Source organism: Pseudochaenichthys georgianus, chromosome 8 (assembly GCF_902827115.2).
Source record: "Pseudochaenichthys georgianus chromosome 8, fPseGeo1.2, whole genome shotgun sequence".
Classification (NCBI taxonomy): Eukaryota; Metazoa; Chordata; class Actinopteri; order Perciformes; family Channichthyidae; genus Pseudochaenichthys; species Pseudochaenichthys georgianus.
This window is the reverse complement of record NC_047510.2, coordinates 29,664,949-29,728,805: the sequence shown is the minus strand read 5'-3', so window position 1 is coordinate 29,728,805 and position 63,857 is coordinate 29,664,949. Positions and strand designations below refer to the sequence as shown.

Sequence of the window (63,857 nt, the reverse complement as noted above, 5' to 3'; positions counted from 1 at the left end):
GCCTGTGTTTTAACATGTTCTTTTGTTTTGTTTTGTTTTAATGTTCTGTATTTTAAATTGTTTTATTTAAGTATCCCAGTAATGTCTGTTGCATATTTTAAATGTATTGTGTTTACTTGTTTAAAATGAAATGTGTTTTAGGTTGACTTTTAAAATCTGTCCAGGGACTACAGATGAAAAATAGCCTCTTGGCTAACTGGCACATTTACAGAAATGTTCATTCATGTGCACTGTCCCCGTTAAATAAATGAATAAATATAATATAAATATAAATAAAATAATACGTAAATGAAAAATAAATAAATAAAATGAATTAATTAATTAAATATGGTAATAATAACATGTACTAATTATACAAAAAGGAATAATGAAAATAAAAAAGTAAAGTAAATAAATAAGAAAAGCACATCAGGTCTGCGTGTTCAAAATAGTTGAAGTATCAGAAATAATAATACAAAAATTAAGTAAAGAAAATAATCTCAGAAAACAGTAGAAAATCCCAACAAACGGGCAAAAACCTCATTGTGAAAATCCATCATTTTAAAACAGCTAATGACAGTAAAAACTGATTTAACATCGTTGCTGTACCAATCCGCCCTGTCAGTGTCAGCAGAGGGTCTGTACTAAAGCAAGCAACGCTTTAAACCCATAATATTCATATTTCTTTATGGAAATATAAAACGGCAGTGGTCCCAGGGGGAATAAGTGGCATCTATAAAATGTGCGCTTGAACAAGGATGGTGTCATAAAGAGTGTCTCCGTATAAGGAGCCTCTCGGGGTTCGGCCATGCAAAGCCACATTTCTTACTCAACTGGGAAAGATCTGAGAAAATGCTCTGAAGGCGCGGGCCAAGGATCGGCTCCGCTGATATATTATCTTCATAATCCAGAGCCAAAGATCACCTTTAAAGAAGACATATTTTGCTCATCCTCAGGTTCATATCAGTATAGTGTCTCTACCGGGACATGTCTCCATGCTTTCATGTTAAAAAGCTCTTTGTTTCCTCATGCTGCCTGAGCTGCAGCACCTCTTTTCACCCTCTGTCTGAAACCAGAGCCCAGTCTGCTCTGATTGGTTAGCTGGCCTGCTCTGTTGGGATTGGTCAACCGCTTAGAGATGTCCCGCCCCTTAGCCTATCACGTACAAGGGAACTTTGGTATTTTAGCCTTTGCAGACCATTTAAAACCTATATAACACAATACTGTGATAACGAAACACTAAGACACCTTGCTCTTGCCAGTTGGTCCAAAGATGCCTATCCCAGCTTTATTATATGTGTTGTTAAATGTGTACAAATAACAAAGAAGTGTAAAATTCTCAGCTATTTATCTCTCTTTCTATCCTTAAAATCAGGTTTAAAATTATAATTTTTTCGACTAAGAGTCTCCTGTCATCTCAATAATGTGCAAGGGTGCTGCTGACCACTGAGGGAAATCAATGATCATACAGTAACACAACACAAATTGAATTCAGGGACTGATATCACATGGATTTGCAAGTGTAATCGGCATTGATTTGGTAAATTATTCCATTAAGCTCAGGCTCTGGTAATGCTTTCTCTCCCACACAGGCTCACACACAGATACAGTATGTAAGCTATGGGCTGTATGTATAATAACTGCCTAAGCGGTTTTCCAACAGCACATTGGGTGGGAGGCATTTAACTCGGCTTAATGCGGAAAGAAGAACACGACTCATTTGGAGCCCATTCAACCATGACCGCCTGATTGAGTCAGACTGAAACACTAATTCTCAGAGGGAATGAAAAGTAATTTAATGTGGTAAAGGTAGTCACAGAGCAACCATAAATGAATAAATACAAAAGGTGTTTGACGAGGAATGATTGAAAAGAATGAAGGCAATCAGAGGTGGTAATCACGTTTGACAGGGGATGAAGGAATGAGTACGAAGCGTTTCTTGTCAGGCGATGAGTGAGTATTATATTTGAATCAATGTATCAAAGGCAGGGGAAGAGATTCAGAGGGTTTACGTGCAATAATAGGACACAAAACCAGACTATATCATCATAAACGATGTCGATTAGGGAAGACTGGGCTCTGGTTTCAGACAGAGGGTGAAAAGAGGTGCTGCAGCACAGGCAGTATGAGACAAAGAAAGAGCTTTTTGAACATTAAAGCATGGAGACATGTCAGAGTAGAGACACTACATACAAATATGAACCTGAGAATGAGCAGAATATACAGAGATACAACATGTTTCAGGTCCTAGTTAGCTGTTTCTTTAAGCTAAGCTAATTGGCTGCCGTCTGTAGATATCTATCCAGAAATAAGAGAGGTGTTGTTTTTCTAATGTAACTCAACAAATATGGGAAAATAATATGTTGAAAACCACAGTATTGGATTTGGAGGCACGGCCTTATCGATCTGACTTCTGAGCAGCAGTTTTTATTTGGCACTTAAAAAATCTTGTAAATTGCATCATGAATACTTTAATCCAAATACACGATGACAGACCGTATTACCATTAACACGCACAGCTGATGATAAACAGTTTTTAATTTTGTCAAAAACAAAACATACAACAATAATAATAATATATATGTTCTTTTTTTTTCTCTCACTCATAATAATAATTATATCAAAGTACAAAAAAATCATAAAACAAAATAAATCATAATTCTCAAATAGTCTCTGTCATGTTCAACAAGGGCAAGAAGATTTAAAAAAACGTTTCTGGTCCTACCCCGCCTAGACTAGAGCATACACTTTCCTTATAAAGAAAATATTAGGTCATCGTCATCAGCGACATGTTTGTCTTGTCAATTTGTTTGTTTATTTTTTACAAAACACAAAACAATCAGAAAGAAATTACTTTTACAACTACAAGAAATAACAAATGGGATTTTACAGGTCTTGTTCATAACCATTCATGATTTGGTTCCTAAATAATACTTTCAGTTTAGATGGACTTGTACAATATTTCAGTGCATCAGTAGTTATTCCACAGACTACACCTTTTGATGAGATGCAATGAAGTTTGGCATTTGTTCGTAGTACGGGTGTTTTTTTGAAAATGCGGTTTCCTCTCAACATGCGCATGCTTTCTCTCCGTGTGAAAAGTTAAAGCATGCACAGTGTTGTCTTCCTATTGGAAGGTTACACATGTATCACTTCTTTACAAACATGTGAAACAAATATGTAATGTAGTTTTGCATTGAAGGAACTTGGTGTCTGTGGGTGTGAACAATCAGAAAGTGTTTTATCTGTCCTTCTTCTGACATCTAGTGGACACCGAGAGAAGTGGTGGTGTGTCTTTAAAATGATTTACTGCTAGAGGTCGTGACATCTTTCCTCAGGGAATTAATCTGTTGTAATCATTTATGAACGTTTTATGTTTAAGTGTTTCATTGATCTCTATTATCATTAAAAACGAACTATACTATATGATATACTGTGTCCCCCTGTGGAAGATTCTTATCCTCTGCTCACTTCTGATACCGCCAGATCTTTTAATACTTTTATGTTCACTTTAAACCTTTGAATCCATACAGAGGAGAGTAAAAATGACTCTTTTGTCAAGCAGACACACAGATAAAATGACAATAGATAGATTTCAACTTTATTAATTCACAAAAGGCTTATCCAGTGGTTAAGAAATTGAGCATAGTCCATATTTTAACATCTAGAACTGTACAAAGACAACAAAAGGAGACCAAATCTAAGGGTAAAACCGAAGCAGAAAACAAAACACTGATATTTGAAAACATGTTGGATTTACAAATTGACAATTTTAAATCTGAGTTTTTTTATTGTGTAAATTGATTGGTTTAAACAGAAGTCATGTGATAAACAACGGTTTACATTCATTTGGAGTTCATGAGTGACACTTTCTTTTCAGTGGTAGAACAGAGAGCAAACATTTTGAGGTTTTCTGAAAAAAGAAGATGGTACCTAAGAGTTTCAGTCCGTTTTCACTGACAGTAGTACAAAATATATGCTCAGTAAAGCTGACAGAAGGAGAGATCTGTATCTCTAGTTTCTCTCCAATGACACGTTTCCAAAATAAATAGGTGACCATTATGTTTTATTAAAGGTGTCTTGGGATATGTGACTGGACATAGGTGAGCCCAAATCACACACTTAAAATACATTAACAATAAATAACAGCATTCGCTCAGTGCAAAACTACACAATAGCCGAAAATAAAAACGTTTCCTGCATCGCCAAAGAAGACCGTAAATGGTCGGTTATTATACGATGAACCCTTGCTCAAAATCATGTTTTCAAAGCAATCCAAAAAATGTAAATAATCAATGTTATAACTGATTGATATGTGAAGTGATATCAGAACAACACAAAGGACACACTGAGGGACATGTCTTTAAATGAAGCTGAGGGATTTTAACTTAACTTCCCCATGTACGTAAAATGTCGTTAAAGAGGTCTGTGAATACTATAATTGAAATACAAATCCTCAGATAAGGCAAAAATGTTTTTCTTTTCTGTCCATTACACATTATTTGCAAAAACCTGAAAGAAAAAAATACCAAGGGTACCAAAGCTCCCGTTCTTAGGGTTCATTTAATGTCTCAGAGACGATAACGTATTCTGTTGAAAGCAAAACATTTCAAATGGATTAACGGAGCGAATCCGTTCATAAGGGGCTGTTATTCTTTATCCAATTGTTACACTAGTTTTACATTTAAGTGTGTCTTTTTTAACACTTCACGTGTTTTTTCATGGTGAACATTTCGGCTTCAGGAAGTAACGGACACCTCTCGGCCGTGGATGGTGTCCTGCATAGCAGCTGAGGAGGCATCAGGTGGTCATAGTTCATAGATCCGTGTGTGTGTGTGTGTGTGTGTGTGTGTGTGTGTGTGTGTGTGTGTGTGTGTGTGTGTGTGTGTGTGTGTGTGTGTGTGTGTGTGTGTGTTAGTACTATGTCTGGGCCAGCTGAAGCTCCTCCAGTCCGTGACTACCCAGGTGATATCTGGCCAAATCTTTCCTAGTCACCAGACCGACCACCTGAAAACCAAATGTGTGAAGTCAGAATAATTGTCAGCAACGCGAATGTGATCATGACATCAATCAATGCATTAAGTCACACGCAAACACACACTCTTACCCTGTTCACATCATCCGCTACCACCAGGTGTCTGAGTCCCAGCGCTCTGAACAGCTTAAACACACGAGGAAGAGAAGTTTCCTGCAAACACAACGTCTCATTTTAGTTTAAATGTTATGTATTCATATAAACATAAATATTGGCCATGGGGAATTAAACACCTGAACTTTTTGAACATTCAACTGTTTGCAAATCATCAATCATCAATATTCCAATTACTGTATATAGACTATTCTGCACTGTTTCTATTATATTCTCTTTGATTTTATATACTTGTACTATTTGATCTGTTTTATTGTGTTGCACTGTCAGAGGAGCCTGTGACCTAAGAATTACATGACAATAAAAGCCTTGAAACTTGTGCCATAGAGTGGTGCAGTGACGCGTCCTAAAACCCAGAAGTAAGCTGTGCATGCGTTCCCTCGACAAAAAATTCGGATTTCTCCATAGGATTTTGGAAAATAGCTGGAAATAAGGTCTGTGGAAAACGAACCTGATAGATAAATGCACGTTTTGTTCAGCCGGATAATATACACATGTCTACCCTACTTTTATAATTTTCGAATCATAAATCTATTTGTTATCCGAAAACAAAAACGTGCATTTATCTAACAGGTTCGTTTTCCACAGATCTTATTTCGAGCTATTTTCCAAAACCCTATGGAGAAATCCCATTGCTTTTTTCTCGAGGGAACCCGAGCGCAGCTTACTTCCGGATTTTAGGACACATTTATTATGTACATCTACATAAATCGTGTGTGTGTTACCAGTGGCACAGTGTAAGGCGTTGCGTTCATGAACTCGGTGAGGTCCATCATGCACTCCCTCTCGTCCTGGGACACGTGGATGCTCTGGATGGGGGGGAAGCGGGGGTACGCGTCCCTGAAGTCCTTTAGCTGGAGCTTCCTCTGAGTCAGCCGGGAGCGAGCCAGCTCCACAAACACCTGCCGGGACACAGGAGGAACTGTGAGCCACACTATTTAACAGTGCTTCTCAAACTTTGTTCAGTAGTCTTCCCCCTTTGAAACATTTTCTCAGCCAAATACCCCCTGACCGACCCCGAACATTTTTGATCGAAAAAGCCTATATAAATAATTACAATATAGTGATGTTCCCTCAGTGTGTGATTTATTAACTCCTTCGTGGTATGCATTACAACAAACTAAGGATATTTTCATTTTATGCATGAAAAAAAATAACGCAACACTTTTTTAAATTTAAGTAATATGTTATTGTGAAAAACAATAAATACAATACACACATTTGACATGTTTATATGAGGACCCCCTTGGTGGTTCTAGGAATGTTTTATATAAAATTGTGTTTTCTATTTAACTTAATTTTACTAAGATTATTTTTTTAATTAACCTTTTTTTTTTATCTCACGTACCCCCTGCAGTACCCCAACATACCCCTAGGGGTCCGCGTACCCCCATTTGAGAATCACTGATTTAAAACATCATAACAGTGAAGAACTTGTATTTTTGACGTGAATGGAAATATGAATATAAAAAAATAAAATAAAATAAAAATTATTAAAATAAATAAAAAAGCAGATAAAATAGTTATATGAATAATTTGAAAATATGAATTCTTACTTATTTTTTACACACAGTGTAAAAAGATGCCTTTAAACCAAAAGCAATTACTTTTTAAGTGAAAGAAAAAAATATGCAAATATAAACAAATAACTAATAAATCGAACATTAATTGAAATACATTTATTTAAATAATAATGATATATGTACAAAAAAACCTACATATTTTGACTTAGATTAGGGTTAATATTAAAGCTGATTTCAGGGCAGTGATATATGAAGGGTTTCTGATGTTACCTTGTGCTTGAGAAGAACGATGAGCTGAGAGCGGAGGATGAGGCCGCAGAGCTTCGACGGCTGAAAGCGAGTAAACAACAACAAAAGGCGTCGTTAAAGAAATATAACGATTCAGATTGAAGCTCAAACTCTCTGGTACAGTATTAACAGTCTAAAACTAGTCATCCCGAAAGTACTGCGATAGAATTCCTCAAAAACTAATAATACTTTTTGTGGCGATTATCTACTTTGTTTCCAGTGTGTCTTCTCTCAGCCTCTTGAGAGTGGGTACTTTGATCTTTTCTATTCAACATTGGATTCGATATGACGAGGAAGTGGGAAAGAGCTGCAGACATTACTTCCTCAAACATGGTCTTATGTCTGCACTGCATTTCTGGTATATCAGTTGCTACAGTAGGTGCTGGTATTTCTGCATTTTTCTCAAAGATGTCTCTGCACAACTGCTGATTGTTGGAAAGAACTAGCATCTTAAGAGAGACAACAACATTTACTGCTGATACTTTAAAGGGGTAGCTGTGATTTGCTCTAAAAAAGGCCTGAACAATGACGGTGAAAAGTCAGTCCACGTAGATGCATTTCACCATCGATGGATCCTGCTAAGATAATTGCACTATTTAAAAGAAAACAAAGCCTTCATGCATTACCTCGTCACTATCAGCGCCCTGCATGACGACCGGGAAGCCGTTGTGATTGGTGGACGTGTTGCTAAGGATGTCCACGATGGTCCCCACTTTCTCTATCCTGTTCAGACAGGTGACCGGGGCACTCATCACCTCTCTGTGTGTGGGGGAGGAAGAGGGAGGGGGAGGGAGAGGAATGAGAACATGGAAAAAGGAGCAAGTGAGAAAAATGATAAATAGTAGACTATAGTGTATTTGAATGGAATATATTTTAACAATCATTCAGGGAACGCAAATGTGCTTATTGAGCTTAAAAACAGTTGAAAGGCAATTGAATGAAATCCCCAAGGTAGATGTATAATATTTTTCTTATAATGAGAAGTTGCTTCCCCTATAATGAATGAAAGGTGTGAGAGCGGTGCGTAGGTGGTGTGATGTAGAGATCCAGTACTTAAATCTGCCAGTCTTACACTTATATAGTTTAACATGAGAAGTGTGCGACTCTTTTCACACAGAAATGGTTAATTAATTAATTGGGGGCGGTTTTGGCGCAGTGCGTTGGTCATCAGATCAAGGGGCGTTGGTAAACTCCAGTTCGAATCCCGCCTCGGCCGCCACTGCGTGAGGCCGTTGTGTCCTTGGGCAAGACACTATACGTGCATTTGCTCCTGTGGGTAATGTAATTACATGTCTAATATGTGTAATGTGTAAAGCGCTTTGAGCACCTGTAAAAGCGCTCTAATAAAAAATGTAATGCATTATTATTATTTTTATTATTATTATTAAGTATCTGCTTTTTCAATTAAACGACCGATATACACAGTGAGTGGATTTCATACTTAAAAGTCCTGTGGTAGAGTAACTTAGCTGATCTTCCTAACTAGATGAATGAAACCCTGCAATCGTTCAGTCAGTGTCTCAGAGAGGGACTCACCTGGCTGTTAACCAATGGGAGGTGGCGGGAGCGTCCCAGTGCAGGAAGGGGACGCTCTGCAGCTTGATGTGGATATCATACAGACCCTGGAGCAGGAAGAGATTTGATTTGATTTATTTCGAACGTGTGAAACAATAATACTAAAAATAAAAATAATAATAATGAAACAAGAGAATTACGATATTGTACAAACTTAAGCAGTATCAAATTGATAAACAGAAATATTATTGACTTACAAATTATATATTACACATCCGAAAAGAGACAGTGGACTTATTGCTCCATCAGCTGCTAAAACCCTCTTAACTGTGCAATTCACTGCACTATTGTTATATATTTGAGTACAATGTGCAGATTTTATTGCATCATTTGATTGCACAGTTCTAAGTCTAAACTCACCTCCACAAAATAGTCCCCTACTATCTTGGCAGTCATGAGGACGAGCATGATGGGAAGACCGTACGTAACGTTTCCTGTCGCCTCCACCATGATGACGGTCAAACTGAGAGTCATCCTCACTACGCCACCTGGGAAGAGGAGATGTAGTTATATGGATTATTTAAAAAACAGACTCCAGAGTATGGATAGCTCTCCGCAGGCTGCAGATGTGTCACTGTGATTGGTCGTCTTAATGCAGTCCATTTCTTATTTCCAGTTCAGGTTACTCACCTAACTGAGCTGCGGCTCCAATCAGAGCATATTTACCAGGGTCCGCCCAGATCTAACAAAACACACAGGAAATAATAGTTCAAAGCATCTCGAGTATTGATATAGTTGTTATACTAATAAATACCGGAAAAAAGCAACATCAGTCATTTATAGGTTGGACCAAATACCAGAACTGGCATCAGGAGTTATTACGTTTGAGAAACCATGTAATTAAAGGCCCCCTATTCAGGTCTCAGATATATACAAAACATGTCTCTGAAGTGAACAACAGATCATTGTAGCATTACCCATAATCCCCTCTGTTTCAGCCCTGTTTCCAAAGTGCTGATTCTCTGTCTGTGACTTTAGATGAAAATAAGGAGGCCCTCCCCACGCCCCTCTGAGAGACATTTGCTTAAAAGAACACAATGGTGCTCTAGGAGGAGATTCAGGTGATAAGGGGGGGGGGGGGGGGTACCTTGGTTGGTGATTGGCTAATGGTTACACAAGCCACAAAAACGTTATGACATCATAAAGTGGCCAAAATCTGATCAGCTCATTTTCAGACAGGTTTTTATAGAAATGGATCAGAAAATGTGGGTTTTGCATAATAGGTGACCTTTAAAGTAAAGTATTGAGACTTCAATGTAACCATAATGTGGTTCTCTTTCTTTATGGGAACTGAATTGGATCGTCTTCTTGTCTTCCCACAGAGTGAAGAATGATAAAAGTGCACTCACCGAGCCATTGGGGGTGATGGAGGCCAGCAGGATGCCGAACAGTCTCCCCCAGGCGGCTCCTATCAGCAGAGCGGGGATGAAGACCCCCGCAGACACCGCCAGGCCGTACGTCCAACACGCCAGGAAGAAATAAGTGATGGTGAACAAACCCAGGGTCAACGGATTGTAGGTCCCTTTAATGGAGACAGAAGTTCAACACATCTGTTTCACACACTGACCATATTTAAATCCCACCTCTTATAACGCCTGTCTAGGCTCCCTCTCCAGTCTAGTCTAAAAAGTCCAACATTTTAGACTAGACAGTAGACACGTGTAGGTATATTTGATATTAAGTACTTTTAGTAAAAAAAACAAGAACACAATGTAAACCTCATCTTGTTTACATCTGGCGGACAATTTTAATGGTCTATCTTATTCTTCACAATTTACTACGATACATTTGCATTGAACTATTTGTACATTTATTTCCTTTTTTTGTGAAACACTTTGTGAATTGTATTTCTGTGAAAGGTGCCATAATATGTATAAGTATTATTAGTACTATTATTACATAGTGTGTTTAATGACGGACACAAGTAGCGTTGCACGTGGTCAGTAAGGGCAGCTGGTTGAGTCGGACCAATGTAGACTTCCTGTAGGGATTAATAACTTCCTGTTGGGAGTGTTTAATAACTTCCTCTGCCTGTAAGATGGCTCTGAAGGTCACTCAATATGTCAGACCCTCCACGGAAACGCTCAAACGGAGAGGAAGTGGTAAGGAAGAGAGTGTGGAGGTCGGATTGGTAGTACTGGGCTTTATTCATTAAAATCCCGTTTCCACAATGTGCAAAATAATAGAAAGAAGGAAACACTGGGCCAGATGTTTGTACAGAGTTATTTTTAGCAGCTTTTCACCTGCTTGTGTGTGGAAGAGGCTGCGGACGCTTATCTCAGGAGTGTTGAAGAAGATTGTTGCCATGGAGTTGTACTCTCCATCTGCACAGAACAACTGTGAGAGAGAGAGAGAGAGAGAGAGAGAGAGAGATTGATAAGAGCTGGATAAAAAAGAGGAGACAAGAAGAGACTTCCTTCCTTCCTGTCGCTGTGTGATTTAGTGATTTAACTATGCTGTCTAACACGACAGATTAGGATCAGTGAAGGTATGTAAACCTCATTTGGTGCCGTCATGGAGCAGCGGTCCAGAGTTGTTTATGTTTTCTTCGTCACGAGCCACTCCTATCTCTTTCAAAATATTTCCTCTCTCCCCAATATGTCTAATAAAAAGGTGAGGATGCCAAAAAACCACACTACAGCATGGGTGGGATACATGTCCGTGAATACTGATTCAGATGAAGTACCAGTTGTCTGTTCTGCCCAAACATGATGGGTTGAAGCCGTAATTAAAAATGTAAAAAGACCAGAAAAATAGAACCTATCCCAAAATAATCTGCGCTCTTTGAAAAAGCATTTGTGACAAAATAATCTACTTGAAAAAATATATTATTGTATGAATTAATCACATGGAGAATGTAGACATTACACCTGGTATGTAGACATTTATACATTAATACATTTTCGACAATGAATTATAAGTGAAATATTTTTGAATGATTGTGAGTCTGAAAGAGCTTTGCTTATCTGTATAATTGTGTCCATTGGGAACAATTGAAACAGTCTCCTCTCTTAGCAAGACCATGGAGTTGTGTCTCCATGTCTGATGTTGAAATACACAGCACAGACCTGATCTGTAGCGTGAGTAGCTTTGGTTCAACACAGAAACCATTTGTTCACGCACGCGCGCGCGCGCGCGCGCGCGCGCACGCACGCACGCACGCACACACACACACACACACACACACACACACACACACACACACACACACACACACACACACACACACACACACACACACACACACACACACACACACACACACACACACACACACACACACACACACACACACACACACACACACACACACACACACACACACACACACACACACACACACACACACACACACACACACACACACACACACACACACACACACACACACACACACACACACAAACAAAACAAACAAAACAAGGATCGGCTGATTGTTTGCCTCTGCAACAAATTCCATTGACATCCCTCCAATAGTTGAGACATTTCAAGGAAACCACGATTGTCACAAAAGTAAAAGTCAGGGTTTCACCAGAGTCAGAACTATTCATCCTCTGGGGAACATGATCGTCAAAATGGTGTCCTCTACTTGGATCCTTTGTTCTTAGGACATACATCAAAGCGTAATGAAGTGAAACAGCTCTCTGGTTAAATAAACAGGAAGCATTAAGGTTCTCTGCGAGAGGCTTTATCTTATCTGAACCTGCACTCGGGTCGGTGTAATGTGCTCAATCATGCTCATACACTTTTAAATCTGTCTTGATAACTGACAGCGCTTGTGACACCACGTAACTGTGACAGTTTATGACAAAGGTGAATCTTGTTGCAGTGTGTGTGAGAGTGTGAGTGTGAGTGTGAGTGTGAGTGTGAGTGTGAGTGTGAGTGTGAGTGTGTGTGTGTGTGTGTGTGTGTGTGTGTGTGTGTGTGTGTGTGTGTGTGTGTACCTGCAGTGGGTACTTCTCTTTGTTCTCGGCCCCCAGAGGCTGACAGTCATTGGAGAAGTAGATCATGGTAAACGACACGGCCGCAGTTACTGCGGCAACCAACATGGCCTCCATCACTTGTAAACACGGCCGATGAACATACCTGAAACACAATTACACGCAAGGTAGTTTTGAACAGGTAATGAAACTGTCTCAATATAATTCTAATGTTATATGACTTACATAAACAAACAAGACTATCAGCAAGAAGATTGGCTATTTCAAAAAAAGTTATCCTCAATGTGTTGTTTTTTACAGTTAATATTTTATTGTGCTGGTCAGATTCTCATCGAATGTTGTCCTAAACTAGCATGTAATATACTTTATTGATGAAATACATTGCAATAAGCTGTTTTAAATCCATATATGATTATACATTAGTAATACTATTGCAGTTACTAATCTTAAATAGCCACAAATATATACATTTCCAAAGTTATTTGTATTCAAATCTAGGTAACATTAACAAAAAAGCCTATATTATTATTTTTTTAAACGGAATTGTATTACTACTGTTAAGTTTTGAGTATGCAAGTCAATTTAAGTCAACTTTAAAAATTAATTACTTTGGTCTGAAAACTGGCAATAAATAAAATCCTATTATTAAATATCTGGAGTTTGTCGAGTAAACAGTTATCTGACGGTGAGTTTATGAAATATATCAGTTTTTTAATTAAAAACCTGCATCACAAACGTGTTGGTGCTCATGGAAACAGCCTTTTGTCCACAGGGGACGCCAGATCAACAGAAAAAGGATAATTAATCATAGCAGAAGACATACTTTATTATTCCTTTAGGGACAATTCAACACTGTAAATGACGTTTTAACCAAATCACCACTTGAATTAACTAGAAACGGACATGTTGTTGTTTGTTGAGCATCAGCGTGAACTTTCCTGAGACTGGAGGAAATCCACGGTGCAATAAAGCGTAGTGACTGGAACAAAGCTCTAAAGACGCCAAGTGGATTCCAGGTATTGTGACGCGATGCGACACATATCCAAACGTAATCCTTATGATCACTTAGGTGACAGCCTGTTTTCAGACACACATGTATAAATATAAAAATGTATAACCGTAACCGACTCAACATTACCATATCTATGTACCACAGAGTTCTTGCTGCATAATAACCTTTACCCAGAGCCACCCGGTCCAACAGTGATTACACCTGTTCTCTATTTTAAATCTCCTCGATGACAACATGTTGACATTCAGAGAATGTACACAACCCTTCATTAAATTCTAGGGAAGCTTCGTCATCTCGCACCCCACCTTAATGCTACCGTGTGTTTCTTGGCACACGAAACACACAAAGCTATTTTTGATATGTCACCTGACCCTGTGTGGCAACCTTTTCACGTACATTTGTGACGTGCAATTTTTTAAGCCTTTTATAGACCTTACCTGATCCTGAAGATGGTCAGCCAGTAGTTCAGTTTGTTGAACAGAGCGCCTAACAATCCACCTGCACAGGGAATATAAACACTGCCGTCAGAATTTCAAACATTAACTGAACCAAGTATTAGTATATTAGTAGAATAATCAGTATTTTTATTATTTTAAATTAATCCATTCATTGATTGATCTATAAAAGGTCAAAACTTAGAGAAAAATGTCCATCCCAGTTTGTGAAAATCCAAGTCATGTATTTAAAGGTGGGGTAGGTAAGTTTGAGAAACCGGCTCGAGATCGCTAGAATTTGAAAATACACAACCGGAGAAAATCTGCCACTTCCTTACAGAGCCCCTCCTCCAACACACACGAACGCGCACATGACCAATGAGGGCACGAGATAAGTTTGTGCCCCGATGGAAGGCTGACAGGCAGGTAGGTTGTACTTTTTACAGTATTACGGCTTCTACAGATGACATTTTTTAATGGATTTTTTGTCAAAGCACTTAAGATATTCATTGCTATCGGGATGTTAAGAGCATTCCATGGAATATAACAACAAGTGTATCTCGAGCCGGTTTCTGAAACTTACCTACCCCACGTAGCCAAATATATTTTATATAGTTTAATATTTAAAAATAAATACAGTGAAATTAAGAAATGTCCATATCTAAGATGCTGCAAGCTCTTAATATTTTTCCGTCAATTGACTAATTGTTGCAGCTCTATTATGAATATACTATTATTATTATTATTGAATATATTATAAAAGAGTCAAGTATTCCCTGGAAGATAAAGATATTTTTACCAAAAGCTCCCATAGCGATGAACAGGGGAATCTCATAGAGGTTATAGGCCACACTCTGAAAAAGGAATACAAACACATCATGTCATTGTTTACTTTACACAGACTAACAAACAACATAAAGGTGAGGCAGTAACCAAATATGAAGTGTTGGTTTCTCACATCGCTCTCAAAGCGCCCGAAGTTGATGAGACCCGGGTTGGAGAGGTCTCCTGGTTTTTTGTCGTAGATACTGAGGAAGAAGTTCAGGGTGAAGGTGGAGATCATGGAGGCGAAGAACTGCAGGGGAGAGAAGAGACGGGGGGGGGGGGGGGGGGGGGGGGATTGTTAGGCATGATTCGGACACTGAAAACCATTCTGCTATAGAGAGGCGAAGTCCCTCCCCTTCCAATGGAGAGAGAAAGATTATCTTTTGATCCCGTTTGAATTGTGCCACGAATTACACACATGATGTTTGTCAATTTAAAAGATAATTTTGCAAGTAAAAAAAATGTAAATGTGTCGTAAAACTGTGAAGTAACACATTTTTTTGTGTGAAGCGCTCAATGAACTCCATCTCTGGTCTCCCACACGTCACCAACACCAAGATGGCCGTCACGTTAGCACATTTCACTTCTTTCTTTCAGAACGAGGCGGAAAGTATTAAAAGAGGTGAAAATCATTCCAAGTCTGGGCGTGTTGAGAGCTGTAGATACACACAAGGGGAGTTAGTCGGTTCCGTAAGAGCCAGCATGCGGGACCGGCTTTACAAGGTGTCGGTGAGTAACACGAGTGTAATGTGTAACGGTAATGTACGCGACTCTGGGATTTGTAGTCTTTCTAGTTGTGTATTTTTCATAGTCTTATATTTCAACAGTTTTAAGACAAACTGTGACTTTTTTGACATGGAAATGATTTTTTAAGATTGACAAACATCATAAGTGTAATTCATGGCACAATTCAAACGGGATCGAAAGATACGTTTTCTCTCTCCATTGACTTCAATACATTATTTTTCAGAAATAAGGTCCCATGGGGCGGAAGTAGATGGGCGTGACTTCGCCACTCTATGCCCATGCTCTGGGGTCTTCTTCGCTGCTTTTGGTGTAATTTGTGGCGGAAGTACAGCACCACTTACGGGCCCGGCATATGTACTACAGCGCCTAGAGCTAGTGAACAATATTTGAGAGAAATGGTTATTTTGTGTATATAGAAAATGTTTTAGATCTTTGAGTTCAGCTCATGAAAAATGGGAGCAAAAACAAAAGTGTTGCATTTATATTTTTGTTCAGTGTAGGTGGGCGTGACTTCACCTCTCTATAGGCTATCTTTTTTAATTACTTTTTATTAGCAACAACCTCCCTTTAAAAATTGTATTTTATTCTTTAATATTTGGTTATTGTTTTATAGGTGTTATTTTACGACTTTCTTAGCGAGATTCCCTTTTAATAATTTGATCTTTATTATTCTTATAGATGATTTCGTTTTTATTCTTCTTATAATAAATGTGGGTTTTAATTTCAGTTTCTTATTATTTTATTTATTTAATAGGTGTTTATATTTTATCGTATTTATTAGTTTTGTCTTCCTTTATTTTACCAAGAGGGATCACTATGTTATTGTTAAGGTACTCTTGATGGGTTGGTTAGGGACTGGTCCCAATAGCACTATGCATGAAAGGTGAATGGTTGAGTGTTATAATTATTAGTGTTATAACACGTATAACAGAATAAGTACTTACATTTGGTAAATGCACACAAGGTAATGACTGCAGCTGCTCGTTTTATGTATTTGTCAGCAGGTTTTTTTTTGGTAATTGTTTGTATATTTTGTCTTAATTTGTCGTTGAAATCAATGGTCCCTAAATCTGACAATCTCAGTTTGAGATTTAATTTGTATCAAATATCCTTTATCCGTCCCACACAGGAGAAATGTACTTACTAAGAAAGAGGCAAGCACGTGGTTAATGAAGTAGAAAAAAAAAAATCTGGTTCAGGTATTTATATTGTATCATCTTATGTTAAAAATAAAAGAAATATTGAAAATCAAAAATAAATCAAAAATGTTGGGGATTTTAAATCTCAACAACATTCCTATTGTTATTTTACTTGAACTATTTGTATTGCACTATCCTTATTTATGTCTTAGGTATATTGTACTTTTTGAAGAGCCTCAAACTGTTCATTGCCAACAACTACAGTGTAGCCATTATGCATGTAACAATACAACCTTTGAATCTTAAATGAATTCTGTATACAAACCTCTTGATTTAATTTACTTGACAACATAACATGATAAGGAGTTTTATCACAGGGTGTACTATGGTGTACAGTGGACTTACTATCCTCCAGGTCAGCATCTGGTTCCAGAAAGAAGCTCCCTCCTCCAGAGAGAACAGGACGCCGCCTGTCAGAAACAGAATCTCAGTCAGGAAACACGGCGTGATGTTGCTAAATGATTCCTTTGATCCCCGGACGCCATGTCTGAAGAGGAGTGAGCATCCCAAGCTAGCTGACAATCACACGGCATCCTCCACATTGACTGATAAGCGCAGTAACATATTTACAGGGTTCACATGAGTTAATATGGAAGAACTCTGTTCACACGACTGTAATACATTACTGACGTGGTATGTGAAGCATTTCCAGACTACTGATGAGAAAAGTCTATATGTACAAGGAAGCTTTTACTCTACTGCTTTACCGTCACGACTAATGATGTCAGGGTTTCTGCAGTGTTCACTTAATACATTTAAAGGGGCCATATTCTGCTCATTTTCAGGTTCATATCAGTTTTAGTGTCTCTACTGGGACATGTCTCCATGCTTCAATGTTCAAAAAGCTCTTTCTTTTCCTCATACTGCCTGTGCTGCAGCACCTCTTTTCACCCTCTGTCTGACACTAGAGCCCAGTCTGCTCTGATTGGTAAGCTGGCCGGCTCTGTTGTGATTGGTCAACAATTTAAAGTTGTCCCGCCCCTTAGCCTATCACGTACACTGTGTTGGAGCGCTAGCCAATAGAAGTGAAGTCAGTGGGTGTTTCTCAATGTCGAGGACGCTTCCTTGGTAGGACAAGTCCCTCCGAGTCAGGTCCTTCAGAAGCGAGGCAAGAATCCTTCCTAGCCTCGGAAAACGAAGAATGGTGGAACAGGTGTGCGTCATATGCGAGGACCCGCCTTAAATGGAGCGCGATTTCCGCCAAAGATTTGGAAATTGGTCCGTGCGCAAAGCATTGTGGGGATTTTAAGACCGCGGAGAATACACATGTGCAGCCTCGAAATTTCCCGCAACAAAGGACGCCGGCCTCGGTAGAATTAGACATTGGAACAGTCCTTCGGCGGGACTCGATGACGTAGCATCCTTGAAATAGTGGCTCTGGAGGAGCCTTCCTCGACATTGAGAAACACCCACTATGTTCCTGAAGTAAACAAAGGACTCTAATGGAGGCGTTTCAAGCAGCGGGGGGGGGGGGGATAAACTTCCTCTCGTAAATTTAAGTTTTTATTTGAATTCTAAACTTGTCAATTATGAGTCAACTATCTTCCTGAAGTCTGTAGCTAGCAGCTGTGACCATGTTTGCTAAAGATCTGATGGTACCGACTGAAAAAGGACAAGACAACATCCTGCACTCAAAATTAACTGTCAAAACAATCACGTCTTTGTTTATCGATGTCTTTTGACTGCACACAATACAAAAAGTTTTATATTATCCATCATTATCGGCTCCAGCAGGCAGTTGCAAATTGGATTTAAGTTTTTTTTACCACCTTCTAGGACATTTTGAATGTATTCATTTATCAAAACAAAGCTGTAGCATACCCCCTCATCCTCCCCTTAACATCCGCACACACCAACATAACACTTTTTAATACAGATACAGTTAATAGGTTTTTATGTTATATATTTAAACTCTTGTGTATAATAATTACACACTGTTTTGGTCTATTGTTTGAACCAATATTGGATCGACTTGTACTTTGATGCTTTGGCCTCATAAATCACTCTGAATCAATAAAGCCAATAAAGTCTTTAATTTGAACTGCATTGAATTACATTAAATTAGATTGAATAGTCCTGTCCCACACAAGTTCCCTTACAGGTGTGTCTGTCTTTAGTCTGGGCATGCAGCCACACGGCTTGGTCTGGTGTCTTTGTAGCAGCTAAACTGCCTGCACATTCAGGCAGATAAATATGAAAACACATACGTATGCAGGGTGCTTTAGTGATGTTGTTTTTACCGACTGGAGCTCCAAAAGCAGCTGAAACACCGGCAGCAGCTCCAGCAGAAACAAAGTCTCTTTTCTCAGTGTCTCTCCGGAAGTATTCAAAGATCTACAAACACACACGTATTACTCGTTATACATTAGTTTAACTACAAACACACCCTATCCACGTACAGTTAAAAACATGTCAGTAGTACAAAAGCATGCTTGAATGAAGAACAATCATATTTAAATGATTGAAAGGTATAAAGGATCTTCAGTAAGACAGAATACAGGGAGTGTTAGGAACAAAGTATTTCAAATTAAAAGAAAACATATAGGCGTAATTGAATATACTTCCATGTGTTTAATAGCCTGAGACACACACAGACACACACAGACACACACACTGACCTTGAAGTCTCTCTTTAAAGAGGTGCTCCTGCCCTGTGAGACTCCTGCCGCTACAACAGCACCAGAGTGAATCATGGGTCCTTCCTGAAGGATTGTGGGTAAACAAGAGGACAGGTATGAAAGAGAATTCATGGCAGGCAGTCAATTTAACGAGAAATGATCTTGAAAAACTCAAATTTTCCAACTCCAAAAATGCAAAACATAATTGTATTGTTTGTAAAAAAAAAATGGCATCTTTTAGTCTTAGCTTTGTTTACAGTTCTAGACTTGATACTTAACTTCACGACAGCATTTTGAAACAAACAGTGAGGGATAATATTTGTTTACCTTTCCGACAGCAAGACCGCCAACCACTGAACAGATAACACCGCACACTTTCACCACCAGGGTCTGTTGGGGGAAAACAAAACATGTTACAGATAAGAAACTCCTTCCAAAACCATCCATTGAGATGTGTGTGTGTGTGTGTGTGTGTGTGTGTGTGTGTGTGTGTGTGTGTGTGTGTGTGTGTGTGTGTGTGTGTGTGTGTGTGTGTGTGTGTGTGTGTGTGTGTGTGTGTGTGTGTGTGTGTGTGTGTGTGTGTGTGTGTGTGTGTGTGTGTGTGTGTGTGTGTGTGTGTGTGTGTGTGTCTTTACCTTGAGTCGTACCACCCTAGGAATCTTGACTCCATTGAGGTAACATTTTATCTGAGGGATCCCACTTCCTGCTGCGATGGGCTGCATGAGACAAAAGGGAGAGTTATATTAAAATATAGAAACCTACAGTATTTATGATTACGTGAGTAACATATAAGGGTGTGAGGAGTGTTGGTGTTTCTTTGTGTTGAATGAAATGTCTCAATGGTTATGAAATGGAATTGAAAGCAGACTGTTTGGGGGGAAAAGCAAGACTGAAACAAATGTGTAATCAGTCTGCTTGCATGAAGAAACCTAATGTTGCTTAATTAAATCTCAGCTGACTGTGGTGAACCTGAATGGGAGAATAAAGGAAGCACATTCAGATGTACTGATTTTCACTATTACTAACAAAAACTGGTACAGGCTGTTCCCTAATTAGTTTTCACTTGCACTTCCATGTGAATGTTGTGTCAGTCAGACATTATTCTCAAGGAACAATCAAAAGCACAAAGCGGAAGCCGACTAAAATCATTAAGGTTACTAAAAACACATCTCCTCGAGTCTTACCTCGAAAAATGCAACGAGGATGGCCCCCATCATGACGATGGCGGAGTTGAGGACGGCCCAGAGGATGAGGGAGATCGACAGGCCGCCAACCTCTGTGAACTTCTCTATGTCTGTGAGGGGTCAGAGGTCAAGGAAAACCACATACAATGTGTTGAAGCGCTAGCCAACAGTGCGTGAATGTTACAAAGTGATGTTATTATGCTACATAAGTAAACAAAGGAGTCCAATGGAGCAGGGGGGGGGGATTGGGAGTGTGTGGGAGAGAAGCTCCCTCTGGGGGGAACACAGGGATTTTCTTGAGAGGGTCTGAACCAAACAAGGATGTCAGAATCAGAATCAGAAACAGGTTTATTACCGGGTACACATACGAGGAATTTGACTAGGTGGTGCATACATAAAAGTAAAACAGCAATTAAAACACAGATAGAAACTATTTTAAGAAAACTATAATAACATAGAAAAATATAGCAGTATTTACATTGAATATGGTTGAAGTAGAATTGGTATAAAATATGTGTAGTAATGAAAAATGTAAGTAAATGCAGCCCAACAATACTTCATTCAGGTATTTTTTCATTTTTGCCTTGACCAAATATTGCAGCTTACTGTGATTTGGGCATTGCACTAGTCCATGTTCGATAACATTTTGATTAATTATGCAGCCTTAATATATATATAAAACAGTGCAATACCAAATGATTATATATTCTTTCAGTCACTGTTTCTCTGTACTGTAAAGCACTTTGAATTGTCGTGTACAGAAAAGTGCTATATAAATAAACTTGCCTTGCCTAGCCTATTGTACTTGTGCCTGTAAAGCCCGTGTCACACCGTCCCGAAGTTCACACCCGATGGACACACGAATATGGAATTGTGAATTTCGCACAAAGATGGCCCTGAACCACACACGAAGGCAACATTTACATTACATTTAAGACATACAACTGCAATGAAAGTAACAAAAACAATTATGTTACAGTACTATGATACTGTACTGATATCTTCAGACTTTGTTCTTTACTTTATCCGTCTTTATATGTAGAAGATATTAAGTTTTCTCCGTAATATTGTTTCCATAGCAACAACAACTTCCTGTCAACTCGCCGTCAAAATAATATATTATATCCTTTTCAGTTTCACAGAACACAAATTGGGTTACATAATATGTTTACATGATTTTGTTGTGCAATAAAACAACCCGATGGACACACGATAAAGGAAATGTTCAAATTCGGCTGTGATCGTAGCAACATCGGGCCATTCGTGAGGGCATCTTAAGCCTTCGTGTGACCGCCGGTGGAGTTTCTCAGGCTCCGGCAGCAACTTCGTGAGCGGTGGCAAAATCTTTGACATGCCAAAAAATTGCCGAAGGACCTTGCGAAGGTTAATTTTCGTGTTGAATTTGTGTGTACATTTTGCCATCGTAAGGCCATCGTGAGGGCATGTTGTTATCACCGGTGCCGGCGAATGCCCGATGGCACCGATGATAACACGAAGATGACTCGATTTGACAAGATGCCCTCACGAGTGCCTTACGAAGTTGTCGCTCACGAAGTTGCCGCCGGAGCCTGAGAAACTCCACCGGCGGTCATACGATGGCTTAGATGCCCTCACGAATGGCCCGATGTTGTTACGATCAGAGCCGAATTTGAACATTTCCTTTATCGTGTGTCCATCGGGTGTCAATTTCGGGACAGTGTGACAGGGGCTTAACAAGTTGTTCTGATTATCTTGCACAAAGGATACTCTCTTTGACCACTCGGTATTTGATCCCAGCAAGTTCCTCCACCGCGATGTCGATAAAGCAGGCGATGAGGCCGGTCAGGAAGCCGATCAGACCACAAACCACCCAGCGACTGATCTCCAGACAGCGGAAACCCTGGAAAAAAAATACAAGAACAGAGAGGAGATAAAACCATCACCAGAGGAGAAGTTAGAGAGTTATTCAAAATAAGGGAAATGCATGAATTCACACACATTGACATTACATTGCATTTAGCTGACGCTTTTATCCAAAGCGACTTACAAGAAGTGCATTCGACCAAGAAGACATGTCAAGGTGACTATATAAAGTCACCTTTGTTACAATATAAGAACAGAAGATGGAAATTAGATAGGAGCTTTATCTGGCATAAATAATATCTTCCCAATGTGTTTTTATGCATGGTCCTTGTTTATTAACCCTTCTCTTAGCTCTTCCCATGCTATTTTCGGTCAAAATTGACCGGTGTGTTTTGCACAGTGATATCTCTAGAACCCCTTATCCAATTTTGATGGTTGACATCTCATTTGAACAGTCAAAGCAAGTAGAATCAAGGGATGACAGACAGAATGACACCAGGGCTGAATTTCATATTCTTTTTGGCAATAAGTTCAAAGATAGTGCTTATTTTACATTACTGTATATTATAGATATGCTTGCCATGTAGGCTGTGTTTACTAGAGATGGAAATTATTTAGTTAGTGTTGTAGCTGAGATTCTTCCCGTTCCAATGATGTATGGGATGTATTGATTTGATACAAGCAAGCCAGTGTTTCATGTCATGGTCCGGACCCACCGGTGGGCCCATCAAGTTCAGCATTCACTGTGATGAATATAAAATAAGACACTGATACTGTTTTCTTCAATGAACATTTATTGAAAGAGAAATATACCATAACAGAACATGTGTGTGTGTGTGTGTTCACGTGTGTTCACGTACATAGTTGGCAATGCAAAATTGTGGAATGTCAGCTCAGGCTCCTCTCCCTCAGGGGCCTCTATCTCAGGGGCCTCTCCCTCCTCTCCCTCAGGGGCCTCTCCCTCAGGGGCCTCTCCCCCAGGGGCCTCTTTCTGGTCTGTTGTAGGCTCATAGTCTGGATCGCTGTTGTCTTCCATTTCTGAGACATCTTCCTCCATCTCCTCTTCATCTGGTTCAAAAATGTGTCCAGAGCCCCTCGTACAGAAAATCGCCTAATCGGTCGCCTGCTCATTGTGTCAATGAGTCAAATGTGAGCAAGGCACAAATATAACTGCTTGAGAGCCAGTAAGGGAGGCGCATTTAGCACGAGAAAGTGAGACGTTTGTGTTTCTCGAGGGGCACAGAGCTCGCACCTGTGAGAAGGTGTGATACATTGTATCATACAGCGCGAGAAAGGGAGAAGTTCCTGTAACGTGTGTGTGTGTGTGTGTGTGTGTGTGTGTGTGTGTGTGTGTGTGTGTGTGTGTGTGTGTGTGTGTGTGTGTGTGTGTGTGTGTGTGTGTGTGTGTGTGTGTGTGTGTGTGTGTGTGTGTGTGTGTGTGTGTGTGTGTGTGTGTGTGTGTGTGTGTGTGTAGATGTTTTCCATCTGCAGGATGAACATAATACACTCAAACCCATTCATTTTCTATGGCGGTCAATTTCTATGTTGAATAAATCACTCAAAATTCAATGCAAGTGGTGACCATCAAGTGTATATGTTCAGAGGCCTAGTGTGGAGGATAACAGAAGGTATTGAGGCAATTGGATGAAAAACACAATATTTATGATTAAAATAAAAGTCATTCGGTCACTTTTGACCTGAAATGCAAGAGAAGGGTTAAGGACATGCAAGGTTGGATAACAAACATCCAGATGTTTCCTTCTCTACTCACCATGTAACTCATCCTCCTCTCCTCCTCCAGAAACAGCTGGTTCTCAATGTTATCATAGTCCAGACTCTGGAATAACACACACACACACACACACACACACACACACACACACACACACACACACACACACACACACACACACACACACACACACACACACACACACACACACACACACACACACACACACACACACACACACACACACACACACACACACACACACACACACACACACACGTGCACAACACAGCAAATCAATACAAAATCAATATTTAAAATCAACAAAAGCAATGTTTTCTTCTATTTTGCAATACTTTATGATAAACACAGATTTAAAAAAATTCACAAATACCTCATTTACATTTTTAGATCAGCAAGTTCATAGTAAACCATAGATATGTTAATGCAAAGCTGAATGTATCAACAGCTGTTAGCTTCCTGCCTGCTTAAGAGGATTATTGCCCTGTTAGCCTAACATGTTTTTAACGTTTCAAAACCTGAATGGCATTTTATATACGTGTTACATTCAACTATTTGTATTCTTCATCTATTTCTTAACTCCAACAAGGTGACATCAAAACATGAAACGTGTACATCCCATATACACATGATGCTTTAATTAAAACAATCTAATGCAGGGATTATATAATAACAATCAGCATTGAGTTGGCATTTTTACCTCAAATTTAAGTGACAGCAGCTTCTCATTATGAGGGATCTCTTTAGGCCGCCCTCTCAGAGATTCCTGCAGGAGAAACAGAGAAAAAAACCGAAATCACCAAACTGAAACTGACTTCTAACCTCTGAATCAAGAGGGACTGGAGGAATGGGAGGAATAAACATTCGGATGCAACACACAAGCATTTGAAACGACACATACAAACGTCTATTACTCTCAAAGATCACTACCGGAGAGAGGACATGTTTTACAGACTTCATCTAACAGATACAGGAGCATTCATAATCGAAGATGCAAGCAAGCCAACTACAGTCAAATAAAAAGTCTAATCTATTCCACATGTGGATGCTATTTGAAGTGAGCGTCGGTCGCACAATCAGCAGCGAATAAAGCAACTACGCAACACATGTGCATAAACAGACTACAGACAAAAGCTTTTATTTGCGGCAAACGAAAGACGTGCAAGTCAAATGCATGGCATCACATTCCCATCAGGCAGTGAGAACAGATCTGAATCTGATGGTTTCTGTCACAGGAGGAAATGGATGTCCTGTCAAGCTTAGAGACGGAAAAGTAGCTTCAAGCGTCGGATGTATAATCCTGTAGCGACGTGTCACTCCAAGCTGCATCTGCTATGCTGAATTTAAATAGCTTATTGTGTGTTTTCTTTGTATTTCTGGGGAGATTTTCGATGCTTGATTGAACTGAGCTATACAAGTAAAATAACATAAAACCATTTTTGCTTTTCTTTTGTAGCCTAAAAGGACTTGGCTGCATTTGTTGTGCAACCCATTGATGTAAAAGTTCAGTAAAGGTCACCAAGTAAAACCTGACTAAGATATGCTAATTCAAAACATATTATCTGTATTGAATAAATGGTGTGTTACTCAATCTGTTTTGTTTTTTTAAGTGTGTGGGATCAATCAGTTTCTGAAAACTAAAAACAGAATGGTCAGGCGGCCAGTGTTTAGCACAAGGCCTGCCTCAGTTCATCATTTGCGATGCATCACAGTGGAAACCTTCAGACAGTTTCCAAACACGTGTTCTTACACACACTGGATGAGTCAAACATCCTTATTACAGGTCACTTGTGTGTCAAGAGTTCCCATAGAAGGCCATATTAAGCAGGGAGCTACTGAGAAACATGAAATGCACCCACATCATCATTCACACTCACATTAAGTCAACTGTAAACGGTGCTAGATGCTGTTTTTAATGATTTTAAGACAATAAAGTAGAGTTTTTATAATTACAGAGGGTTAACTAACTACACTAAGGAAGTCTAGAAGAAATGGCGGTAGCAGTCTACATGAGGTGATATCGATAGAGGAGTGACAGACACAGAGAGAAATAGTTCGACGTCGTTCTCGGGCTTTACCTCTTCAGACGTCATCTCCTCCTCCAAATCCACCGTGCTCAGTCTGCCTACCTGAAATATACCGTCTCTCGACAGCTATAGACACGACAGATACCAACACAAATATATATATATATATATATATACAAATATATATATATATATATATATATATATATATATAGGGATATTGTGTAGCCATTTTCAAGCTGATGCTTTAACATGTTGGATATCCAGATAAGATACAATAAAGTACATTTTGTTAAAACTTCCACCTTGAATCCTAAAGGAAATGAGTAATCCTGGTGACACGGAGAGGGAAAAGGAAGTAGGATTCTCCATATTAGGTGGACAGAGAGGACGTTATTTAGTCTAAATATAGCAGGTCTACTAGTTAGTGACACTGTCAGTTTGAGACTGTTATTCTGTTCACACTAACATACTAAAATAAAACGTATACTGGATATAAACAGTATCCATAACAGGCTCAGATTACCTGCAATTATGTGAACACTGATTTTATTACTTTGAGAATGGACTTTCTTACTCCAATTCAGGAAATGTAACAATCATCATCCTTTCTAAAGTAATGACTGACATGAGGTTAAGTTATTATTCTCGATAACTGTGTCCTTATACGAAGCTGCCAGACTGCCTATTTTAATTGTACGTAACCTAGTAATAAAGATAAGTCACTAGCTTCTCAATATAATGAAAGGACTAGCCTTTCAAAACTCTTAATAATCTGATTATTTCCCCTAGATAACAATCGAATTACAAGCAGCATGTTGTAAATTATTGAACTAACACTAACTTAATTACTTTCATGCAGCAAACAAAGCGCGTTGTTGCATCTGAAATGCAAAGACACCATAACACAACCAAAAAAGATGTCAACAATCCATACAAAAATCTTCACAAGCATTCATATCCCATGCAGCATTTAGAAACATGACTCAGTGTAACCTTATTGGTTAATAAAAACATGACACAGCATCTTCTGAACACTTTAGGCACAGAGGTGGAAGAAGTACCAGAAAAAGTCCTGCATTCAAAATGTTACTCAAGTAAATGTAGATATATATTATACTTAAAGAAGCAAAAGTAAAAATACTCATTCTGCAGATTGGGCCATTTCAGAATAATATATATGTTTTATAATGATTGATCATTACAGTGTTATCAAAGCTGGTAAAGGTTCAGCTAGTTTGAATGACTTTGTATACTGCAGGGTAGCTTGTGGATTTACTCCAGGTGTAACTAAAGTCTGATTTAAATGTTGATTATATTTCACATCATTAATCCAAATCTGTAAAGTAACAAAAAGGTATTAATAAATGTCGTTGAGTAAAAGTACACTATTAACCTTTGAATACCTTGTAGTACAACGTAGCAAATAAAGGCAATACTAAAGTAAAGTACAAGTACTTCATCATTGCACTTAAGTACAGTAGGCTACTTGAGTAAATGTACTTAGTTACTTTACATCACTGTTTGGGACTAACAGACGTCAGGGTGGCTAAGCTAACATGCTACAGCGGTACCTGTCTGGAGGGTCGGGGCTGCTCGGAGCCGTTCAGCAGCGGGGTTCCCTCCGCCGTGGCCCCGGACTCGTCGGCCCGGCTGGACCACGACACTTTCTTCGTGATATTGGCCATAGTGGCCCCCGGTAGCTCGGTGCCCTGACTTCCGCTGATTTATTTCATTAATTTCAGTTGTGGCTGTCTCACTGGACACTGTTATTCTTCCTCAGCTTCCCATGATCATCATGTGACACTTGTAAGGATCGTGTGAAGGGCCAAACATGTCTGGCGCGCTGGATGCTGGGAAATGTATTTTTTTGTTCTTTTTATAAAACAAAAAATGTGTCACTGGATTAGATTCACACTTTTGACTGTACCTTGTAATTTAATTTAGAATAAAAACCAACTAGACTCCCACATTGTCTGCTAGGTTTTTTGATAATGTTGTGGCAAAATACAAATTCATAATAATACATTACCTTTATGTAGCTTTTTTCTACTCAAAGTAGCTTTATAAAAGTACAATTCAAACAACAAACAAAGATAAAATCAAGTAAATTAGAACGTATTTAACAGGGAAAGGCAAGTCTGAAGAGGTGGGTTTTGAGGGCTTGTTTGAATGATAGTAGGGTGGTTGATTGTCTGATGTGGAGGGTGCAACACCTATCACCCCAGGTCCGGAGCTTAGTCCTTCTTGTCTTTAGGGTGTTTGCACCTTGGACCTGAGGCATCATGGAGACGTTTAAAAATGCCTTTTCTACAGTAAGAACAGAATTTACATACATGTCAAACTTTCAAAGATGTATTTTATGACCAGAATATCACTTTACACATGGTTATGGTGCCACATTATTAAGTAATAAGTCCAAGTCTCAGCACAGATGTTAAGTTAAAAAAAGTGAACATAAAGTGCTCCTCAAGAATAAATTACAGCATTGGTGCTGTCAAACCTTTATCTACTTTTTGAAGAATTAAACTCATCCCTTATATTTGATCTTGACAAAACATAAAGTGTTTTTGGAGTGTTTTAAAGGTTGCTACGGCAGCATTTTAGTTGTATGAATAATGCATCTTGAGTCAAAATAGCACATGTTATTACATTTCAACTTTGATTCTACGGTTTAATGTTAACAAGGCATTTGCAATGATTAAATGGCAACACTATCAAAAACCCTGCACAGTTGAAACAGTCTTACCTGATCCACCCATACTACAATAAAATATTTTTGTCATGGAAGTGATGAAAATTAATATCAAATGTACGAGAACACTCGTACTTATTCTAAGATCCTTGGTAGTGTTTAACACTTAATAATGTTGCATATCAGTCGGAACAGTCCCAGTTTTGGTTGATCTATCTTTAAATCCAGCAACAACATACTGCTTGATATACATCCAACACATATTAAAGGGGCCCTATCACGCTCATTTTCAGGTTCATATTTGTATTTTGTGCCTCTTTTGAGACATGTTTACATGCTTTAATGTTCAAAAAGGTCTTTATAAAAACGCAAGTGTTAAGGAGTGATGTCAATATGTCGCTGAAATAAACAAAGGCATCTCAGAGGGTGTGAGAGAGAAACTCCCTCTTGAGTGATCTTTAGGATTTTAGCCAAAAAAGCATAATAGAGAAGATAAAGCGTTTGCATGGCCAGTTAAAAGGCCAGCAATGAAAGCATTCCCTACCGACATAATGTTTTGGAAAGAAACTCTCTATATGAATTCTCCTCTGTAACTTTATCACACACAGTGCTCTAAACATTCACATGCCACCTGCTGCACCTCCCCATGCACCTCCTTTATGTCCTCCATGCCGAGCACCACCCCTCTGGGCAAACCTCTTCCTTCTGCCACCCCTTCAACCTCTGAAGCACTCAGCACCCGGTTCCACATCCTGAACCCTGCTATCTGACCGGCAAAACCCTCCGCAGAGTCAAACCCTCCTCCCACAACGTCCTGCTCCTGCCCCAGCACCACAGACCCTCCCCCATGTATCTCCCAACCCTTTCTGAAGTGAGAGCCTGAGGAGGTGAGGCGCCGGTCAACGTAGTGCCAGAAACGCCCCTGGATGGAGGACCACACGACGCAAAGGTGGTGCCAGCGAGCGTCCATCAGTGACGACGCGGGGAGACGACGATACACTGGGTCTCCAATGATGAAGTCCAGGGAGGGGGAGGAAGAAGCAGAGATGGATGCAGAAGAGGCAGAGGAGTTACGTCCATACAGAACTAACTGGTTGTCGTTGTCGTCTGTGGCGTAAGAGAGCAGTGTGCCGACATGTGAGGCTTCCACACGGAGCCACAAACACACAGAAAGTTCAGGAAGGTTGGGAAGAGTCCGGAAGAAGGTGACGAAGTTGTCTGCTGATGCCGAGGGGAAGAGCAGCAGGGAGTCCACGTTACAGACTGCAGAAAAACAGGATATATTCAGTATAATAAAACCAGTGCTAAAAAATAAAACTTAAAAGACAAGCGATCAGAAATATCTTGTTGGTAAATGATATTTGGAGGCTATGCAAATGAGTCCCCTAATACACACAATATACAACACAATTCAATAAACCTACAGACCCCTCTAGCTTCTGGAAAATCCCTGAAACTGTTAAGCCCCAAGGTCCCCCTCGGTGGGTACTTCTTTTTTTTTTTCACGACACTGTCTCAGGGGATCTTAATATATAAGAAACTATTGTGTTATACCAGATTAACTAGAATAATCTCAGCTAATTGACGATACAAACCATTTTTACCAAAACAAAACACAAGTCTCATAAGAAGCATCTAAATGACCCCTGAGCGAAAAATGCTAACGCACTTTGGCACAGAACTCAAGATAAAAGTACCCTTATTACTTATCGTAGCTGCACATACAAGATATCCGATTAAAGCTGAGGTTCCACAGATTATTTAGGTATATAGTATCATCACTGAGTGATCCGAACTCGAGATAGGGGAAGCAAACACAGACATCACAACACGTACCTTTACATAGTTTTTACGGGAGATCGTCTCACCGTAGCTGTCAATCTGATCAAAAGACTTGTTCAATGGCATTAAAACGAGAAAAAACGCGGCAGAATCGGTTAATCCATAGGTTGATAATGTTTCTGTGGAATAATCTTTTTATTTATAATCCATAATTTAATTTGTATGTAAAGATCGGAGAGTAAAAGTTAGCTGCTAATGGTATAGCCACCAGAGTTATCGCAGCTTCCGGACTTGGCTATGCGGCAGTCTCACACACACACATTACCAAATAAGGAGTATGTGGGAGTTCCCCTCGATTCCATTGGCTCTGACGGTTGAGCAAGGGGGGCCAGAGATAGGTCAAATCCACCCAAATGACCCCAGAAGTGGGTTTTTTGGTGCTAAATCTCTCTAAAAAGGTTAAATTTCACTTGTTTTGCATCAATCTTGATACAGGGTACTTATGTTATTATATGTTATAGTTTGGATTCCTAAAGCTTTTAGTCTACCATCCCATCATTCAAGGGTGGTTTTCACTATAAGTAGGCTACATTTTTTTTTTTGGATGGACACAATAATTTACATTTTTTTACTGTGTTCCATCTGAATTTACTTTAAAATAAAAACATCTATATATATTTAACCCTTTTAGAAGAGAAGATATGTCGTTTGTTCTGGGAATGTCATTTTCGGGCCTGAGACCTGAAAAACAGGTTTAACAGGTTACCCATTTACGGCTTGTAAATTATTTTAACACCTCGTTTTTTTTCCAACAGTCAGGAATGTTACGATGAATAAAAGGCTGTCATTATTTGTCATTGAGATGATGACACAGATTTGAGGTGGTATGACCTTATTCTACCTGCAAATTGGCTTTGTAGGCTGTTGTCATCTATTGGTAGTAAGTAATTAAACTACTTAACTTACATTTGTCGGATAGATTAAGTCATGAACGTACTGTATGTAACTGAAAAACACATTCTTTACCTAAATCAATTCACATTTTTAACCTAGTGTTTAACACTGGAATTGTATGTTTCTGCTTACCCTGTCTAAAGTATTTGAATGTTAGGATGACTACGGATAATTGCCATTTATTGGGCAGATAACATTTAAATTGTAAGGATTAAACAATTGAGATACAACATGTAAGGTAGATTTTGTAATTTATGGACAGAACCATGCTGCCAATTTGACCACCTTCTTTGTTAATTTAAATGGGAATGTCTGTTTAACTTCCATTGTATTTCTGTGGTTTCAGTGTCGTTTGTCCGGAGTAGACATGTTGTGATTTGGCTGAGGTGCAACATGTTCATACTGTGATTATTTTGGAACCTGTTAAATAAATACCTCAAGTATCGTGACGTATATTACTTACTGGTTGCATCCTTTTTAGGAACTGGTCGTGAAGGGATCTTGTGCCTCACAGGAAGCTGGAGGAAGTTATGGATCACTGAAGACTCTTCCTTTGTGTCAGTTTCTTCCTGAGACTCAGATTTGGGCTGAGGGATATCATCTGAACCTTTAGGCGGTGGAGGCCACGGACTGGTCGTACTCAGCCTGGCTTTGCTAGGTTCAGAATAAGTTGGAGAATGGGGCAGGAGCTGGGTCCAATAGGGCCGAGTGGGGTTGTGTAACTGGGGTGTCTCTGGCGATATAACTTAGGCTGGTATCTCTGCCGTACCTGGGTATGAAGATAAGGCACAGACTGGATCTGCTCCTGCCGGGTCGGGTAAGGCCTTTTCTGGGCCGGCACCTGGATCTGGGACTGGAGACCGTAAGAGTCTGGTTGGGGCGAGTAATGCAGATGAGATTCTTGCTGAGGTCTTGACTCCTTTGAATGTCTTCGGTTTATTGGTACTGACGGGTATTGAAAGGGACCTTCTATTATGGGTTCGGAGTCCAGTCTCAATCTCTCTCTCCCTCTATGTGTCTTTGATCTCCTGCGTGGTTCATAGTGTTCCTGAGATGTGATGTTGGAGTTGAACGACTCTTCCACCCTCCACAGCGCTCCACCATCGCTCTTCTGCAAGACCTGACCCTCCAGTCGGGTCAGACGCAGCGCCTGGTTCTTCAGGGATTCCTGCAGCCCTTTCAGCCTAACGATCAGCTTGTCTCGCTGGGTCTGAAGGGCACCAAGCCGTTCGTCTTGGCTCTGGAGTTCCAGGGTGAGGTTGGGGATATCCTGACCAGGATCGGGCTTCTGTTTCTGGGCATGGCGGCAGTTCTCCCTCAGGCTCCTCTCCATGAAAGCAAGATGACCCTCCATATGTTTACTCTTCTTCTCCAGCTTCCTACTCCACTCCCTGGGATGATGAGCAACATGAGAAGTTATATTCTGTCTTTATTGTACTTGTCGAAAATGCATCATCTGGTACAATCAGACCTGGTCCAACTTCAAATACAAAATAAAAAATACATTTAGGCTATGAATCAACAGGTTAGATCTTGATAAATCCAAAATAAAATGTATTTTTTGTCCATTGGGAGACTACTCTAAAGGTTGTTCTGTTTATCATTACTTCTCAAAAGAACAGATGCCAAAATGTAAGCCCTCCCACTCAAGACTAACAATTCTCCCTTGACCCAGCCCTAATGTTTTGACATAATTTATTATTAAGATTTAATTTCTGTCATTTTCTGTCCTCTTTTCCAATCTTTTCTCAGCCCCCCACAAATCCTTTCTTACCAAAAACAACAAGCAGGGATTTGTCACAGATGAATCGATTTACAGATATATTTACAGAGCACCCTTTCTTAGTGTTCCCAAGCTCTGACCTGAGACCCTCTATCTCCTGCGTTGAGCTCCGCTTGAGTTGATCCAGGTCTTCTGACAAGTGTTGCCAGTTTTCGCTTAGTGCCTTTACTTGGCTCTCCAACCCCCCCGATGAGTTTCTGTTCTGGTTCTGGGCCAACATGTTCAAACGGGCCTGGGTCAGCGCCTGGAACTGCTGGAACTAACAGAGAGGAAATTTGTTTTCACAAATCTTTCTGCAGCTGTTGGTGACTAATTTGAAGGTCAGAAAAATACTGAAATACATCCAGAAGAAAAAACAAACATGCAATGCATTCCTGTGATGACTTCTACCTTCTGAAAAATCATGATGCTTGCAAGAGTTTTTTGCTATTTCAGTAAATAAATAAGCAAAAATATCTGACCTACAGGGAGTAAATCAGTTTTTTTAGCTTTAATATGATCTCTTTCAGAACTTTTAAACATTAGAAATACAATGTAAGCCAAAAGTCCTTAAATAACGTGAATTTTCACACACAGTCTCATTTAAGCTGACCTGTTCGTTGAGTCGTCGTAGTTTCTGCGACACAGGATCAACTCCCTGCACCTTAACGGGCTGAATCTGCAGCAGGAGCATGAGGACCAGGATCAGGGACCAGTGTCCGGGCCTCAGGCTGCCCATGGTGCAACGGAGCTGGGATAGATGCAGCAGGAAGCCTGGGTCTGGATGTCTGATGGTGAGGAAAGCAATGCTACTAGAGAGAGAAAGACATAGCTGAAAATGGCTCGTCTTGATAAACACTGCATACACACACATGCACACAGATGTACAATACACAAAAGCACACCCACAAACTGGGACAGGAACACACTTTTCCATTTTTCACAAAATCTTCAGGGACCTGAGAAGAAATGCAGATAGATTTAACAGGTACTCTGCCTCTCTCTCGGCCTCTATCTCACTTTTAGATAAAAACAAAGAAAAGAAACTCCTAAAAACAGCACACCAACTGGAAGTTTGTTAACTGAATCTTGAATTGATAACGTTTTAGTCTTTCAACCTTTTGTTATGTCGTCCCGTCCAATTTTGGTGTTCCGGTGTAGTTATCCATTAAGGATCTAAATCTTCACCCAACCCTGTGTTTCACCTTTTATAGTAACTTTAATTAAACTTTTTAAACGGAGAAAAGGTTAAATATGTTTGACTATAGATGAGAACAGAGCAAACAAAGGAAATGGCTAATCAAAGACTTCTAAATGTCAAAGTCTTAATCAGAAATTCAATCAAACCGGGAAGATGCTATACATTTCAATAAAATGCCCATAATTCAATGTAAGTAGTGACTATTATTTTTCTTGCAAAGAAGGTAAAGAACCATCCATGTAATTTTCAGCTCAATAATATTAAAGCTTTTTCTGACAAAAAAACATAATTTTGAAGGACAACAGGAGTGATAATGCTTTATGTCTGTACGATTGATGTTTGATAAGGGAAGGCTGTGGCTCAGTGGGTTACTGCTCAGTGGGTTAGTGCGCTGATCTTCGAATCAGAGGATAGCAAGTTTGAGTCCCACTGCAGTCAGCATGTCGCTGTGTCCCTGGGACACTTCACCCCAAATTGTTCCTGTGGGGATTGTCCACAGTACTGAATGCGTGTAAGTCGCTTTGGATAAAAGTGTCCAACAAGTGACATGTCATGTAATGATAAAGTGTATATTTTTATTAGTGTGTATGTTTGTATACTTGTGTAGTGCCAATACAACAGTAAATCTCATGGTGTGTGGGCTGATGGAGAAGAAGTCAGTACTTTTCTCTTCCCCCTGACTCAGTGCAGGGGGATCTAGATCCTTTATTATTCTTCTGCTTTCTCATTGAATAACACAATCTAGGAATCATGTTTATTCCTCCCTTCTGCTTTCTACACATGATCACGTTGCAACACTTTGGCTTCAATTACTGCACACTGGGCTTCAAAAAAGTTCACGTGCGTTCTAATTTACAGTAAATTGTATATTTTAGTGGGAATGCTAATACAGCATTCCAACTATCTGTTATCCTGTTGGGTATCCTGTTAAGCCCAAGCCTGTTTTTCAGGTCTCAGGCTCGAAAATGACATTTCAAGAACAAATGACCATAACTACACTTCTAAAAGGGGAAAATTAATAATATTTTTTCTCAAAGTAATGATAAACCTGTGAGTTGGATGTAGAAGAGTCAGAATCAATATAGGTGTTTTTTATTATAAAGAAAATTCAGATTAAACATAGTAAAAAACTGTAAATTATAGTGTCCGTCCAAAAATTATTTTTTACTTATAGTGAAAACTAACCTTGGATGATGGGTTAGTAAAGACTAAAAGCTTTAGGAATCCAAAGTACAACATATAATACGTACCCTGTATCAGGATTGATGCAAAACAAGTAACATTTGACCTTTTTAGAGAGGTTTACAGTAGCAAAAAGAACTCCCTCTCTGGGGTCATTTGGGTGGAAATGGGCGTTTTTGCCGTTTCTCTGGAACCCATTGGTCGATTTTGATGATTGACATCTCTTTTGAACCGTTATAGCCAATATAATTGAAGGGGAATTTCCACATACACACCGTTACCATTGAGAAGTGGGGGCTATGCGCACGCAGTTTGCCAAAAGCGAAACCTATTTTACACTCTGAAATCTGAAAACTTAAAACTAGGTTTATTGCTGATGGATTATCAGAAATAATTTCAAAGTGACACAGACACATTGGATTAACCTATGGATTAACATTCAGCAGCGTTTTTTATCATTTTAATGCCATTGAAGACAACTTTTGATCAGACAACAGAGGTAAGACATATAGCCGTGTTTGCTACCTAATGCCACGTGTTGTGATGTCTGTTTTTGTTTCTAATGTAGCGAGTTATGATCATGGAGTGATGATATAGATACCTATCGATTTGGTGTATTCTCACAATGCTAATCGATATGTTGGATGTGCAGTTACCATAAGTAATAAGGGTGTTATACTGTGAGTTCTGTGCTAACGGAGTTAGCATTTTTTCGCTCAGGGCTAATTCAGAGGCTCAGCGTCAGCCTTGTGTTAAAAAAAAAGTTAGCTGAGTTTTTTCCCGTTACATGGATATGAAACATTCATAGTTTATTCAATCTTAAGAAGCCCTCAGACACTGTTGCTTGCAGATGTTGTGGTTTCGGACCCGCCGAAGGGTCCGTGGGGCTTAAGAGGCGCTACGCACGAAATTCTGTATTATTCTGCGGGGTTATTTTGCACCTCTTCTTCTCCCACATTCCACATCGCAGAAACTCCGTTTAAACATCAAAACGTTCAGCTCGGTCGGGAATCGATGGCTATTACTTTTCTTATTCATAACTTTCATAATTCCAGAGATACATCCCATAATTCATCACATTTTTAACATGGAAGTCAATGGAGAAACTCTTCAGACTTGAACAATCTTCATGCAACTTCAAGTGCTAACTGCTCCGTCATACTTTCACTCATAAACCTCATTCCAACTTTAAAATGTTACACATCTTTCTGACATTATTCGTGTAACACAACTTCTAAATCTGATTCGTACTTTTAGAGATATTAAACATTGTTCAGACCTTGGTAAAGAGGCCTTCTTCAGATTTTAGAGTGCGTGATTAGGCCATAAGGTGAACCCTGTTATCGTTTCAACCCGCTCCACAGAAGTGGAACTACACAATTTTTAGTTCATAAAAAAGAACGAGTCATGCTTATCCACCAAAAAAAAGTTTGTCGCTAAAATTCCTGCCAATTCTTCTAGCCACGTAATTATTGGCTGAACTAGTCCCTTCAAAACGTAATAATATCTTGGTCCAAAGTAGTGGCACGGTTCGTCACGTGATCGTGCTACACCAATTGGGTAGCTGCATATTGTCAACAGAAGTGAAAGATGGCCGCCTACATGGTTGCGCTAAACCAGACCAAATGGATTCTAAAAAGTGCTGTATGCTTGTTTTATGTCATGTTTTGTCATATGTTGTTACGTTCCCTTGTAGAGCTAGGGATACCAAGGGAAGTAGCGACACACCAGATAGCCGGACGAGAGAAAAAGGAGAGGAAACGGAAGGCTGAAGGAGTTTAAGTGAGGTTTTTAATCCGTCAATACGTAAGGCGGCTCACCAGCCACATTACAACACAATGGTACAATAAACAACACAACTAGGCTGGGTTGTACACAGAGACAGGCTGCACACATGCAGCCAGACGAGAAGGAGAGAAAGAAGGGCCCTCACTGCCGTCCTCTTCCGTTCCTATATGGAATCCTTGATTGCAAAGTAGGAGCACCTGGGAAGAGGCTGCACCTGGGAAGAGGCTGCACCTGGGGACAATCAGAGGGAGAGAGGAAAACACACACTACGGCACGTAACACTTCCCCCCATAAAACCAAACCAGTGTTTGGCCACAGTTACCAACAACACTCCAACGGTTGGACAGATCGTGAAGTCTCACCTGCGGGACAGTACATCGGCCACAACATTATCTGCTCCTTTCTTGTAGTTGATGACGATGTTGAAGTCTTGTGCCAACAGGGCCCAGCGCATCAACCGCTGGTTGTGGTTGAGCATCTGGGACAAAAATACGAGTGGGTTGTGGTCGGTGTACACCACCACTGGCGTTGAACTGGACCCAACATACACTTGAAAATGCTGCAGGGCAAGGAGCATGGCCAGAGTTTCCTTCTCAATGGTGGAATAATTCAGCTGATGTCGCTTGAACTTGGTCGAGAAGTAGCATACAGGATGGCTCACACCCCCATCACCCTCCTGCAGCAGAACAGCACCAGCCCCAGAACCACTAGCATCCACCTCGAGTTGGAAGGGAAGGATGAAGTTAGGCACACACAACACTGGAGCACTACAGAGGAGAGACTTGGCAGAGCTAAAGGAGCGGCAACACTCCTCAGTCCATAGAAATGGAACATTAGGGCTACACAGTTGACTATCAAGTCATCCTCAACCACCGACATTGCACAGGCCAGGGAAGTGGCCACGCTGGGAACAGCAGTCACCACAGTACCTTGCTGGTCTCCCTGGGAAGCTTCCCTGGCATGATAGGACTTAAGCATGTTAACATGGCACAACCTTGTTTTTCTCCTACGCTCAGGTGTGTCAATGATATAGTTGGTGTCAGACTCTTGCCTTACAACCACATACGGACCTGAGAAACGCGCGTTGAGAGCAGATCCGGGTGTAGGCAGCAACACCAACACCTGCTCACCAGGCTGAAACTGCCGCTTAACTGCTCTCCTATCGTACCTGCCCTTCATGTTTTCCTGCGAAGAGGCAAGAGCTTCCCTTGCTAGCTTCGTCGCCTGTCGTAAATGCTCACGACACTGGGACACAAACTTCTTCACATCAGTTTTCGGAAGGGACTCAGACACCAATTTATCCTTCAGCATCTTTAATGGGCCACGCACATTGTGCCCAAACACTAGTTCAGCTGGGCTAAACCCAGTAGACTCCTGCTTTGCGTCACGAATAGCAAATAACACGAAGGGAACACCCTCATCCCAGTCCCTGCCTGTGTCATGGCAGTATTTACCAAGCATCGATTTCAATGTCTGATGCCAACGCTCAAGTGCCCCTTGTGACTCTGGGTGGTAGGCACTAGACACTGAATGGGAAACACCCAATGACTGCAAGGTTTTTCTAAAAACCTTGGAAAGGAAATTAGTTCCCTGATCAGTCTGCACAACCTTCGGCAACCCAAAGGTGGTAAAAAACTTGGTCAGTGCTTTAATGATGGCGGGTGCAGTGATTTTACGCAAAGGGATGGCCTCAGGGAAACGTGTCGATACACACATCACAGTCAACAGAAACTGGTTACCTGCCTTGGTCTTCGGCAACGGACCGACACAGTCAGCAATGATATGGTCAAAAGGCTCACCAATAGCCGGAACAGGACACAGCGGCGCTGGAGGAACTACTTGATTTGGTTTACCCACCACCTGGCATGTGCTACAAGTTCTACAGAAACACACTACGTCATCTTTCAATCCTGGCCAAAAAAAATGTTGAAGGATCCGGTCATAAGTCTTAGTCACACCTAAGTGGCCAGACCACAGGTGCTCATGGGCTAACACCAGAACCTGCTGCCGACAACTCACAGGAACCACTACTTGATAAACGCTGTTCCAATCACCACCTGAACCAACATCTGCATCACTTGATTGGTCAGCCCACCGGCGCATCAGCACCCCGTCATCCACACAAAACAATTGTTTCTTATTGCCTTCGTTAGGGTTCTCAGCAGCGTTAAAACACTTGATCAAGGTAGGATCATCCCTTTGTGCCGTGATGAGCGCCTCACGGGTCAAAGGCATAGCCACCTCTGGAGCAATAGCGACAGGTTCTATTTCACCATCACACACCGTTGGAGGGCCCTCCACTAATCCATCAACAGAGGTCAACCTGTCGTTAGATAGGGCAGAGACAAGCCAAGAATCAGACAAATCCACATCCTGAGCCTGCTTACGGGCCTGAGCTCTGGTCAAAACACTAACTGCAAATACCTCCGGATGAGTCAGAGCTAGGTTATCATCTACAGCACCAGGAACTGGAATGTCAACAACCTCTGGAGTAGGGTACACTTTACCTCCAGCTATATCGTTTCCCATTATAAAATCCACACCGTCGATTGGAAACCTGGGGAGTACGGCAACCGTGAAGAAACCAGTAGCCAGTTTGGACTGGACATGGACATTGTGGAGCGGTGCAGGCACAAAACCCATTTCAATACCTCTTACCACGGCACTTACATCACAGGCGGACTCATTACTCAAGGGCAGGGCACTCGCAAGAATGAACGACTGTGAGCCGCCACTGTCTCGTAACATAGTAACCTGTCGCTGATCCTCCACCTTCCCTGACAGAGAGACAAAAGCAGTAGAGATGAATGGCTTAAAACACTCATCAGGGCCCATTTTAACAGTGACCTGCCTACTAGGACACACTGTTTTAATCAAGCCCACCCCTTTTGGGTGCTTGCCACCTGCTGCTCGCTCTCGCTTCCAAGCTGCACAATCTGCTATCATGTGACCTGGGTCAAGACAAAAATAGCACGCTCTGTCTATCCTGGGACCTAACAATGGAACACTGGCACAGGGAACATAATTATCAGGAGCTCTCCGATAAGTGTCCCGCTGAGGAGGATCCCGCTGAAAAAAACCGCTCCTGTGTATCAGCGCAAACTCGTCTGCCAGAGTGGCAGCCTGCTGAAGAGTAGTCACTTTCTGCTCATTCAGGTAGACTACCGTACGCTCCGGTACACAGTTTTTGAACTCCTCCAACAGCATCAGCTCACATACGGAAGCGATGTCATCCGCTTTACACGCTCTACACCACCTGTCAAAGAGGACTTTCTTCTCCCTCGCGAAGTCCACGTATGTTTGGCCAGCAGCTTTCTTTATGCCGCGAAAACGCTGCCTGTAGGCCTCAGGCACAAGCTCATATGCCCTGAGAATAGCACCTTTCACCTTGTCATACTCCAAACTATCCTCGACAGAAAGAGAAGAGCAAGCCGCTTGAGCCTTGCCGACTAGCTTGCACTGTAATAGAATAGCCCACACGTCTTCTGGCCAGTGCAGGGCCGCAGCAATGCGCTCAAAGGCACCAAAATAGACTTCCACCTCTGATTCCCGAAACACAGGGACCAAATTAATATGCCTGCTCACATCAAAGGAGGCAGCAGGACCAGAAGGTGTAACTGCAGAATCACCCACCACAGCTGCTTGGAGCTCTAGCTGACGCATCCGGACAGCAGTGTCTGCCTCCAGCTTCCTGATCTCCAGCTCATGCTTCCTGCTCTCCAGCTCCCTCCTGAGCTGAAACTCTCGCTCACGCTCACGCTCCTCCCTCTCACACTGGAGACGAGCCATACGTACTTTTACCCTGGCATCTACTTTAGACCCCGTAGGTGAGGATCCTGCCGAAAACGAGTCAAACTGAGGTGTGGTGAAAATGTTTGCCTGTTTCGTAGCACTCTGAACCACCGTGCCAGGAGATTCCACTAAAACAGGCCGCCTCAAAACCCCCTGTTCAACTAGTCCAGTTATCAAAGTAGCCTTGAGTTCACTTTTTACCAGAGCCGAGGAGACAGAAACATGATAATGGTCAGCAACTAACCGCAAATCAACCTTCCTGCACCCGTCTAGCTGACCCACAGTAGGACTGGCCACAAACTGCTCCAACACAAAAGCCATCTTTAGCAACGGCTACTTACAAATATTATTATATATTTATTTACAAACTTCCCCAGATCCTGCCTACCAAACTATCTTCTGGAGCGTGCCGGGCTCGAGGTGACTTTAAAGGCAAACATCAGCGGCCGAAACCCTGAATCGCCTGCCCCCAACAGGGAATAAATCCCCACCCAGGATTACCCCGAAAATAAAAAAGGCAAAATAAAAAATGAGTATCCGAAGGAAGGACTGATTCAGTCCAGCTAGACACTCCCCTGTCTAAACTGAGGAAGCTGTTCAACAGTAAATAATATCACAGCCAATTCTACACCTATATACACTACTGCTCACCACCAAACACAATAACACTAACCAACAACCACATACTCACTCTTTGTCTCAAAGATTGGACGAGCCCCCATGTTACGTTCCCTTGTAGAGCTAGGGATACCAAGGGAAGTAGCGACACACCAGATAGCCGGACGAGAGAAAAAGGAGAGGAAACGGAAGGCTGAAGGAGTTTAAGTGAGGTTTTTAATCCGTCAATACGTAAGGCGGCTCACCAGCCACATTACAACACAATGGTACAATAAACAACACAACTAGGCTGGGTTGTACACAGAGACAGGCTGCACACATGCAGCCAGACGAGAAGGAGAGAAAGAAGGGCCCTCACTGCCGTCCTCTTCCGGTCCTATATGGAATCCTTGATTGCAAAGTAGGAGCACCTGGGAAGAGGCTGCACCTGGGAAGAGGCTGCACCTGGGGACAATCAGAGGGAGAGAGAGGAAAACACACACACACACACACCCACACACACTACGGCACGTAACATATGTCTTAATACATCACTAAGTCCGAGGTATTCGCGTTATATACGCGGTATTTGTGAGAGGTTTTACTATCTGGGAACAGAGTTGACCATCGAATCAACATTGACTAGCAGCGTTTATCAGCCAACTCCAGCTACAAACAATTTCCCCACGGGGATTAATAAAGTATATCAAACTCAAATGTATCAAACTATCATTCCTGGACTACCATGTTCGCATCGCTAGGTTCATTGGCTGAGCTCGTGGATTATTCCATTAGACTGAGGACTTTTTGTCTGTCTGTTGTTACCCTGTACACGTTAAATGCACTCTTAAAATGACTTGATTTCATACATAGCTGCGTCCAAGAAGAAGGTTAACTTGTTACGTTAAGTAATTTAGATCAATAAAATGCAGTACTTCCAGGCTGAAGACTTTTCTTTTTGTCGCTGCTTTTAATTGAACTATTCATATCTTAGACTGCACTGTAACTTTGATCCATGTACTTTTTTCTTTTAATGTTTAATTGACTGCATTGTAACTTTTATCCATGTATTTTTTCTTTTAATGTTTATTTTATTAGCTTTTCTTTTTAATGAGTGCTTTTACATGCCATTTTCTTAATGTCTTTCATTTTTTGTAAAGCACTTTGAATTGCCTTGTGTTGAAAAGTGTTATATAAATAAACTTGCCTTGCCTTGCTTTTACCAATGTCCATTGATTCACTCATTCATCCCTCCACAAATGAAAACAACACTGATGAACCATAAAAACGAGATTTATTACAAATATAAAAAGGTATGACATAGAAAACAGTGCAAAACAGAATAAGGACATGTAATGGAGTATAATTGATTGGTGTCAGGTGATCCGCAGCCACGGCTGGGCGGAGCGGCTGATTGGTGCTGTGATTGCCTCAGCTGGTTAAAAGAGTCCTGCTGATTATACTCTGTGTTCTAGTTTGGTTGTGAAGCCACACCGTTTTTTGACCGCTGCATTGCACTGCAGAGAAGAGACTATTTGTTTATTTAAAGGATGAACACTGTTTCAACCTCGTCTGGTAAGATACGATAACTTGGAAATAAATGTACCAAAAACAAACGTATCTCTGAGTGAGGTGTGAGCGTGTCGGCCAGGCGCTAAAACCAAAAGAACAGAAAAGAGCTTAAGAAAGGTGGAAAGAAGGCTCTTTTATTCCTATTCCTCACTGTCAGTGTCAGGGCAGTCATCGTTCTCTTCCTCTGTTTCTTTTTTATTTGCACAATTTGAGCAACGACATAAGTCTGTGCAACAGAGTCCTGCAGAGAAGCATGAACATCTGCCTTTCTCACAGGCAGACTCTTTACAGCTGCAGTGTATCACATGCAACACACTGTCAGGGGCAGGATTTCTTGTCATCCAGGTGACGTGTAAGTTCCCATCCTCTATTTCCCAACCATATCCAGCAGGTGATGGAGCATTAATTTCTCTTTTGAGACAGGACCTCATTATTGCTGCCTGGTAATTTGCCCTTTTGCAGTGCTGATGGAGGGCATCAGGAGTAGGGGGAATGCTTAATTCTGGTAAGGCCGATGATGCCATACAGAAAGCCTTGTACCTAGCATAATTTATATCTTCGGCTGCTGGCTGACATACATACTGGCAAAGAAGTGTAAATGTTGATTGCTCCAAGTCAAAGTTAGTACCTAAACTTCTAAAAGCCTTAAGGTAGTCATCTTTCTCACATGCAACAGCAAATGACTTTCTTTTACCTTTGCTATAGAAAGCGCTTGTGGAGTCACACCCAGAGAACGTGTGAATTCCAATCAAGGCTGAACACACACTGGTTCCGAGAGCTGATGACACCATGGCAATGTCAATGATCCGTGTCCTGTTGCCAGTCCCTGTGAACACATATAAGCTGCATGGCAAATCTGCCTGCAGACTTACAGCAATGACGGCCACATCAGTGTCAGAGCTCTTGATGATGACAGCTTTGTGCTCCTGTGCAGCATGTTGGGCATGTAAAAACACCCGTGTGTCACTTTCCTCATGATCACACTGCAGGTCTTCAACAACATCAACAGTGGTTGTTAAACTTGTGGTTTTCAGCCACCACGTTCCGAGAGTCTCCCTTCAAGCCGAGCCACCATTGTAAGCTTGTCCTGTACGTATCCCATCTTGTATTGGTAAAATAATCAACCTTTTCGTGCTTCACAGACGTAATATGCATGTAACAATGTTTGTGTGTTGATAATTTTGACTTTTTGAGACTTTCTGGTGCGTTTTCCTCGTCCCCGCTACTCGATGAAATCATGGCGGTCGCCATCTTTCACTTCTGTTGACAATATGCAGCTACCCAATTGGTGTAGCACGATCACGTGACGAACCGTGGCACTACTTTGGACCAAGATATTATTATGCGTTGAAGGGACTAGTTCAGCCAATAATTACGTGCCTTTTTTGGTGGATAAGCATGACTCGTTCTTTTTTATGAACTAAAGATTGTGTAGTTCCACTTCTGTGGAGCGGGATTTCTTTTCTAAAGGACTTTTCGAGATTCACCTTGCGGCCTAGATGTCAGAGTGGAAGACAGATTTAATTTTGCCTTCATATTTTCTTTTAAACCTGCCATAATTCCCAAACCCTACATTCCTGAGACATAATTTTTCATGACAAACGTAGGAAAACATCTCGTAGCTTGAAAAATAAAAAAAATTAAGCTAAATAATTAAACAAAATGCCTCTTGAGGGCATGAAGTGACAAACACTTTCAACATGCCTCCATTAAACCCCATTGTAAGTACAGCCTCATCTTTCCCCACCACAGCAGCCACATTATTAACCCGAAAGTACACAAAGTACACTTCAGATGCTCAAGTTCCTTGACATGCTTCACGCTTTGAAATGTCACTGATATCTGTTACGGTTCTTCAACAAAACGTTCACATGCAAGAGGTTTATCCCTCATCCAGAACAATGAAAATGCTCTCCTCTCACTGATTACTGCACATCACCATGGAAACCTTTGATCTCTGGACACGTCGTTAGCTCAAATATAAACACCTGTGTCATGGAACACGATGATGTCATAACTCCAACTGACATGCTCAGAGCAGCAGACTTCAGATTATGGTTAACACAGCCCTACGTCAATTATGGGGTGTCATCATATGCCGTTTCCATGGAAATGCATCCCTCGCCATAAAACAAGATGTCGCTGTAACTCCAATGGACACGGTCCGATAGTCCCCCAAACTTCGCTTGTATATCACCGGTCCATGCCTCAACAGCTCTACGCCAAATCTGAGATCTCACCATAGGCTGTTGCCATGGAAACGCATACCTCGCCATAAAACACGATGTCGTGATACCTATGCAAATGGTCTAAAACAGCAGCAGACTTCAGATAATGGTTAATGGTCCGGCCCTCAACAGCTCTGTCAATTATGGGGTGTCATCATATGCCATTTCCATGGAAATCCCTCGCCATGAAACACGATGTCGCTGTAACTCCAATGGTCAAAAAGTGCTGAAACTTCACGTGTGCTAACAGTCCAGCCGTGAAGACATCTACGTGACAGTTTTGAAATTTCTTCAAATGTTGTTGCCATGGCAACACAATGCTCGCTATGAAACACGGTTTTCTCATAACTTCAGTGAAAATGCTCCAAATGGCCCAAAACTTCATAGGTTTGGTAACAATGCAGCCATCAAAACATCTAAGCGTATTATGAGGTGTCATCAAATATCGTTGCCATGGCGACAGATCATTCGTCATCAAGTTAGTTCAATAGATAGATATATATACTTTATTGTCATTTCAACAAGACACAGAGTGTACTATTAAAACGAAATTTCGTTGTACTGGCTTACAGGAACAGGACAATATAAAAACTTGCTAAAATTGTACATATAAATAAATAATAGTGACGTGGTGCTGATAAAATTAAAGATAAAGTGTGCATTTAAAATATAAAGACTTACTATACATATAAATAAAATAGACATACTATATAGAACATATGTGCGCTTAATAGTTTGCAGTTCAAATACTTTTCCAAGCTTTTTTACTTTCTTTTCTTCTCTTATCACACATTCAAGCCCCCAGTGTTCATGTATCATTTCAATCTAAATTCTTTACTTTCTTCTTACACATTACATTTCAGAATAGCAATTCAGCGTCAGCTTTTCAACATAAAGCATTCCCACTAGCAATTTCTTCAGGAATGGCATTCTCTAGTTCATATTGCTTTTCTCTGGATGCTCTATAAATATACTTCTGTTAATTTGTATATTATTACTGTGTGTTTACTTTTTATTTTATTATAATGCCTTGTGAACATGCTGCTGTAACAAAGCTTTTCCCAATCCGGGATCAATAATGTTTGTCTAATGTAATCGAATCTAATGTGATATCTGACTCACGTGTTTTTTTTTATTGAATCGGAAAATAGTCAATATTTTTAATTCAGCATTCAGTGTGTTTATTCCACAAATGTGTCATCATTATATTTGTAATCAATGTAAATTAAATGGGACTAAAGTGCTTCATTTAAAGTCATTCTGAACAGATTCAAAAGTACGTCTTTGGTCATTTTGAAAGTAATTATTTTCGATAAATAACATTAAAAGTTAATAAAAGAAGCACATTTGTATAAATGATATATATATTTTTTAAGTTTGCAAATATTACTACAGTTACTCAGTTATTTATTGAAAATGTTTCACACTATTCAGTCATTCTTGTGGAAGTCCAGTGTTGACACAGATTTCAGTTTCATTTTCGTTATGACCACATGTAGCTTGCCTCTGTCTGATTCATTCAGTCTGAGTGGAAACCCTGGACAACACACAGGTCTGTCTCTTAATATTTCAGTTTTTAGACAAAATTGTCTTCATTTTAACTTGTTTGATTTCATTTTTAACCACATTTGTTCAATGCTTGATTTCCACATTGATACGTTTTTGTCTGACTATTTATAACATTACATCCTCTTTGTAAAGGGGAACGAACAGATCCTGAAACAGAGGTCACGCATCAAACACGTTGGATTTGATAACCTCTGTGTGACAGTCTCCTGCTGCAGACATGGCTGAAAACTCTCCACTGCTGAAAGGAAGATCAACATCATCTGAATCCAAGGTAGGAAACAATTCTGTTAGTTTATTGATTTTAAAATCTCATCAAAAGCATATATAGCTACTCTATATGTGAAGAATGTGGTACTGCACATTGGAACAAATGATGTTGTGAAACAAGAGTCAGAAGTGCTGAAAAAAGACTTTAAATGTCTGTTGGAAACTGCCAGCTCTCTAAATGCAGAGGTGTTCATCAGTGGCCCTCTACCGCCAGTCAGAAGAGGAGTGGAGAGATTCAGCAGATTGTTTGCACTGAACACCTGGCTTTCAACTGTCTGTACTGACCATTCTGTGCATTTTATTGACAATTTTAACTTTTTCTGGGATCGCAGACATCTTTTCAAGGCAAATGGAGTTTGCCTGAACAAGTCAGGAGTTTTTAGAGTGAGTAATGGGAATAGCAAGAGTTTTTAGGGACCTCAGTAACCTGTTGCAGTTGTTTGTGTGTCTAAGGGAAATACACAGACTTATACAGCTGATATAGCAAAAGTAATGTGCCCTGCCACAATATGAAGCCACATCAAATATTTGGTTCGGGTTGCAAAATTAGAATTAATAGAAAATAGTTACCTAAGATGGTCAAGAACTCAACTTCTTAGACGTCTATCTGATGTGTGTGACTATTAGATTGATATAAGACACAATATAAGCTTAACACTCAATGTTTGTGAAACTGGTCTATGGAGAAGATCGGAGGTAAAATAAGGCTAGAATGATGAATTACAGACATAACACATTCTTGATGTAATAAAACAACTAAATCATTAACTTGGCTCAATTGAGTGAAAACTAATAATACACTTGGGTCATGAGGCAAATTTCACACCAACTTCATCTCAATTATCCTGCTGAATGTGTGGATGAGGGCAATAAAATGGTAAAATGTTATGTAATTGTTGCAATTTCCCAGAGATCAGCTTGGTCGTCATGCAGACGATGCTGCGATGCGTTTATGAGGGTTAACTGTGAATAAAACTGTGAAAATAACACACTTCCCTTCTGTGTTCTAGAGAAAAATCATGAGAATCCACAAGACACAAAATGTATGTTGTTGACACTGATATTTACTTTAATTTTAAAGGAAGGGTACATTTAAAGATCCTTCTAATTGAAACTTCCCCTTCAACCCTAACCTATCTACCCTTTGATCGTGCCTCGTTTGTATGCGGTTTTTACTATGAGTTTCAGCTTCCAAATCCTTCTGCCGCAGATCAATGACTCCAAACTGTATCTGGCTGTCTTCTCGGCCATCTTGGGGAACTTCAGCTTCGGTTACTCCCTGGTTTACCCGTCACCGGTCCTGCCCCAGCTCCAGACCCCCGATGTGGACCCTCGACTCAGGATGGGTAAGGAGCAGACCGCCTGGTTTGGCTCCATCTACACCCTGGGGGCAGCCGCAGGGGGTCTGGGGGCCATGCTGCTCAACGACCTGATTGGACGGAAGCTGAGTATCATGACGTCAGCAGTGCCATCCACTATTGGGTGGGTTTCTGTTGCAATACAGCCATCTCAAAGATTCAAAGGTTTTATTGTCATATGCACAAAGCTACAGTGTAGACATGGCAATGAAATTCTTCTGACCTGAGCTCCTCCAACAATGCAGCATATATACACTGAACAAAAATATAAACGCAACACTTTTGTTTTTGCTCCCATTTTTCATGAGATGAACTCAAAGATCTAAAACATTTTCTATATACACAAAATAACCATTTCTCTCAAATATTGTTCACAAATCTGTGATCGTGAGCACTTCTCCTTTGCCGAGATAATCCATCCCACCTCACAGGTGTGGCATATCAAGATGCTGATTAGACAGCATGATTATTGCACAGGTGTGCCTTAGGCTGGCCACAATAAAAGGCCACTCTGAAACGTGCAGTTTTGCTTTATTGGGGGGGTCTGGGGGGGGTCCGAAAACCAGTCAGTATCTGGGGGTAGGGTTAGGGTAATGTTGTGAATCGAGTGGCCTGTGTTCGTCGTCCATAACATACGCCTGCCCATACCATAACCCCACCACCACCATGGGCCACTCGATTCACAACATTACCCTAACCCTACCCCTACCCCTACCCCTCACACCAGACACCTCGCACGTTTCAGAGTGGCCTTTTATTGTGGCCATTCTAAGGCACACCTGTGCAATAATCATGCTGTCTAATCAGCATCTTGATATGCCACACCTGTGAGGTGGGATGGATTATCTCGGCAAAGGAGAAGTGCTCACTATCACAGATTTTTTCAGATTTGTGAACAATATTTGAGAGAAATGGTTATTTTGTGTATATAAAAAATGTTTTAGATCTTTGAGTTCATCTCATGAAAAATGGGAGCAAAAACAAAAGTGTTGCGTTTATATTCTTGTTCAGTGTAATAAAAATAAAAAGTAGTGCAAAAAGTCTATATACATGTCAATATAATATGATATGTACAAGAACAGAATATGAAATTAAATAATGTAAATTAAGATCAAATTAAATACGGTTTATTGCGGTGATAACTATTTATATAAATTAGTATATTGCAAGATGACAAACAGGAATGTTTATCGGGGCACTTAACAAAGCTCAGGTGTTTAGCAGTAGGATAAAACTGTCCCTGAGTCTGGCAGTTTTTGTGCGGATACTGCGGTAATCTATAATGTAATCCATCAAACTGTATTGTGTTTGTTTTTGTATTCGATTGGCTTACTACCCTACAATGTGTTGCTACCCAACACATTGTAGGCTAAGTGGCAGGACATCTCTAAGCATTTGACCAATCACAACAGAGCTGTCCAGTTAACCAATCAGAGCAGACTGGGTTAATTAAATAAAGTGCTTTTTGAACATTAAAGCATGTAACCATGTCACAGTAGAAGCACAAAGTACAAATATGAACCTCTTTGAAAATTATCTTCTGTTTAAATGTAGGTACTTGCTGATGGGAGGAGCTTCGGACTTCTGGATGCTTCTTTTGGGCCGTTTCCTCACAGGTGTTGCCGGGGGGATGACGGCAGGATCAATACCTGTAGGTTACCATCGTTACAGGAACTTATTCATAACATAGCCATGCAAATTGTCCTCTTTTTTGTTCCCGTTACCTCCGTTTAATCAGAGTTTGATATGTCAGTTGTGACAATTTAATTTCAGTGCTAATACCTGTATTAATACTGGGTTATTGTAAATGTGTGTGTTTCTTTTGTGTGTTTATGTGACAGGTTTACATCTCAGAGATCTCCCATAAAAGAGTGAGAGGGGCTATGGGCACCTGCCCTCAGATCACCGCTGTGACTGGGACCCTGTCGCTCTACGCCCTGGGTAGGAACATACCAATAGGCCGCATACCATTATACTCACACATTGTTTTCATGAACTGTTCAATTCTGAGAGTTTGATGTGCAGGTCTGGTGTTACGGTGGCGGTGGTTGGCGGTGGTGGGGGGGGTCCCGGCTCTGCTGATGGTCGTGCTTCTGGTGTTCATGCCCAGCTCCCCTAGGAGGCTCATCAAACTGGGGAGGGAGCAGGAGGCGGAGAAGGCTCTCCGGTGGCTGAGGGGGGAACACTATGACACACAAGTGGAGATCAATGACATAGAGGTACTAAGAAAACCACGCTAAATAGTGCAAAAGACACTAAATAAGTGACACTTTACACAGCCTGTGGGGTAAAACTGTCAGGTGTTTTTTGACGTTACTGCGATACCCGCTGCTAGAAGGCTGCAGACTAAAACTTTGTTTCTGGGGTTATGGCTATGGAGGTCTTTAATAAATCCTGTTAGCCTTCTTCCTACAATGCTGGGTGTAGAGATCCTCCAATAATGGCAGCTCTGTCATTGGAGGACGTCAGCAATTTTTGTGAGCAATTTCGAAGGACACACACCTTTGTTTTTCTGTCTCCCAATGCAGCACAGCATCAACACACAGGCTAAAGTCACGTGGTCGCAGCTGGCCACACCCGTATACTACCGGCCAATCCTCATCGCAGTGGTGATGCGTTTCCTGCAGCAGATGACGGGCATCACACCCATCCTGGTCTTCATGGAGCCCATCTTTGCCAAAAGCAAAGTCTCCCTGCCTGCCAGGTTGGGCATTTAAAAAAGATCTATATACACCTACTATTTATCTGCAGTAGGCCTATTTATTGGAATTCCTATATTATTATTTAATTGTCATGACTCATGGAAGTGTTGCTGTTTTCAATGCTTTTAGAACATGTGATTTATAAATAAAGAAATACACTCAGAGTGTGGGCCTACCCTAACCATAAATATTACTTACGTAGCATAACATTTCTTATTTAGATATCATTTGTACCCGGGTGAGTATAGTCAAGACTGTTATTTGCACCCGCGGTCTATCCATTCCTAACCCTAACTCTAATTGCATTTAACCATGATGATACAAACTCAAAAAACTGCCTTAAGTACATCAGCTTTTCATAAACCGAACCAATGTAAGTGTCATTGCATTGGCTTTAAATGTATGATCAGCCGAGGTAAAGGCTGAACTAAACTGCGAAGAAGATTCTAACTTCAATTAACATAATTATCTTTAATCACAAATCATATAGAAACTGACCTTTCTCGTTTGGTGTTTGTCAGGTATGATGCCGCCATTGTTGGAGCGTTCCGCCTCTTCGCTGTTGCCGTGGCAGCCAGTCTGATGGACAGGGCGGGACGCAAAGCCCTGCTGTACACGTCGAGCCTGTTGATGATCCTGTCCAGTCTGACTCTTACCATTATCTCCCACACCACACCATGCCCTCCAGGCACCGCCCCTCCAGGCACCGCCCCTCTTACCCTCACTATCTCCCATGATGCCATTGGAAGCGCTTTGGACGCCAGCCAGCAAACTTCAGCAGGCCTCATTCCTCTCATCAGCACCATGGTGTTTATTTTTGGTGAGTGTTGAAAGCTATCTTCCTTTGATGAAACATTTTGTTTCACCTAATCACAACTTTGGTTTCTGACAATATTCATTTTTGATTTAAATATCTGAAAGGGGCCTTATTATGCTTTTTAGGGTTATCCCTGTCCTGTAGTGTGTTATATCGGTTTTTGTGCATGTAAATGTTCTGCAAAGACTAAAATCCAAAAGTTGCCTCCAGAGGGAGTTTCTCTCCCACACTCCCCCCCTGCCTGAAACGCCTCCATTAGACACTTTGTTTACTTCCGTAACAGAGTGACATCACTATGTAACATTCATGCTTCTATTGACTAGCGCTCCAACACATTGTACGTGATTGGCTAAGGGCTGGGACATCCCTAAGGTTTGAACCAATCACAACAGAGCCGGCCAGCTAACCAATCAGAGCAGACTGGGCTCTGGTTTCAGACAGAGGGTGAAAAGAGGTGCTGCAGCACAGGCAGTATGAGAAAAATAATATAACATTAAAGCATGGAGACATGTCACAGTAGAGACAGAAAATGGTGGGGCGGTGGTGGCGAAGTCGATAGGGACTTGGCTTGGCAACTGGAAGGTCACCAGTTCAAGTCCCGGCAAGACCAAGTGCTACCGAGGTGTCCCTGAGCAAGGCACCGTTCCCCACACTGCTCCCCGGGTGCCGTTCATGGCAGCACACTGCTCCTACACTAGGATGGGTCAAATGCAGAGAAACAATTTCCCCACGAGGGATTAATAAAAGTCCATCTTAATCTTAAATCAAATATAAGTTAGAAATTTGTGTTAAAGTATTTAACGAAGCGCGTTCTGTTTTTAGAAGATTACCTTTAGTCGTGTTCAAACAAGTTATGACCGTTCATGCTCTCGGGGCATTGTTACACACAGTTTGTTCTTGAAGAATAATGAACTGCTTTCTGTTACACGTCAACACCCACATGTGGTTTGTGCTCTTCACTTAAATTGGTCAATTATGTTAGCCCACCTTGCTTAATGAGAAAACATTTCAAACTTTTCAGCGTGGTTGTGTGATTTCCTAGATACACGGATATCAATCAAGACTTCATGTCGGAACAGATAACAATAGACTTTCAAGATTTTTCACAAATGCAACAAACAACATTTTGTATAGACATAAGTGTTTTGCATAACAAAATACATACGTTTTAAGCTGTGTTATGAAATATGTTTTGCGGCTCCAGAGAAACTTAATTTTGTGACAAAGGGGGCAAAATTGCTCTTGATAGGAATGTTTGTTGACCCTTGAACTTTGTCAACGATCTCCTGAGGCAGCCAACAAATATAACGCTCTCAACTGTCCAAAATCTCAACTAAAAGAGGGAACAAATAATTAGTTGAGTACATTTTTTCAATACAATAAAACAAAGAGCATAAGAAAACAAATAGCTTAATGTGACCGAGCCCTAACGGCTTTCTGGGCTTTTGTTGTGCAACGACATAATCTTTGTTGTCCTATTGTTGTCTCCTAGGATACGCCTTGGGATGGGGCCCGATCACATGGTTGCTAATGTCGGAGGTGTTGCCGCTGGTAACCAGGGGCGTGGCTTCAGGTCTGTGTGTGGCCGTCAGCTGGTTGACGGCCTTCGCCCTCATGCAGGCCTTCTCCCACCTGGTGGAGGACCACAGCCTGTTTGTGCCCTACCTGTGTTTCACCGTGATGTGTGTGTTCTGCCTGCTGTTCACCGCCGTGTGTGTCCCAGAGACTCGAGGTCGATCTCTTGAGGAAATAGAGAATTATTTCAGGACAGGAGGGACATTCACCATCACCCGGAGTCCTTCCACTGAACAAATGTAGAGATACAAATATACAATATATTGTTACCATGGGATATCTCTAAGAAAGGGCTAATGTAGAGGGTTTTTCATTTAATATATAACCAGTGGTGGAATGTAGTGAAGTACATTTATTCAAATACTTCAGTATAATGTTACTTTACCTGATTATTTAATATGTTATGCTATTTTTTACCTCTACTCCATACATTTTTAAAAGCCAATATCGTACTTTTTTTTCCACGACAGCTTTAGTTATTTTACAGATTCAGATTATTACGTAATACAAAATATAAATTAACTCAAGATGATGATGATGTGATCATTGAACAGCGTTGGAAATGTACACAGCAGTATGTAAAGAAATGGAAATTATCTACACTTTTAGCAGCGACAACATTACATATTAGAACAAAGTATAATATGATTTTTATCATCATCCATTATGTCTAATTTATGGACTTTAAGTTTATTTGATGCCAACATGTTCTTTTAATCAAACTTTGGATGCAAGAGTATAAGTACTTCTACACTGTGGTATTGCAATATTTACATAACATATCATGTATAAGTACTTTTTATCATACACCTCAAACACAAACGGGTTAATCTAATCACTGATGTAAATGCCATGTTCAAACATAGCAATACTTAAACTATACAATAGGATTAAGTACAAACACATACCTTTAAACACAGCCTACTCGACATACAATTTCTTTGGTAACAAGCTATGAAGTTAGTCTATTTATACATTTGGATATTCCTGAACACAATGCACTGTATACTTTGTACAACCATGTATCTTAAAAATATGAACGCTGGTCTTCTGGGAGGCTGTTCCACATTCGTGGGGCGCAATAGTAAAAAGACGCCTCACCGTGGTTCTTTGTTTTAACTAGGTATCATTTAAAGGCCAGCAGATTCAAGATTCAAGGATTTTATTGTAATATGTACATAGCTACAGTGTAGTTATGTCAATGAAAATCTTAGGTCACAGGCTCGTCCAACAGTGCAACACAATAAAACTGAATAAAACAGATAAAACCGAAGACCTATATGTAGGGTTCATAATTTAAAAGCAGATCTGATAAATAGCAAGGCCAAAGACCACAATATCCTCAAATATTTAATAACCATGGGAACAAACAGGTTGCCAGCTGTCTGAAAAAAATCCTGGTTCATCAACTCCTCTAAACGAAGACAGGAAGTGACATTCCTGGCCCAGCGGTGGCTGAGCAGGACAGGTCACATGCCACAGTCTGGACTCACTGTCTGACTCAGCCAGCATGTACTTTCCTGCCCCATCTTCATAGTTGCTTAGCAGCAGGACTCATCATTATTATTTAATACACTCTATTTTGATTCCTTCATTCAGAATAATGGGTAAAAATTAGGACGCATCTGTAGATACTAGAAAAGAATTAATCATCAAAGGTACTGATGGGGATGTGAATACACGCCCTCAAGATTTTACAGCATCCTTACACTAAGCTTTAATACTTGTAATAATTTAATTGATTGTATTATGATCACTACACTGTTTGATTGACATGTCGAGTCTGTCAAAGAAGGGAAGAGACAACGTGTGTGTGTGTGTGTGTGTGTGTCAATTGAATAGCTTCAGCGTAGCATTAGTGTCGGAATGTTTACTTGGTAAAACCATTGTGTTCCTACACATACAACAGTACATATAAGTCAATATAACCTTTTCAATGAATTGCAGTAACAACAGTATCACCACATTGTGACATTTCCTTTTCTGAATTCACAGTCACAACCATTTTTTTATAACGCCTACTTGTATGAAATAGATGGCTATTATAAAGATAGAAGATTACTGCTAATGTGGTTCATTTTTGGATCCTCGCAATAATGTAAAATAGGGCAGTGTTTGCCTTGAAATGTACAGTAACTCTTTAAATAATGATCACAATGTAACTCGGACAGGATGTACACAGACAATCAATGCATGCAATAAATCAATTGTTTCATCAATACACTGTCAATCTCTGACGTGTTTATACTTATTATAGGCAGAAAATGGAATGGGAAATTCTAAATGAAAATGGATGCCAATACAGAATATCTCTATCATTATTAAAGTGAGGTGACCAATCGCTCAAATATGTAACAGGACACTTCTGCTGCCAACACTTCAAACCTAACAGTGTTTTAATTGTGTGAAAGGAAGGATACAAACCATAGATGCATCCAAAAAGCAAAACATAGTATAATTATATCTACCTTGTCATTCTAAATACATAACAATAATTTACATAACAAAATGAATATGATGATCCAAGAGGCTGAATTATACAATATTTTCAATTTATTTGTTTCAAAAGTGTTGACTGAATGAATTAGAATAATCCATGATGTATCAATAATTGAATCGTGAATAATCAATTACAAATAGTGTGAAGGAAATATTTTTGTTTATGTGTTTGTACCAAAAAGCATTTTGTGTTTCACATAGGTCTGCTATAACTTAGAGCAGGGGTTTAAGAGGTTAAAGGTTAAAGGGTTAAAGGTTCCGCTTTCCTGTTGGGGGACTGTGACTAACTGCCAGAGGACTTTAACAGACTGTCTTTGTCTCTGAATCCAGGTTCTTGTGATTATCGATCAGAAGACGCGCGAAATAGAGGCTCCTCCTTGATTATCTGTGTAGATTTGCGCTGTGTTTCTGTGTAATCTTCAGTGTTGGCTGGGGAATCACATGATGAAGTCGTGTGAGAACCCTGCCAATGCTCCCGGCCGTGGCTCTCAATAAACTCAGGTGTTTGATATAAAGCGGACTCCAGCCTCCATTTCTTCCATCAACATTGCTGAGCAGGAAGTTTCTCTCACAGATTGGCGTCACGGAACAGGCACCTTCAGATCTTTCAGACATTGGTGAGTACATTTCTATTTTGAGATTGACTCGCCAGCGTTTGAGATCAACGGTGTATTAAAATTACCTGAGAGAACTGAGCTGCTGCATTTTTTTGGGTTTCTCTACTCATTTACATCTGGAGGCTAATCTATAACCTCAGGAATCGGTGTCAAGGGGATATTGTCCTGGCCGATTTCCCCGTGTTTGTTGCTGGGACAGGTGTCTACGAGCAAACGCGGCTTATGTGAAAACTATGAGAATATTTGGGGCTAATGATAACCTAGGAATATCGAATTTCATCGATCTCCTCTGTGTGTGCTTCTTGGAATTAAATCACCAGGCAATTACACACAACAAATATTCAGAGAAACTTTTGAGAGATGCACCAGCAAAGTGGATTTTCTGAATTAGAAGCAATGTCGCAAGATTTGTATTTAAACAAATCGCCGAATTTAGGAGTTTTCAGAGGATAAATAGCATTTCTGCTGAGGTGCCGATTCTCCGCCCCCTGGGGAGAGCTGCATGCAGAAAAAAGGAGCATACAGCATTATCCGCGATTATTGACGCTTTTGAACTAAAGAAAGTGCCCAATGTGTGGTTTGAGAATGTTGTATGAATTGCTGAATTTGGCTGTGTTTGCAGATACACGAGAATTATGAGGATAGAGGGCTCATAATTAGTGGCCCCTCTGAAAGTCTCCCTAATTCGGATTAAAATAGGCTGGAAGAGTTTTTGTCAGGCTGAGTTGTTGAGAGTTTTTATGTTTGTTTGTCTAACTGCAGTGTTTGTTTGTATAATTGTTTCGTGTTTGTTTGTCTACCCGCCGTCTTGTGCATGCGTTGTAACAACTCATAATGAATCAGTCCACAGCCAGGGTCAAATGAACTAAAACTTCAGTTATTTCACCAAAATTAAATGACTTGAGAGAAATAAAACAATAATGTAAAGCTCAAACAGCTCAATGTTGTATTATTTGTTTCATTTATTCTTAAATCTATGTATTATATGGTAATAATGAATAATAAAAAAACGTAATGTATTGAACACATTCCAAAACAAAGAAGATAAGACAGAACCAGACTCAGACATGAGGACTGGCTTATCTATAGCCAGTTGAGAAGCACTTGAGGTGCTTTGCTTTGTGAGGCCTGATGTACTTATAGGGTTCTGTTTTCTTCAAAGGTTGTGTCTTCCTAGTCGAATGTACTTAATGTAAGTCGCTTTGGATAAAAGCGTCAGCTAACTGCAATGTAGTCAGACAGTAATTGAAACTTTTGCGCTGTTGCTGCAAAATGAAAACCTTGTTGATTGTCTGTTTCCAACTGGCCACTGGAATCAGATAATTGATATACGTTGAAGTTCAATTACAGTTTAAATATAGTTTAACATTCTTTATTAAACTGTTTCAAATTATTTCTAGTACAATTGGTCTATACAGACATTACTACAATCCTAATAGTTGTCAAATACTGAGCTTATGAACAATAGAGTAAAGGTCGCTGGTTAAGCCAGGATCAATATACTTGTTGAGGTTTTATTGTGCACATAATAAATGTGTTTAAACGAATTGAGCAATTTTTTAAGGAGTATAATGTTGCAATTTTTAAGATAAGTAATTGCAGTTCAAAGGTAGATGTTTTTTTTCTCCTTCTCTCGTTCACGAGCACACAAAATAAATCATAAACATTTCCAAATCCGAACAGACAGAGAAGTAAACTAAACTATTTTGCTCTTCATTTTTAAATGGGATTTTCCGCTACATAACAGAAGACTTAATACAGGACTTAAAGAACGTTTTAAAGACAAGTCATGGAGAGGTTTGCATTTTGGACGGAATCTCCCCTTTCCTCTGCTCCTAAAATCCTGCACCCGAGGTCAATCACAGGCGTGACCTTTGGAGGGGCAGAGAATCTGAGCAAGACCACAGAGCGACCATTGGGGGTTTTATGGCCTAAAGGCACAAAGAAGAACATCTGGCTACCCCCAAACACACACACACACACACACACACACACACACACACACACACACACACACACACAGACACACACACACACACACACACACACACACCACACACACACACACACACACACACACACTCTCACTCACACACACACACACACACACACACACACACACACACACACACACACACACACACACACACACACACACACACACACACGTAAGTGATTTACAGTTACTAAATCAGCCTACTATCACCTAAAGAACATATCTAGGATTAAAGACTAATATCACAGCAAAAAAACTTGTCCATGCTTTTATCTTCAGTAGACTGGACTACTGCAATGGTGTCTTCACAGGTCTCACTAAAACATCTATTAGAAAGCTGCAGCAGATTCAGAACGCCGCTGCTCGAGTCCTCACTAACACTAAGAAAGTGGATCACATCACTCCTGCTCTGAAGTCTTTACACTGGCTTCCTGTGTGTCAAAGAATAGATTTCAAAATACTGCTGCTGGTTTATAAAGCACTGAATGGTTTAGGCCCAAAATACATTTCTGACCTCCTGCTAAACTATGAACCATCCAGATCTCTCAGGTCTTCAGGGACTGGTCAGCTTTCTGTCCCCAGAGTCAGAACTAAACATGGAGAAGCAGCGTTCAGTTATTATGCTTTTAATTGAACTAGTCATATGTTAGACCGCACTGTAACTTTTATCCATGTAATCCATGTATTTGTCCTTTTAATGCTTATTTTATTAGCTTTTCTTTTAATGCTTAATGTCTTTCATTTTTTGTAAGGCACTTTCAATTGCCTTGCGTTGAAAGGTGCTATATACATCTGATGGAGATGGATAGAGGCATTTATTTTAATTGTAGCAGTCAGTTTGTGGTTCTGGCAGCATTGTTGAGCATTTTTCATAGATGTGTTTTCATGCCTCTGTGTAAGGCTTAGTCTTTCTATCTGTATAGCCACTGGTGTAACTAAGTTCATAAACTCAACAGGGACTATACTTGAGCACTATGTTGAGATACTTGTACTTTATTTGAGTATTTAAATGTTTTGCCACTTTATTCTTCTACTTCTACAGTTCAGAGGTACATGGTGTATTTCTACTCCGCTACATGTATTTCATACCTTCAGTTACTTTGCGGATCTGGATGAATTATGTGAAATATAATCAAGTGTTAAATCAGACTTTAGTTCCACCTGGAGTAAATCCACCAGCTACCCTGCAGTCTACAAAGTACTTCAGACTAGCTGCAGGTCTACCAGATCAATCATTATAAAACACATCATATATTATTCTGAAATGGACCAATCTGCACAACGACTACCTTTACTGTCGCTATTTCCACTATATTTTGATGAGAATACTTTTCTACTTTCACTTGAGTAACATTTTTAATGCAGTACTCTTGCTGTAACGTAGTATTCCTACACTCTGGTACTTCTACTCAAGAACAAGAGTACTAAAGCTAACGTTAGCCGGAAAGGTTTTTCAGTTCGCTTCATGCTGAAAATGAAATAGGACCCCACGGTTTGATGATTGATAGGTGTGGGCTGTCTTCCATTTTTCACACACAGGACAGTGGGGGATATCCACCCTTATCCACAAATGTAAAGTAGTTCACACAGCCTTTTTCCTCTGTGAGGAGCAGCAGGTTCAGCTTCATTTAAATATGTCGTGTAGTAATACTGTCGATGGATTTCTTTTTCATCTCAAGAGAGAATGTGTATTTTATGTTAATATTTCAAAAAAATCCCCCCAGACAGCGCCGCTGCGGGGTTGGGTTTTCAGCATGTCAATTTTGTCACACAAATGTGCCTTTTTATTTCATACAGTTCCATTTGGATTGAGACAGGGAAATAATCCAAACCTCATGCGTGGCGTTTCACCGTCAAGGGGGCGATATAGCCATCTGTATGTCAAATATGTCTTATATGTCTTAAATGACATGATGAATTGGAAATGGGGGACCCTGATGTAAACAAGACGAAAGTCTTTCTCTGGTCTGCATCCCCTTGACAATTGTATTTTTTGAGCTGTACTGTACCCAATATACAAGCTGTTAATAAACTTTTCAAACAATCAATCAATATGTAATTACATTTCAAATACTGATTTGAGCCCCACCACTGTATGAGTTAGCCCTACCATAGATTACCCAAAAAAAAAAAAAAAATAAATAAATAAATACTCAGGAGCTGATACGTCAATTAATTGCTTATCATGACAGGCACACAATAAAACAGTGGAAACAAACATGTGTTTGACTTTCATTAGTGAATGACACTGTGTGCCCTTTTATAGTCTGAGTCCAATATTGTGCATTTATATATATATATATTATATACATATCCTACATATATGCTAAGGTCCCGCTACTGACACGATAGCAGTCATTTCGTGCGCATGTGTGTAATTAAACCCATGATATCGAAATCTCAATCCAGCCAGGTACCCAGAGTTGGCAACCTTGCCCATGCCCCAAATAATATTTGTATTGCAGATCTACATGAATCACACAAACAACCTAGTTTGGATTCAAAAGGTGACAAGTTTGCATACCTGCTTGTCATCAATCAATCAATCAATCAATGTTTATTTATATAGCCCAATATCACAAATGTTACATTTGTCTCAGTGGTCTTCACAGTGTGTACAGAATATCAGTATGACAATACGACACCCTCTGTCCTTAGACCCTCACATCGTACAAGGAAAAACTTCCAAAGAAAACCCAGTTTAAAGGGAAAAATGGGAGAAACCTCAGGGAGAGCAACAGAGGAGGGATCCCTCTCCCAGGACGGACAGACGTGCAATAGATGCCGTGTGTAAATTGAAAAGATAATACATTTGCAACATAGGTAGTCCAAATGTTTGGAAATGCATGTGTGTATAATAGGAAGATGAATCCACGAGGATATCCATCCAGGACCTATGATCCAGGACCACAGCCACGACTCAAGATCCAGCGCTCGCGATCCAGGACACAGGACCGCAGGATCATCCATGACTCCGGATCCCAGCGTATATAGACACCAAAAAGAAAGACATTTGGGGAAGCTGGGTTAATCGGAACATGAGAGTACACGGGTATAGACAGAGAGAAGGAAGAAGTAAGATGTCCCCCGACAAACTAAGCCTATATCAGCAAAACTAGGGGCTGAATCTAATCAGCCCTAACTATAAGCTTTATCAAAAAGGAAGGTCTTAAGCGCACTCTTAAAAACGGATAGGGTGTCTGCCGCCCGAACACAAACTGGAAGCTGATTCCACAAATGTGGAGCTTGATAAGAAATCCATTTCATTACAGAGCTGGGAAAATGGTGTATTGATTAGATTCTGATCCGTGCAAGTCCTATTTTAACTGACTTTAGTTTCTAATATTAATGATAATTTGATTTCATCCCATAAGTAATTATTTAAATTAACTCAACATTTCACATGATGGATTAGTGTTCCACATTTCCCCACTAATTTCTTTTATGATTGAGCCACTGGTAAAGAGAGACATTGATGATCCTGTGTTCCGTTTGTTGTCTATGGCTTCGGACGGCTTCACTAAAAGTCACCCAGCTCTGCCCTACTACAGACCGGCTGAGTGCAGTCACAGAGATGCTATGGCTGCGCTACATGACATTAATGGTCTGGTCCGAGAATGGACACCATTCCCTGCTCACAGAGAGAATGACATTCCTCAAACTGAACTTTACAGCTGTTGATACTGTCTCACATGGGTCTGCTCCCCACACCGAGCCATGAACTGAAAGCTTGACGTCTGCTCTGAACACTTGGAAGCCTCCCTGTCACACCAGCTCCAAACCCTTGGGTCAGTCAGATGAGTCAAACGGCTTCACTTGGGCACAGGGGTCAGAAATATGATTCTCGTTACCACAGAGTGGGTTTGTTTGTTTTTTAAGGCTATCCATACTGCTATGCAGAGGATGCCTGCAGGTTGGCAAGCTGTGAAAAGCCCCTACCATTTTTAGTATAGGCCTGTTGTCAGGGGCCTGTTACTGTCTACTACATATATTCACATTATATAGACCATGAGGCTGCACGGAGCTTATGCTAAAAATACAACCATTCTGTTCTGCTCTAAAGATTCAATTTATAGATTCTATATCAAAATAGTTTGTTCTTATTGTTTCCAATGATAACGTCACCTTAAGTGGAGGAATGCAAACCTGTTTTCAAATGTAAGGTTTTGAATTTGTTTGACATTTCTCAGTAAAGACACCCTCAGACGCCCACTATCATTCATGCTATGCCTTCAGTGGTGACTCAGATGTTAAGGGGGTTGAAGCTGTTCCTCCCAAATCAGAGATGCTTTGTTTTTGTTTTTTTTTGTTTTTTTTCAACAAAGGTGTGCATTTCCTGCATAATATATGGTTCTCACAATTGTTTTTGTTAGTTGCGCACAGCTGATACTGAGTTTTCTCGACTGATGGATTATGACCTCTACCATGCTTACATGGACTTCTATGTTTTATTTCATATCTAACTGAAGTAAGAGACAATAGAGAGAGCTGTGGACGAGAGAATAGAAAGAGAGAATAGAGAGAGAGAATAGAGAGAGATGTGGAAGAAAGAATAGAGAGATGAGGATAAGAGAGAGAATAGAAAGAGAGAATAGAGAGAGAGAATAGAGAGAGATGTGGAGGAGAGAATAGAGAGATGAGGATAAGAGAGGGATAGGAAAGAGAGAAGAGTTATTTGCAAGTTGCGTGCTGATACTGAGTTTTCTCGATTAATAGCTTATAGACGATACCATGTTTAAATAGACTCCTACGTTGTTATTACATTATGTGACATATGTAAGAAAAGGGAGGGGAGAGTCAATTATATT

At 40.3% G+C, this 63,857-nt stretch overlaps 4 protein-coding genes across 7 annotated transcripts; 1 reads left to right on the top strand and 3 right to left on the bottom strand.

The window, feature by feature from the left end:
• Window positions 1-3,558: 3,558 nt before the first annotated feature.
• On the bottom strand, window positions 3,559-27,902 carry clcn7 (chloride channel 7). 2 transcript variants are annotated; one of them, XM_034088880.2, is made up of 25 exons: window positions 27,671-27,902; window positions 26,148-26,222; window positions 24,770-24,835; window positions 24,088-24,153; window positions 22,221-22,353; window positions 20,475-20,584; window positions 19,926-20,006; window positions 19,618-19,680; window positions 19,291-19,374; window positions 18,913-19,006; window positions 17,018-17,082; window positions 14,860-14,976; window positions 14,701-14,755; window positions 13,905-13,965; window positions 12,459-12,600; window positions 10,758-10,851; window positions 9,864-10,036; window positions 9,145-9,196; window positions 8,875-9,002; window positions 8,476-8,561; window positions 7,566-7,698; window positions 6,922-6,981; window positions 5,854-6,030; window positions 5,087-5,167; window positions 3,559-4,986 (listed from the first exon to the last, which is right to left on the bottom strand). In XM_034088880.2, exons 1-25 carry the CDS (start codon window positions 27,782-27,784, stop codon window positions 4,900-4,902), a joined length of 2,397 nt encoding a protein of 798 aa, XP_033944771.2. In that variant the 5' UTR covers window positions 27,785-27,902; the 3' UTR covers window positions 3,559-4,899. The 2 variants fall into 2 exon arrangements, with proteins under 2 accessions (XP_033944771.2, XP_033944772.2); XM_034088881.2 differs by lacking the exon at window positions 26,148-26,222.
• A 382-nt stretch (window positions 27,903-28,284) lies between these two features.
• ptx4 (pentraxin 4, long) lies at window positions 28,285-34,236 on the bottom strand. The gene is given in 5 exon segments (XM_034089729.1): window positions 28,285-30,054; window positions 31,991-32,254; window positions 32,257-32,918; window positions 33,391-33,569; window positions 33,903-34,236. Coding segments are annotated over 5 exon segments (2,094 nt in total). The 5' UTR covers window positions 34,227-34,236; the 3' UTR covers window positions 28,285-29,389.
• A 1,729-nt stretch (window positions 34,237-35,965) lies between these two features.
• Window positions 35,966-56,156, top strand: slc2a6 (solute carrier family 2 member 6). 2 transcript variants are annotated; one of them, XM_034089185.2, is made up of 9 exons: window positions 35,966-36,171; window positions 47,351-47,489; window positions 48,696-48,967; window positions 50,398-50,494; window positions 50,685-50,784; window positions 50,869-51,062; window positions 51,372-51,547; window positions 52,067-52,365; window positions 53,855-56,156. In XM_034089185.2, the coding sequence occupies exons 2-9, from the start codon at window positions 47,436-47,438 to the stop codon at window positions 54,178-54,180; spliced, it is 1,518 nt and encodes a 505-aa protein (XP_033945076.1). In that variant the 5' UTR covers window positions 35,966-36,171; window positions 47,351-47,435; the 3' UTR covers window positions 54,181-56,156. The 2 variants fall into 2 exon arrangements, with proteins under 2 accessions (XP_033945076.1, XP_033945075.1); XM_034089184.2 differs by lacking the exon at window positions 35,966-36,171 and adding an exon at window positions 47,159-47,201.
• On the bottom strand, window positions 37,446-41,598 carry LOC117451084 (uncharacterized). Of its 2 annotated transcripts, none has more exons than XM_034089187.2 (3): window positions 41,046-41,598; window positions 37,823-38,178; window positions 37,446-37,691 (listed from the first exon to the last, which is right to left on the bottom strand). In XM_034089187.2, exons 1-3 carry the CDS (start codon window positions 41,571-41,573, stop codon window positions 37,532-37,534), a joined length of 1,044 nt encoding a protein of 347 aa, XP_033945078.1. In that variant the 5' UTR covers window positions 41,574-41,598; the 3' UTR covers window positions 37,446-37,531. The 2 variants fall into 2 exon arrangements, with proteins under 2 accessions (XP_033945078.1, XP_033945079.1); XM_034089188.2 differs by having other exon boundaries at window positions 41,094-41,597.
• Window positions 56,157-63,857: the final 7,701 nt, after the last annotated feature.

Excerpts from the sequence above, each read along its gene's own strand:
- LOC117451084 (XM_034089187.2), bottom strand. The coding sequence starts at position 41,573 with ATGGCTTTTGTGTTGGAGCAGTTTGTGGCCAGTCCTACTGTGGGTCAG. Across the intron at positions 38,179-41,045 it reads GTCCTGCTGCCTCCTTTGAT|GTGGATGCTAGTGGTTCTGG; the intron begins GTGAGCAGGCAT and ends TTCCAACTCGAG. Across the intron at positions 37,692-37,822 it reads GCCGATGTACTGTCCCGCAG|GTGCAGCCTCTTCCCAGGTG; the intron begins GTGAGACTTCAC and ends GATTGTCCCCAG.
- slc2a6 (XM_034089185.2), top strand. The coding sequence starts at position 47,436 with ATGGCTGAAAACTCTCCACTGCTGAAAGGAAGATCAACATCATCTGAA. Across the intron at positions 48,968-50,397 it reads GCAGTGCCATCCACTATTGG|GTACTTGCTGATGGGAGGAG; the intron begins GTGGGTTTCTGT and ends GTTTAAATGTAG. Across the intron at positions 52,366-53,854 it reads CACCATGGTGTTTATTTTTG|GATACGCCTTGGGATGGGGC; the intron begins GTGAGTGTTGAA and ends GTTGTCTCCTAG.
- clcn7 (XM_034088880.2), bottom strand. The coding sequence starts at position 27,784 with ATGGCCAATATCACGAAGAAAGTGTCGTGGTCCAGCCGGGCCGACGAG. Across the intron at positions 20,585-22,220 it reads ATACCGAGTGGTCAAAGAGA|ACATAGAGAAGTTCACAGAG; the intron begins GTATCCTTTGTG and ends GACCCCTCACAG. Across the intron at positions 14,756-14,859 it reads TCGGGCGCTTTGAGAGCGAT|AGTGTGGCCTATAACCTCTA; the intron begins GTGAGAAACCAA and ends TTCCTTTTTCAG.